The sequence below is a fragment of the Telmatherina bonti genome (assembly GCF_933228915.1).
Source record: "Telmatherina bonti genome assembly, chromosome: 3".
NCBI classification, from domain to species: Eukaryota; Metazoa; Chordata; class Actinopteri; order Atheriniformes; family Telmatherinidae; genus Telmatherina; species Telmatherina bonti.
The window spans coordinates 2626308-2697741 of record NC_136621.1 but is presented as its reverse complement, the minus strand read 5'-3'; the positions used below and the strand labels follow the sequence as shown (position 1 = coordinate 2697741).

Sequence of the window (71434 nt, the reverse complement as noted above, 5' to 3'; positions counted from 1 at the left end):
TGTTGGGCATGTTGGACGTGTTGGACCTGTTGGACTTGTTGGACGTGTTGGACGTGTTGGACCTGTTGGGCATGTTGGACGTGTTGGACCTGTTGGACCTGTTGGACGTGTTGGACCTGTTGGACTTGTTGGACGTGTTGGACCTGTTGGATGTGTTGGACGTGTTGGACCTGTTGGGCATGTTGGACGTGTTGGACCTGTTGGACCTGTTGGGCATGTTGGACGTGTTGGACCTGTTGGACTTGTTTGACGTGTTGGACCTTTTGGACGTGTTGGACGTGTTGGACCTGTTGGGCATGTTGGACGTGTTGGACCTGTTGGACTTGTTGGACGTGTTGGACGTGTTGGACTTGTTGGACATGTTGGACCTGTTGGATGTGTTGGACGTGTTGGACCTGTTGGGCATGTTGGACGTGTTGGACCTGTTGGGCATGTTGGACGTGTTGGACCTGTTGGACTTGTTGGACGTGTTGGACGTGTTGGACGTGTTGGACCTGTTGGGCATGTTGGACGTGTTGGACCTGTTGGACTTGTTGGACGTGTTGGACCTGTTGGACTTGTTGGACGTGTTGGACCTGTTGGATGTGTTGGACGTGTTGGACCTGTTGGGCATGTTGGACGTGTTGGACCTGTTGGACCTGTTGGGCATGTTGGACGTGTTGGACCTGTTGGACTTGTTGGACGTGTTGGACCTTTTGGACGTGTTGGACGTGTTGGACCTGTTGGGCATGTTGGACGTGTTGGACCTGTTGGACTTGTTGGACGTGTTGGACGTGTTGGACTTGTTGGACATGTTGGACCTGTTGGATGTGTTGGACGTGTTGGACCTGTTGGGCATGTTGGACGTGTTGGACCTGTTGGACCTTTTGGGCATGTTGGACGTGTTGGACCTGTTGGACTTGTTGGACGTGTTGGACGTGTTGGACCTTTTGGACGTGTTGGACGTGTTGGACCTGTTGGACCTGTTGGACTTGTTGGACGTGTTGGACCTGTTGGATGTGTTGGACGTGTTGGACCTGTTGGGCATGTTGGACGTGTTGGACGTGTTGGACCTGTTGGACTTGTTGGACGTGTTGGACCTGTTGGATGTGTTGGACGTGTTGGACCTGTTGGGCATGTTGGACGTGTTGGACCTGTTGGACCTGTTGGGCATGTTGGACGTGTTGGACCTGTTGGACTTGTTGGACGTGTAGGACCTGTTGGACTTGTTGGACTTGTTGGACGTGTTGGACGTGTTGGGCATGTTGGATGTGTTGGACCTGTTGGATTTGTTGGACGTGTTGGACCTGTTGGACTTGTTGGACTTGTTGGACGTGTTGGACCTGTTGGATGTGTTGGACGTGTTGGATCTGTTGGACTTGTTGGACGTGTTGGACCTGTTGGACTTGTTGGACGTGTTGGACCTGTTGGGCATGTTGGACGTGTTGGACCTGTTGGACTTGTTGGACGTGTTGGACCTGTTGGATGTGTTGGACGTGTTGGACCTGTTGGATGTGTTGGACGTGTTGGACCTGTTGGACTTGTTGGACGTGTTGGACCTGTTGGGCATGTTGGACGTGTTGGACCTGTTGGACTTGTTGGACGTGTTGGACCTTTTGGACGTGTTGGACCTGTTGGGCATGTTGGACGTGTTGGACCTGTTGGACTTGTTGGACGTGTTGGACCTGTTGGGCATGTTGGACGTGTTGGACCTGTTGGACTTGTTGGACGTGTTGGACCTTTTGGACGTGTTGGACGTGTTGGACGTGTTGGACTACCAGCGTTTCTTCACGGCTACGGTCGACAGCAAAGGAAAGTATAAATTTGTCAGATGCATTTGGATTATGACTTCCTGGCCGTCATTTTAATCTGAGAGCTCGTGTTTCCTTTCCTCTGGTAAAATTAGTCTGGCCTTCTTCCCGTTTCATGCGATTTCCGCCCGCTCCTGCTACGACGGCATCATGTGGGTTTTACCAGTAACACCACACATGTTCCTAACTGGTTCACGCTTTCAGTTATCTACCCTGCTGCTCTCTCATGTGTTTTATGATATTGAAGAAAGGTTAACTGGCTAAACGTGAATTAACATGTGTGTTAGTGCCAGTAGATGTCCGTTTGACCTCTGACCTCCTGCTCAGACTCTCTGTCAGGGATAAGCTTTACCAAATCTGCCTAAAGCTCTCGCCGGACGGATGCTCTCACAGGAACGACACCTATCCCTTCGCTTCCAGAGGACACTGATGGCATGTTGACGTGCATGTAGATTAACAGATTATTGTGGTTGTGTTTGCATGTGTGCACGTGGGTGTTGAGCACACGTTTATCTGACAGAATATTTTAATCCAACTTGCATCTTACACCATTTCAGGTCAGTGAAGATCCCCAGCTGGTCCTGCTGCCCTCCAACAGCAGACTGAGATGCAGCTGTGTGTTCTGTAAACTCAGGCAAGTTACTCTTCATCACTACTTATTTACTGCGCTCTGAAGCAGAGGCATAATCCCTTACCTCACTAAAGAGAGATTACACTGTCATTTCAATATTTATGCTTAACTAGTGTGTTTATCATGAGTACCAAATCAACACTTTCTATTTATGGAATGAAAAGAAGTTTAATCTAGTCTTATTTACTGTAATCGTGTTTGCAAACGCAGGTCTGCATCAGAAAACCAGCCGTCTGATTCCTGCTGGTGTTGAAGGGGGCTTGTCTGAATGATGGGAAGAGCAGGGGGGAAAAGGAGCCCTCGGATCCTTCATTTCAAGCCCCGTAGCTGTGAACTCTTTCTTACTGGGAAATGTGTGTTTTGCAGGCTCATGACGAGTTAATTAAACATTTAACATCGACTGTTGCGGTCACCACAAACAGCTCTGGTACATTTCAGGGCTCCGATGTTGGTGTGCAAAATCATCTTTAACATGTTAAAGAATTCCTGATGTTCAGAGTTGATCATTTGTGTCCGAAACAACATTTAACATCATGGAGAAGAGCTTGTGAACCGAGCAGCTTTTTCACTGAGAGAGGAACCGAACCCCCCGAGCTGCTGCTTGGGAAGACAGGGTCCTTTTATTGGGTCAAACGATGATTTTGTTATGTGTGTGTGTGTGTGTGTGTTTGGCTTATATGAAGAGCTTATTTCGAGTGTCATCAGTGTGGGAGAGGCGTGTTGCATTAATCTGATCTGTGACAGAGATGGATCGAGAGCCCAATGTTGCTCATTAGAAATTGCCGTTTTCAGAGCTGATGTGTTATCAGCACAATATCTGAAGGATAAAAACCAGAAACATTCCTCCTTTATCGGGGAATTTGTCCTTGCACCAGGTGCTGCTTGAACTACAGCGCATGCCTTCCAGCAGTGCAATGAATCCAGACGTAGTTGCATCAGAAGCAGTGCAGCTGAGGCTCCTTCTGCTCGCTCCGCTCCAGTCTGCTTTCTGAAAGCAGCATCAGGATGTTTTATCTCTGCTGCTTCAGTCTCATGTCGACTTCACCTGAACTTCCGTGGTTGAAAAGAGAAAATGCCTCCACCTTGTCGCATTCCACAAACCAAAGTGAATGCGCTGTCTTACAGCACTAAATAACCCCCGTCCTCCATTCTGCATGACACCTGCCATGTGTTGACGTGGTGGGATTTGTTATTTGCTTGTTAGGGTTAGACTTTCTCACACTGATCTCATCTGTAGAGCAGACATGCATTCAGCCCCCCCTCATGTTGTTTCAGAGTGGAGGTACTCCATCGTGCATGCGTACGATGACAGACTTCGTTAATCCAGTTTGTTTCTAGTTAAAATCCTGAGTAAATAAAAACTTACTGAACAGAAACATTCTAATAAAGAGTAGATAGAAATAAATCAGATGACACAGAAAGCAGGGACCAACACCTTCTGTTCTGCAGTGCAGTGAAAGAGTTGCTGCTCCCTTCAGCAGCAAACATGTGATGGAGAGGATGGTCCTTGTTGTCCGACACCGCATGCTAAGTCCGGCGCTGCCCGTCCCGCCTCCTCTGTAACGCTGCCTCCCCACACGGCCAAACAGACAGGACAACTTATCTCCGGACTGATAACATGTGGAGCACTGTGGCTGCAGACTCTGCAAGACCTCGATCTGCAGGGGAGAGACAGCTGGCTCTGTCCCTTCTTGCGTTCCGGTCCAGGTGGGGGTCTGAGTGGACACTGCAGCAAATATTTAGAGCACCTGAATCTGCATTCCAAACATCCTGAGGCTGACTCCTGGACCCCGTCCTGCAGAAATCCACAACCAGCTCTTGCATCTGTCATGGTGTCATGTTTCGTCTTGTCTCTGTAGCTTCTGGTTTCCTGTTTTAATATGTAGTTTTGTTCCCTTGTGTATTGTCTCCCATTTTGTTTCCTGCTAATTATCTCACCTGGTTTTAATTTTCTGATTCAGCTCACCTGTTCCTTGTTGTTCCCTCTGTGTGGTTTTATTCCTTGGTTTATGCTCTCAGTGCTGGTTTATTGTGTTTGAGTTTAGCTGTCTTCCTTGGTTTAATAAACCAAGATTCCCGGAACCTACTCTGCCTCCATCCCTGTGTTTGGGTCCACGCCTGCACCCCGCCCTGACATCGTCTTCGTAACGTTCAGGAGATTCCTCATCACAAAGGCCTCTATCAGCCATCGGTACTCATCCTCCTACCCATCCCTGGTACGTACATCTATCATCCGGATAGAAGAATATACACAATATACTAAAGATGTTATCGGCTGATATCAACATTAATCTTTTTTTTTTTAAATGTCCAAATTTTTTTTCCAAATTTTTTAAACGTCCACATTGTCATGTTTGCCGGAACCAGACCCAAAAATGCCAGACAGAGACACAACCACAGAAGGTTACTGAGGGCAATACTTCCTTTAATTGCTCAAAAAAACAAGAATGAGCAACATCACCAAAACACTAGAGAAAAACCAAGTTTAACACAGGAGCAATGCAGGCAGCAGTCCTGGGCAGCCACACACACCCAAGAGCTGTGCACCACTGACGACCATCTGGCAAAGACTGCGAGAGGCAGCCCTCCTTAAGTACTGGAGGGAGCGATGATGAAATGCAGGTGTGCTGACACGCCCAGGGCTGCTGCACAGCCTAAAACAAAGAGGGGGAAAAAAGGAAAAACAAATTACCTCAGGAGCAAATACACAAACCATAAACAAAACCCTGACACACATATTTCACATCAAACTCTTCAGCTATTTGTCCTCTAAATATGAGAGATGTAACGTATAGTTTTCCAGACACTTTTGTTTGTTTGGCACAACTCGCACCAAACATATCGGTATTGGTTGATGTCGGTATCAGAAATTAGGAGTTTGACAAAATGAGTACAAAAGCCAACATCAAACATCTTACTACACATGTAACTGTAAACCATGGGTATATGTACCAGAAGCACATTATAGATACACCATAAGGACTCAATGAAAGTGCAGAATAATTCAATTCTCACTAGACATGTTCACATCTTTCTGTCGGATTGCTGTGAGTTTTATGTCCATTGACTGGCTGGGTTCTGCAGCAATGTGTTCTGGACAAGGCCGGGTCTGAGAGACGACTTCCCACAATTCCTCCTTCCTGCAGTCGTAACCAACTGACCGAGGACGCTCTCTGTTGTGGAACTGTAAACGTTTGTGTACAGCTGAGACGTGAGTCCAGTAGCTTTATGTCACCAGGTGCTGGTGGACCATGCCCGGGACCATGCACAGGACCACGTACTGGACCACCGCAGCCTGAAAGGATTACATGGGCTCACCATCTGCGGGAGGAGCCGTAGGGGTCGGGTGCAATGTGAGCTGGGCGGCAGCAAGGGGCGGGGACCCTGGCGGTCCGATCCCCGGCTGCAGAAGCTGGACGAAAAGGTAGTTTCCCTCCGCCTCCGGGTGGGGGGACGGGTCCTGACTGTTGTCTGTGCTTATGCGCCGAACAGCAGTTCAGAGTACCCACCCTTTCTGGAGTCCTTGGAGGGAGTGCTGGAGGGGGCTCCTTCTGGGGACTCCATTGTTCTGCTGGGGGACTTCAATGCTCACGTGGGCAATGACAGTGAGACCTGGAGGGGAGTGATTGGGAGGCATGGTCCCCCCCCTCTGAACCCAAATGGTGTTTTGTTATTGGACTTCTGTGCTCGTCATGGATTGTCCATAACGAACACCATGTTCCAACATAAGAGTGTCCATATGTACACCTGGCATCAGGATTCCCTGGGCCGCAGTTCGATGATCGATTTTGTAGTCGTATCGTCGGACCTGCGGCCACATGCCTTGGACACTCGGGTGAAGAGGGGAGCGGAGCTTCAACTGATCACCACCTGGTGGTGAGTTGGCTCAGATGGTGGGGGAGGAAGCCGGTCAGATCTGGCAGGCCCAAACGTGTTGTGAGGGTCTGCTGGGAAGGTCTGGCTGAGTCCCCCGTCAGAGCGAGCTTCAACTCCCACCTTCAGCAGAGCTTCGAACATGTCCCGAGTGAGGCGGGGGACATTGAGTCCGAATGGGCTGTGTTCCGTGTCTCTATTGCTGAGGCGGCCAGCCGGAGCTGTGGCTGTAAGGTCGTTGGTGCCTGTTGTGGCGGTAATCCCAGGACTCGTTGGTGGACACCAGCAGTGAGGGATGCCGTCAAGCTGAAGAAGGAGTCCTATCGGGCCTTCTTGGCCTGTGGGACTCTGGAGGCAGCTGATGGGTACCGGCGGGCTAAGCGGCATGCGGCTTCGGCTGTTGCCGAGGCAAAAACTCGGGCATGGAAGGAGTTCGGCGAGGCCATGGAGAAAGACTTCCGGACGGCTTTGAGGAGATTCTGGTCCACCATCCGGCGGCTCAGGAGGGGGAAGCAGTGCTCTGTCAACACTGTGTACAGTGGAGATGGGGAGCTGCTGACCTCAACTCGGGACGTTGTGGGTCGGTGGAAGGAATACTTCGAAGACCTCCTCAATCCTACCAACACGTCTTCCGATGAGGAAGCAGAGCTGGTGGACTCAGGGGTGGACTCTCCTTTCTCTGGGGCTGAAGTTGCTGAGGTGGTCAAAAAGCTCCTTGGCGGTAAGGCCCCGGGGGTGGATGAGATCCGCCCGGAGTTCCTTAAGGCTCTGGATGCTGTGGGGCTGTCCTGGCTGACACGCCTCTGCAGCATCGCGTGGACATCAGGGGCAGTACCGCTGGATTGGCAGACTGGGGTGGTGGTCCCCCTTTTTAAGAAGGGGGACCGGAGGGTGTGTTCCAGTTACAGGCGAATCACACTCCTCAGCCTCCCTGGTAAATTCTTTTTAGGGGCCTGGCCTGGGAACCATGTTGGCAAATGTGGCTGGGGAGAGGGAAGTCTGGGCTTTCCTGCTTAGGCTGCTGCCCCCGCGACCCGACCCTGGATAAGCGGCAGCAGCAGAAGATGGATGGATGGAACATTTAATGTTCCAGTGGGGTCATCACTAGAAATCACTCTGTCACACATGAGCAGTAAACTAAAGTAATTCTACACAGTAAATGAGTATTTGGAAAGTTTTTTATGGCACCAGAATGAGGCACAAATTCTTATGACCTGGAGCCTCGTTTACGAAGCTGTCGCACAAAACCCGGCGTACACCAATTATAGTCAACTTTTGGGATTTGTAAAAATACGACTTGGCGGTAAAACGTCCCGACCTCCACACCAACTCTGACCCCGGCGTACGACAACATCTGGAGAAACGGGAAACGGCGACACCAAAGGCAGGAAATAAAAAGAAATCTGAGCCATTTGTTCCAAATGAAATGTAAACTTTCCCCCAGAATGTTGGACATTAACAGCATCTGCAGAAGAAGAGAAAAAGTTCCTCCAGCACGTAAAACGTCCAGCAGTAAAATGTTCTGAAACCAAGCAGTTCTACATGTTAGAAAAGCCACATCACACAGTTAATAAGTCGTACAGAAGCTGCCGTACTAATAAAGCTCTACATGAAGACCTGCAGGTAAAAGGAGGCGGTCGCCATGACAACAGCCCATCATCAGGCTGCTCAGGTGTTTCCTCCACCTGCAGATACAGAACATGAAGTGATGGTTGGATATAAAATGCTCCCCAATGTGGCTTATCTGTCCCTGCTGGTGGACATGGAACATGGAGACTCTGGACTCCAGTCCGGCACCTTCCAAAGGGAAGGGACTGACCGGTCGGGTCCGCTCCTTTTCCCAACCCAGAGCAGAGGAACAGAACGATGTTCTCCACAGCCAGACGTGGTGTAGCGGCCATCGGGCAGATGGAGGCAGGTGGAGGTGCCTCCATGCCCAGGAGGAAACCTGTTGTACAGCTGCAGATGTGTGCAGATAGTGGAGACGCTACATAACATGCTACTAAATGGTAACGTGTCCCGTTCAGCTGCGACCAGCGCTGTTGTCCCCGACCTCCAACCATCATGTTGGAACCAAACTGCTGCCAAACGTCTAGCAGTGATGCAACACATCAGAGGTGGATAATCCCCCCCCCCCCCCCCCCCCTTCGACCACATCTGCAGCGCTGCAACCCAGCTGGGACACACAGGAACACCAGTATGTTCCCAGTAAATAAACTGGAGTCAGAGACGTCTCATTTATGTCCGTTCATTTTATAATCTGAAACAAAGGAATGAAGCACTTCCAGCATCATCTGGAGCATTTTGTTCCAGCGTATCTCTGGACTCCCTCATTTTCCCGCCAGCTTCTAATCTGTGGGAGTGGGCAGCGCCCCCCCTTCCTCCTCCTGTGGACCAAGATGCACTTTCTCCCTACATTTTATTGTCTGACCACTTTATTTGTCCTTTCTGGATAAGTCCGGTGGTCTGATGAGACGCTGACAGCATCTGTCCCCTGCTGACCTCCTCTGTCTTTCTGGTGGTGCTGATGTCCGTCCCGTCTCCACCAGATAAAATACTTTTACATTTTACAGCTTTATCTGTTAGAATTTCTTCCTCATTTTCCAGAAAATTCCTCTTTTTTTCCTGCAGAACCGACATGGAAATGAGATGGATTAATATTTATCAGGGCGTCGGCCTGACCTTTTATGGCCAACATGTGGGCGTGGCCAGATGTTCCCTCACCGTGTTAAATTTACTGTTGATCCTGATTTATGGAGGAAACAGGCGTGGGACGTGCTGCTTTGTAAATCGGGAAGTTTTTTTTGCGCCGCATTTCCTGTTTTCCGTTCGTACGCCGCCTGTAGTCAGTGTTGCTACGCACAGTTTGATAAATGAGGCCCCTGATCATGATTTTCAGGAATATTTCAGATGAGCTGGAAACATTTTAAATATCTAATAAAACATAACTGGAAATATGAATCCAGGAGACAAAGCAGTGCGACCACTTAAATCCTGAAGTCACTATATAAACAATGCAGATCCAACACATTATAAGGCTTTTTGGTTTTAAAGTATAGTTACCTCCACAAAGGAGGTTACATTTTCGTCCAAGTTTGTTTGTCTTTCAGCAACATTACTCAAAAAGTTACGGATGGATTTTGATGAAATTTCCAGGATATGTTGGGGGTGTCACGAGGAACAAATTATGACATTTTGGTGAATATCTGGGCGAGATCTTGGATTCTGGATCACTTTGAAGTTATGTTGGGTGTTAGTCACGATATGCTCTCCAAGTACTTTTCTAGTTTCTCATCCTTCCTCGTCCCACGTTTTTTCTGTACAGTAAGTGAAGAATGTACAGGTACACAGGTGTAAATGAGGGAAATTCTGATTAACTTTGGGCCTAGTTAGTAGAAGCACATCATGAAAAAGTCATTAAAACTGAAAGATAACAGATTTCACTGAAATCCCAAAACTCAACGGCACCTTCTAAGCTTTGCTGTACCTCCACTCTGCAGTCAGAGTGCAGGCGGCGTTATCAAAAAGATAAGTCTTCAGCCTAGTCTTAAAGGTGGGGAGGGTGTCTGCTTCCCTAACACTAACTGGGAGCTTATTCCATAAGAGAGGGGCCTGATAACCAAAGGCTCTGCCTCCTGCTCGGCTCTTTGAGACTCTAGGAACCACAAGTAAGCCTGCAGTCTGCGAATGAAGTACTCTACTTGGTATATAAGGAACAATGAGGTCTTTGATATATAGTGGTGCCTGGTTGTGGAGGGCTTTATATGTAAGGAGAAGGATTTTAAATTCTATTCTAGATTCAACAGGCAGCCAATGAAGAGAGGCTAAAACTGGAGAAATATGATCTCTCCTGCTGGTTCTGGTCAGGACTCTGGCTGCAGAATTCTGGATCAGCTGAAGGCTTTTCAGGGCATATTTAGGACAGCCCAGTAATAGAGAGTTACAGTAATCTAGTCTCGAAGTAACAAAAGCGTGAACCAGTTTTTCTGCATCACTCCGAGACAGAATGTCCCTAATTTTGGCTATATTACGTAAATGAAAGAAGGCTGTTTTAGTAACCTGCTTAATATGTGGACCAAAGGACAGGTCAGGGTCAAATATTACTCCAAGGTTTCTCACTGTAGCACTGGAAGCTAAAGTAATGCCATCCAGGTTCATTACAAAACCGGAAAATTTAGCTTTGAGTTTTTCAGATCCAACGAGAATTACTTCAGTCTTATCTGAGTTTAAGAGGAGAAAATTTCTAGACATCCAAGTCTTTATGTCTATGAGACAATTTTGTAGCCTATTGGGCTGATTTGTTTCATCTGGTTTAAAGGATAAGTATAGTTGAGTATCATCTGCATAACAATGAAAGTTTATTCCATGCTGTCTAATAATTTTGCCTAAATGGAGCATATATAGCGTGAAGAGTATTGGTCCAAGTACAGAACCTTGAGGAACTCCATGACTTACTGTAGTTTGTGAGGAGGACTTGTCATTTACATGAACAAACTGAAGTCTATCAGATAAATATGATTTAAACCAGCTTAACGCTGTACCTGTAATTCCAATCACCTGTTCTAGTCTCTGTAACAGAATGTTATGATCGACTGTATCAAATGCAGCACTAAGATCAAGCAAGATAAGTACGGACACAAGTCCTTTGTCTGAGGCCATAAGAAGGTCATTAGTAACTTTCACCAACGCTGTCTCAGTGCTATGATGAGCTCTAAATCCTGACTGAAACTCCTCGCATAAATTATTTCTGCTCAGGTGGGCATGTAGCTGAGCTGAAACTATTTTCTCCAGAATTTTGGACATAAACGGGAGGTTAGATATAGGTCTATAATTTGCTATCACCTCTGGATCCAGAGATTGCTTTTTAAGTAAAGGCTTGATTACAGCAGTTTTAAATGATTGTGGTACATATCCTGTCACTAAAGACATATTGATAAGATTTAGTAGTGATGTATCAATTAAAGGGAAAATGTCCTTAAAGAGGCTCGTTGGGAGAGGGTCTAAGATACAGGTGGATGGTTTAGATGAAGCTATTATTTTAGTTAATTCAGAGGGTTGGACAGGACAGAAACTATTTAGACACAAGTCAGATCCTGGTTCTAAGGATGCTTCGGAGACCACAACAGGCTCAACATTATAAGTAGAAGGAAGAGTATTGTGAATTTGATCTCTAATAGTGTCAATTTTGTTCCTGAAAAAATACATGAAATAATCACAGCTAAGTGAGAAAGGAATACATGGCTCCTCAGCGCTCCGGCTCCTAGTAAGCCCGGCTACAGTGCTGAAAAGAAACCGAGGGTTGTTTTTGTTTTCCTCTATCAATGATGAATAATAAGCTGTTCTTGCCGTACGTAAGGCTTTTTTTGTATACAATTAAACTTTCTTTCCTCACATCCAGTTTGAATGTCCAGGTCTAGTCTGGATGTCCAGGTCCAGGTCCGGTCTGGATGTCCAAGTCCAGATCCAATCTGAATTTCCAGGTCTAGTCTGAATGTCTCAGGTATAGTCTGGATATCCAGATCTAGTCTGGATGTCTCAGGTATAGTCTGGATATCCAGATCTAGTCTGGATGTCTCAGGTCCAGTTTTAATGTCTCAGGTTCAGTCCAGATGTCCAGGTCCAGGTCCAGTGTGAATGTCCAGGTCCAGTCTGAATGTCAAGGTCAAGGTCAAATCTGAACGTCCATGTCCAGTCTGGATGTCCAGGTCCAGGTCCGATTTCTATGTCCAGGTCCTATCTGAATGTCCAGGTCCAGTCGGGATGTCGAGGTCCAGACTGGATGTCCAGGTCCAGACTGGATGTCCAGGTCCAGTCTGGATGTCGAGGTCCAGACTGGATGTCCAGCTCCAGACTGGATGTCTCAGGTCCAGACTGGATGTCCAGGTCCAGACTGGATGTCTCAGAACCAGACAGGATGTCTCTGGTCCAGACTGGATGTCTCAGGTCCAGTCTGAATGTCTCAGGTCCAGTGTGGATGTCCTGGTCCAGTCTGAATGTCTCAGGTCCAGACAGGATGTCCCAGGTCCAGGCTGGATGCCCAGGTCTAGTCTGGATGCGTCAGGTCCTCTATGAATGTCTCAGATCCAGTCTGGATATCCAGGTCCAGGTACAGTCTGAATGTTTCAGTTCCAGTCTGGATATCCAGGTATAGCCTGGATGTCTCAGGTCCAGTTTGAATGTCTCAGGTCCAGATTAGAGGTCCAGGTCCAGGTCCAGTTTGAATGTCTCAGGTCCAGTCTAGATGTTGAGGTCCAGGTCCAGTCTGGATGTCTCAGGTCCAGTCTGAATGTATCAGGTCCAGTTTGAATGTCCAGGTGCAGTCTAGATGTCCAGGTTCAGGTCCAGTCTGGATGTCCAGGTCCAGGTCCAGTCTGAATGTCCAGGTCCCGTCTGGATGTCAAGGTCCAGTCTGGATATCCAGGTCTAGTCTGGATATCCAGGTATATTCTGGATTTCTCAGGTCCAGTTTGAATGTTCAGGTCCAGTCTGGATGTCCACGTCCAGGTCCAGTCTGGATGTCCAGGTCCAGGACCAGTCTGGATGTCCAGGTCCATTCTGGATTTCTCAGGTCCAGTTTGAATGTGTCAGGTCCAATCTGTATGACCAGGTCCATGTCCAGTCTGAAAGTCTCAGGTCCAGTTTGAATGTTCAGGTCCAGTCTGAATTTCCAGGTCCAGTTTGAATGTTCAGGTCCAGTCTGGATGTCCAGGTCCAGGTCTAGTTTGAATGTGCAGGTCCAGTCTGGATGTCCAGGTACAGGTCCAGTCTGGATGTCTCAAGTCCAGTCTGGATGTCCAGGTACAGGTCCAGTCTGAATGTCTCAGGACCAGTTTGAATGTCCAGATCCAGACTGGATGTCCAGGTCAAGGTCCAGTCTGAATGTCCATGTCCAGTCTGGATGTCTCAGGTCTAGTCAGAATGTCCAGGTCCAGTCTGGATGTCCAGGTCCAGGTCCAGTCTGAATGTTGCAGTTCCAGTCTGGATGTCCAGGTTCAGACTGGATGTCCCAGGTCCAGACTGGAAGTCCAGGTCTAGTCTGGATATCCAGGTCTAGTCTGGATGTCTTAAATCCAGTTTGAATGTCTCAGGTCCAGTCTGGATGTCCAGGTCAAGTCTGAATGTCCAGGTCCAGTCTGGATGTCTCAGACCCATTCTGAATGTCCAGGTCCAGTCTGGATTTCAAGGTCCAGATCCAGTCTGGATGTCCAGGTCCAGTCTGGATGTCCAGGTCCAGGTCCAGTCTGGATTTCCGGGTCCAGTCTGGATGTCCAGGTCCAGTCTGGATGTGCATGTCCAGGTCCAGTCTGGATTTCCAGGTCCAGTCTAGATGTCCAGGTCCAGGTCCAGTCTGGATGTCTCGGGTCCAGTCGGAATGTATCAGGTCCAGTCTGGATGTCCAGGTCCAGGTCCAGTCTGGATGTTCAGGTCCAGTCTGAATGTCCAGGTCCAGGTCAAGTATAAATGTCCAGGTCCAGTCTTGATGTCCAGGTCCAGGTCCAGTCTGGATGTCCAGGTCCAGTCTGAAAATTCCAGGTCCAGTCTGGATTTCCAGGTCCAGTCTGGATGTCTCAGGTCCAGACTGGATGTCCAGGTCCAGGTCCAGTCTGGATATCCAGGTATAGTCTGGATGTCTCAGATCCAGTTTGAATGTCCAGGTCCAGTCTGGATGTCCAGGTCCAGGTCCAGTCTGGATATCCAGGTATAGTCTGGATGTCTCAGGTCCAGTCGGAATGTCCAGGTCCAGGACCAGTCTGGATGCCTCAGGTCCAGTCTGGATGTCCAGGTACATTCTGGATTTTTCAGGTCCAGTTTGAATGTCCAGGTCCAGGTCCAGTCTGGATGTCCAGGTCCAGGACCAGTCTGGATGTCTCAGGTCCAGTCTGGATGTCCAGGTCCAAGTCTAGTTTGAATGTGGAGGTCCAGTGTGGATGTCCAGGTCCAGGTCTAGTTTGAATGTGCAGGTCCAGTCTGGATGTCCAGGTACAGGTCTAGTCTGAATGTCTCAGGTGCAGTCTGGATGTCCAGGTTCAGACTGGATGTCTCAGGTCCTGACAGGAAGTCCAGGTCCAGTCTGGATATCCAGGTATAGTCTGGATGTCTCAGGTCCAGTTTGAATGTCTCAGGTCCAGATTAGATGTCCAGGTCCAGGTCCAGTTTGAATGTCTCAGGTCCAGATTAGATGTCCAGGTCCAGTTTGAATGTCTCAGGTCCAGATTAGATGTCCAGGTCCAGGTCCAGTTTGAATGTCTCAGGTCCAGTCTAGGTGTCCAGGTCCAGGTCCAGTCTGGATGTCCAGGTCCAGTCTGAATATCCAGGTCCAGTCTGGATTTCCAGGTCCAGTCTGAGTGTCTTAGGTCCAGTGTGGATGTCCAGGTCCAGTCTGAATATCTTAGGTCCAGACTGGATGTCCCAGGTCCAGACTGGATGTCCAGGTCTATTCTGGATATCCAGGTCTAGTCTGGATGTCTCAGGTCCAGACTGGATGTCCAGGTCCAGGTCCCGTCAGGATGTCTCAGATCCAGTTTGAATGTCCAGGTCCAGTCTGGATGTCCAGGTCCAGGTCCAGTCTGGATATCCAGGTATAGTCTGGATGTCTCAGGTCCAGTTGGAATGTCCAGGTCCAGGACCAGTCTGGATGTCTCAGGTCCAGTCTGGATGTCCAGGTACATTCTGGATTTTTCAGGTCCAGTTTGAATGTCCAGGTCGAGGTCCAGTCTGGATGTCCAGGTCCAGGACCAGTCTGGATGTCTCAGGTCCAGTCTGGATGTCCAGGTCCAAGTCTAGTTTCAATGTGGAGTTCCAGTCTGGATGTCCAGGTTCAGACTGGATGTCTCAGGTCCTGACAGGAAGTCTAGGTCCAGTCTGGATATCCAGGTATGGTCTGGATGTCTCAGGTCCAGACTGGATGTCCAGGTCCAGGTCCAGTCTGGATATCCAGGTATAGTCTGGATGTCTCAGATCCAGTCTGAATGTCCAGGTCCAGTCTGGATGTCCAGGTCCAGGTCCAGTCTGGATATCCAGGTATAGTCTGGATGTCTCAGGTCCAGTCTGGATGTCCAGGTCCAGGACCAGTCTGGATGTCTCAGGTCCAGTCTGGATGTCCAGGTCCAAGTCTAGTTTCAATGTGGAGGTCCAGTGTGGATGTCCAGGTCCAGGTCTAGTTTGAATGTGCAGGTCCAGTCTGGATGTCCAGGTACAGACTGGATGTCTCAGGTCCTGACAGGAAGTCCAGGTCCAGTCTGGATATCCAGGTATAGTCTGGATGTCTCAGGTCCAGTTTGAATGTCTCAGGTCCAGATTAGATGTCCAGGTCCAGGTCCAGTTTGAATGTCTCAGGTCCAGATTAGATGTCCAGGTCCAGGTCCAGTTTGAATGTCTCAGGTCCAGTCTAGGTGTCCAGGTCCAGGTCCAGTCTGGATGTCTCGGGTCCAGTCGGAATGTATCAGGTCCAGTCTGGATGTCCAGGTCCAGGTCCAGTCTGGATGTCCAGGTCCAGTCTGAATATCCAGGTCCAGTCTGGATTTCCAGGTCCAGTCTGAGTGTCTTAGGTCCAGTGTGGATGTCCAGGTCCAGTCTGAATATCTTAGGTCCAGACTGGATGTCCCAGGTCCAGACTGGATGTCCAGGTCTATTCTGGATATCCAGGTCTAGTCTGGATGTCCAGGTCCAGGTCCCGTCAGGATGTCTCAGATCCAGTTTGAATGTCCAGGTCCAGTCTGGATGTCCAGGTCCAGGTCCAGTCTGGATATCCAGGTATAGTCTGGATGTCTCAGGTCCAGTCGGAATGTCCAGGTCCAGGACCAGTCTGGATGTCTCAGGTCCAGTCTGGATGTCCAGGTACATTCTGGATTTTTCAGGTCCAGTTTGAATGTCCAGGTCGAGGTCCAGTCTGGATGTCCAGGTCCAGGACCAGTCTGGATGTCTCAGGTCCAGTCTGGATGTCCAGGTCCAAGTCTAGTTTCAATGTGGAGTTCCAGTCTGGATGTCCAGGTTAAGACTGGATGTCTCAGGTCCAGTTTGAATGTCTCAGGTCCAGATTCGAGGTCCAGGTCCAGGTCCAGTTTGAATGTCTCAGGTCCAGTCTAGATGTCCAGGTCCAGGTCCAGTCTGGATGTCTCGGGTCCAGTCGGAATGTATCAGGTCCAGTCTGGATGTCCAGGTCCAGGTCCAGTCTGGATGTTCAGGTCCAGTCTGAATATCCAGGTCCAGTCTGGATTTCCAGGTCCAGTCTGAGAGTCTTAGGTCCAGACTGGATGTCCCAGGTCTATTCTGGATATCCAGGTCCAGTCAGGATGTCTCAGATCCAGTTTGAATGTCCAGGTACAGTCTGGATGTCCAGGTCCAGGTCCAGTCTGGATATCCAGGTATAGTCTGGATGTCTCAGGTCCAGACTGGATGTCCAGGTCCAGGTCCAGTCAGGATGTCTCAGATCCAGTTTGAATGTCCAGGTCCAGTCTGGATGTCCAGGTCCAGGTCTAGTCTGGATATCCAGGTACAGTCTGGATGTCCAGGTCCAGGTCCAGTCTGGATATCCAGGTATAGTCTGGATGTCTCAGGTCCAGACTGGATGTCCAGGTCCAGGTCCAGTCAGGATGTCTCAGATCCAGTTTGAATGTCCAGGTCCAGTCTGGATGTCCAGGTCCAGGTCCAGTCTGGATATCCAGGTATAGTCTGGATGTCTCAGGTCCAGTCGGAATGTCCAGGTCCAGGTCCAGTCTGGATATCTCAGGTCCAGTCTGAATGTCTCAGGTCCAGACTGGATGTCTCAGGTCCAGACAGGATGTCCTGGTCCAGTCTTTATATCCAGGTATAGTCTGGATGTTAGAGGTCCTCTTTGAATGTCTCAGATCCAGTCTGGATATCCAGGTCCAGGTCCCGTCTGAATGTTTCAGTTCCAGTCTGGATGTCCAGGTCTAGTCTGGATGTCTCATGTCCAGTCTGGATATCCAAGTCCAGGTCCAGTCTGGATGTCTCAGGTCCAGTTTGAATGTATCAGGTCCAGTTTGAATGTCTCATGTCCAGTCTGGATGTCCAGGTCCAGGACCAGTCTGGATGTCTCAGGTCCAATCTGGATGTCCAGGTCCAGGTCCAGACTGGATGTCCAGGTCCAGTCTGGATGTCCAGGTCCAGGACCAGTCTGGATGTCTCAGGTCCAGTCTGGATGTCCAGGACCAGTCTGGATGTCTCAGGTCCAGTCTGGATGTCCAGGTCAAGGTCCAGTCTGAATGTCCAGGTCCAGTCTGAATGTCTCAGGTCCAGTTTGAATGTCTCATGTCCAGTCTGGATGTCCAGGTCCAGGACCAGTCTGGATGTCTCAGGTCCAGTCTGGATGTCCAGGTCCAGGTCTAGTTTGAATGTGCAGTTCCAGTCTGGATGTCCAGGTACAGGTCCAGTCTGAATGTCTCAGGACCAGTTTGAATGTCCAGATCCAGACTGGATGTCCAGGTCAAGGTCCAGTCTGAATGTCCAGGTCCAGTCTGGATGTCCAGGTCGAGTCGGAATTTCCAGGTCCAATCTGGATGTCCAGGTCCAGGTCCAGACTGGATGTCCAGGTCCAGTCTGGATGTCCAGGTCCAGGTCCAGACTGGATGTCCAGGTCCAGTCTGGATGTCCAGGTCCAGGACCAGTCTGGATGTCTCAGGACCAGTTTGAATGTCCAGGACCAGTCTGGATGTCTCAGGTCCAGTTTGGATGTCTCAGGTCCAGTCTGGATGTCCAGGTCCAATCTGGATGTCCAGGTCCAGGTCCAGGCTGGATGTCCGGTTCCAGACTGGATGTCCAGGTCCAATCTGGATGTGCGGGTCCAGACTGGATGTCCGGGTCCAGTTTGGATGTCCAGGTCCAGTTTGGATGTCCAGGTCTAGTCTCTATATCCAGTTCTAGTCTTGACGTCTCAGGTCCAGTCTGAATGTGTCAGCTTCAGTCGAGATGTCCAGGTCCAGGTCCAGGTCCAGTTTGAATGTCCAGGTCGAGGTCCAGTTTGAATGTCCAGGTCCAGTTTGAATGTTCAGGTCCAGTCTGGATGTCCAGGTCCAATCTGGATGTCCAGGTCCAGTTTGAATGTTCAGGTCCAGTCTGGATGTCCAGGTCCAGTCTGAATGTCCAGGTCCAGGTCCAGTCTGGATGTCCAGGTCCAGGACCAGTCTGGATGTCTCAGGTCCAGTCTGGATGTTCAGGTACAGGTCCAGTCTGGATGTCCAGGTCCAGGACCAGTCTGGATGTCTCAGGTCCAGTCTGGATGTTCAGGTCCAGGTCCAGTTTGAATGTCCAGGTCGAGGTCCAGTTTGAATGTCCAGGTCCAGTTTGAATGTTCAGGTCCAGTCTGGATGTCCAGGTCCAATCTGGATGTCCAGGTCCAGTTTGAATGTTCAGGTCCAGTCTGGATGTCCAGGTCCAGTCTGAATGTCCAGGTCCAGGTCCAGTCTGGATGTCCAGGTCCAGGACCAGTCTGGATGTCTCAGGTCCAGTCTGGATGTTCAGGTACAGGTCCAGACTGGATGTCCAGGTCAAGGTCCAGTCTGAATGTCCAGGTCCAGTCTGGATGTCCAGGTCGAGTCGGAATTTCCAGGTCCAATCTGGATGTCCAGGTCCAGGTCCAGACTGGATGTCCAGGTCCAGTCTGGATGTCCAGGTCCAGGTCCAGACTGGATGTCCAGGTCCAGTCTGGATGTCCAGGTCCAGGACCAGTCTGGATGTCTCAGGACCAGTTTGAATGTCCAGGACCAGTCTGGATGTCTCAGGTCCAGTTTGGATGTCTCAGGTCCAGTCTGGATGTCCAGGTCCAATCTGGATGTCCAGGTCCAGGTCCAGGCTGGATGTCCGGTTCCAGACTGGATGTCCAGGTCCAATCTGGATGTGCGGGTCCAGACTGGATGTCCGGGTCCAGTTTGGATGTCCAGGTCCAGTTTGGATGTCCAGGTCTAGTCTCTATATCCAGTTCTAGTCTTGACGTCTCAGGTCCAGTCTGAATGTGTCAGCTTCAGTCGAGATGTCCAGGTCCAGGTCCAGGTCCAGTTTGAATGTCCAGGTCGAGGTCCAGTTTGAATGTCCAGGTCCAGTTTGAATGTTCAGGTCCAGTCTGGATGTCCAGGTCCAATCTGGATGTCCAGGTCCAGTTTGAATGTTCAGGTCCAGTCTGGATGTCCAGGTCCAGTCTGAATGTCCAGGTCCAGGTCCAGTCTGGATGTCCAGGTCCAGGACCAGTCTGGATGTCTCAGGTCCAGTCTGGATGTTCAGGTACAGGTCCAGTCTGGATGTCCAGGTCCAGGACCAGTCTGGATGTCTCAGGTCCAGTCCGGATGTTCAGGTACAGGTCCAGTCTGGATATCCAGGTATAGTCTGGATGTCTCAGGTCTAGTTTGAATGTCTAAGCTCCAGATTAGAGGTCCAGGTCCAGTCTGGATGTCCAGGTCCAGTCTGAATGTCCAGGTCCAGTCCGGATTTCTGGGTCCATTCTGAATGTCCGGGTCCAGTCTAGGGATCCAGGTCCAGTCTGGACTAGTTAAAAAAACCTCAATTCCATCTGCTGAACTACCCTGATATCCTTTATCTGCCCGAGCTTTCATCATCCTGTATTATCTTCATCATCCTCATCCTGCATCATCATCATTATCCTTATCTTCATCATCATCATCACATCCTTATAATCTTCATATCCTCATCATCATCTTCGTTGTCATCATCCTCAGATCCACACCACATATCCGTGTTCTGACGTGACGTCTGCTGCAGGCCGGAACACGGAACGTTCTACACGCAGCTCTGCTCTCTCTGTGTTTTGCTGAGTCAGCAGTAAAATGCTGCGTCAGGAAACGGCGATGTTGATGAGTCATGTGACGGCATCAGCGCACCGTAATGTCTGCAGATGCGGTATCAGGACTTCCTCTCTATTTGTGAAGCAAACATGAAACCATTCAACACATCCAGATCAACCAGTAAAAACAAAAATAGAAACAAATAAAGAACATCAAAGCAAATTATTACAAACTATCTTTATTTTCTAGATTTTCACCTTTAATGTACAGTCAGGGAAATTTCTGGAAAGAAAAAGCAAAACAGTCCAAACATCTTGATATGAAGAAAAACAAACTGCAGTTTGGAAAATAAATGTCACTTCCTGTTTGTTAATGCAGATGCTTTCTGGACATCACAGGATAAAATCTGAAGCACGGAAACCGTCTCACTGAGCATGAGCAGTAAAGAGACCGGTTTGTGTAGAAAAAAGGAAAAAGGTCCACGTGTGTAAACAAAGAGCATAAAACACGCATAGAAAAATAAGAACATGGTGTTGATCACAATGAACATTATTAGTTCTACTACTGAACATGCTATTCACATTTCCCTTCACTTTAAGATGTTTTAATTTCATACAGGTTCTTCTCAGAGCAAACTACACTGAAATATATATATATATGAAACCTTTTAAATGCTGGAAACCAGTAGAAGTCGTCGTGATGCTGGACTAAACGCAGCGTGCAAGCTGGCGAGGCGGTTTACTGTAGCCAGCGATGCAGCTGCCTGCCGCAGCGTTTCCACATCTTCTACGTCTAAGAAAAATAAAACTCAGAAGAAACAAATGTTAAAGGAAAACAGTAAAAGTTTTACTGAATCATCAAATAAATCTGCAGATAAAGACGTTCGCTTCTCTGCATCCACGTCAAGCTAAAACACACGGCCTTTCTGCAGCTGTCTGCAGCTCTGAGCGCAGCTTCAGACAGGTGCAAACAGCTGCAGACAGGTGCAGACAGCTGCAGATAACCGCAGACAGCTGCAGACAGCTGCAGATAACCGCAGACAGCTGCAGACAGGTGCAGACAGCTGCAGACAGGTGCAGATAACCGCAGACAGCTGCAGACAGGTGCAGACAGCTGCAGACAGGTGCAGACAGCTGCAGATAACCGCAGACAGCTGCAGACAGCTGCAGATAACCGCAGACAGCTGCAGACAGGTGCAGACAGCTGCAGACAGGTGCAGACAGCTGCAGACAGCTGCAGATAACCGCAGACAGCTGCAGACAGGTGCAGACAGCTGCAGACAGGTGCAGACAGCTGCAGACAGGTGCAGCACAGCAAAGTGCACGTCCAGGGTGCGCATTTTACTGACACGTGGTGGTAAAACTGCAGAACGCGACAAACCAAAAACTGCGAGCAAGAAGGAGAAAGTACGGAGGCTGCAAAGCTGCTGAAAGTCCTCCAGACGTCGGTGGTCTGTCAGTTTCAGGCTGCGGCGTGCGAGACGGATCACCCCGGCCTGGAGAAGCAAAGCCACCTTTCTGACGCTGCAGATCTTCTCTAAAACCAAACACGACTGAATTTGAACTTTTTGAAGAAGCTGTATCCAGGTAAGCCGTCAGTCCAGCTCACCAAGACGTTTCACACTGAGCAACGTCTTTGATCAGCTTCAGTGCCTTTGGTATGATGCGATGGCAGGCTCACAGTGTTGGGGGGTAACGGGGGCGTAATGTGCACCGTGTTTCCCGTCACGCAGCAGATCAGCAGCAAACTAAAGCTGCTTCTGGAACCAGTTTAACACGAAGCTTCGTGTTTTTACACTTTCATGCTCTGATAGAGCAAAAACAAACACATCTCCAAATCAGTCTGGTCTTACACCCCCACCCCAGAACCACCCCCACCCCAACCTGTCAAACAAAAAAAAAACGATGAATTCCAGGCTGGAGAAGTCCTGCAGACCAGTCTGCTTCTGGCCTCAAACTGGCAACATGCTCAAGGCAGATCGACCTTTAACACACATATCCGCAGTCCGACTGCTGTCCGTTACGGTTGTCACGGCGACAGCTACAGTATTCTGTCTCCGTGTTGCTTGGTAGGAAATGCTGATAAGTTGGACGCCAGCTTGTGCTTCAGCGCTCCTCGCTCGCCGGGCTTCCTCCTCGGTAGAGAAAGCGATGAAGCACTAGAAGTTGTTCCACGCAGGGTGGAAGACGTCTTCGCTCTGACACAGAAGTTACTTTTCATCTGATGGGTTAGCTTGTTAAAGTTAAAATCACAGTTTAATGAGAACCAACATGAAACCGTTTCTTCCTTTAGTGGAGTCGAGTTCTTCGTTCTGAGGACTGAACATGCAAGCAGTCTTCTGACCGTCGTACAATCTCTTCTGCTACTGGTTCGTTCTACCCTTTCTCACAAGCCTCCAGTGTGTGTGTGTGTGTGTGTGTTGTGTGTGCATACAGCGTTTGACATGCACAGTAAATTTACACACAAACACACTGGAGACATTCTAACTTCCTGCTTCCTCCTGCTGTCGGACCATACTGGTAAACAAGGCGATAACAGCAGGAGTCCCACTCATCTCTGTAGGTCCAGCTAATTACTCTTCCTCCTCTTCCTCCTCCTCATCATCATCCTCATCGTGGCAGTGAGTGATCTCCTGGGGAGTCTGGGGGAACAAGTTGGGAGGTTTGATCTCGCTGAAGGAGCGGGTTAGCTGGTTGCGTTTGCACTCCAGGTCCTTACAGTCGCTGCAGTGGGTACGGTTGCGTGTGGCCAGTGGCGACTCTGTGTCCATGTCCACGTGGGTGTGTTCCACCGTCGACTCGTGGGGCATCTGGCCAAGACGAAGAAAATTACATTTCATGAAAAACCAGAAACAAAGGAGCTAACCAGCTAACGGAGGTAAGCGGGCTAAAGCTATGTAACATTGTTAACCGGCTAAAAACCGCGGTTGTTCTACGTTCTTCTGACTTGAAGCGGGAGATTGGGTACCTGTCAATCAAAAGGACACGCCCCTAAATATGCCGAACTTTGAAATTAAATTACTTTTAAACGGGCGAGTTAGAAAAAAATTCACTCCCCCCACAGTTGTCATGAAGGTAAACCTGACCTATTAAACCTAAAATGTTTTGTACCAGGCTGTAAACATGTTTATTCCTGCTGTAAACATGTTTATTCCTGCTGTAAACATGTTTATTTCTGCTGTAAACATATTAATTTCTGCTCTAAATGTGTTTATTCCTGCTGTAAACGTGTTTATTTCCGCTGTAAACATGTTTATTCCTGCTGTAAACATATTTATTTCTGCTCTAAATGTGTTTATTCCTGCTTTAAACATGTTTTTTCCTGCTGTAAACATGTTTATTTCTGCTGAACGTGTTTATTTCTGCTGTAAACATATTTATTTCTGCTGTAAACATGTTTATTTCTGCTGTAAACATGTTTATTTCCGCTGAGCGTATTTATTTCCGCTGTAAACATGTTAATTTCTGCTGTAAACATATTTATTTCTGCTCTAAACGTGTTTATTCCTGCTTTAAACATGTTTATTCCTGCTGTAAACATGTTTATTTCCGCTGTAAACGTATTTATTTCCGCTGTAAACGTATTTATTTCTGCTCTAAACGTGTTTATTCCTGCTTTAAACATGTTTATTCCTGCTGTAAACATGTTTATTTCCGCTGTAAACGTATTTATTTCCGCTGTAAACGTATTTATTTCTGCTCTAAACGTGTTTATTCCTGCTTTAAACATGTTTATTCCTGCTGTAAACATGTTTATTTCCGCTGTAAACGTATTTATTTCCGCTGTAAACGTATTTATTTCTGCTCTAAACATGTTTATTCCTGCTGTAAACGTATTTATTTCCGCTGTAAACGTATTTATTTCCGCTGTAAACCTGTTTATTTCTGCTGTATCGATTTATTCCTGCTGTAAACATGTTTATTTTTGCTGAAAACGTGTTTATTTCCGCTGTAAACATGTTTATTTCTGCTGTAAACATGTTTATTTTTGCTGTAAACGTGTTTATTTTTGCTGTAAACGTGTTTATTTCCGCTGTAAACGTGTTTATTTCCGCTGTAAACGTGTTTATTTCTGCTGTAAACGTGTTTATTTCCGCTGTAAACGTATTTGTTTTCCGCTGTAAACGTGTTTATTTCTGCTGTAAACGTATTTGTTTTCCGCTGTAAACGTATTTGTTTTCCGCTGTAAACGTGTTTATTTCCGCTGTAAACGTATTTGTTTTCCGCTGTAAACGTATTTGTTTTCCGCTGTAAACGTATTTGTTTTCCGCTGTAAACGTATTTGTTTTCCGCTGTAAACGTATTTGTTTTCCGCTGTAAACGTATTTGTTTTCCGCTGTAAACGTGTTTATTTCCGCTGTAAACGTATTTGTTTTCCGCTGTAAACGTATTTGTTTTCCGCTGTAAACGTGTTTATTTCTGCTGTAAACGTGTTTATTTCCGCTGTAAACGTATTTGTTTTCCGCTGTAAACGTGTTTATTTCTGCTGTAAACGTATTTGTTTTCCGCTGTAAACGTATTTGTTTTCTGCTGTAAACGTGTTTATTTCCGCTGTAAACGTATTTGTTTTCCGCTGTAAACGTATTTGTTTTCCGCTGTAAACGTGTTTATTTCTGCTGTAAACATGTTTATTTCTGCTGTGAAGTTGGTCTTTTTAACATGGGAGTCTATGGAGATTTGCTCTGTTTTGCCGCCCCTAGTGTATGAAGGGGGAACTGCAGGTTCTAGCTTCACTTTTAACCACCTGAGGTTGCCGCTTGGTCCCCGGTCTACGAGGTGGAATGAGCGAGTGACGGTGACGTGTGGTTGATAACGAGGAATAGACGTAACAAAGAGGCGAGGCGTGTTTGGCCTACCTCTTGTCAGCCAGCATGTTAACGCAACAATCTCCTGGTTCTTACTGATAAATGTTTCGGTAACGAACAGAAAATTTAGCCTTCATGCTCATTTGTTGCTTTAAGAAGAGGAAAAAGAGCAATGAGGGACGTTCTGAGCTTTAACAGCTCTGAAGCAAAGCCTGGACTGTAAAAACACAGACGCACACCTGAAAGTCCGCTATGAGAACATTCACATGCACATTCAGACCGGATTCTGCTGAGGCCGGACCCTTTCAGTAGCGGAGTGCCGTCATTGGAGCGTTTTCATGTTCTCTTCACATCCGGCTCTTCAGGAAGCCAAAGTGGAGAATAAAGGTGTGTTCTGCATCTTTAATGAGGTGTTTCTAACTGACTTCAGGCAGTAATTACAAACTGATGCAGAAACAAGAAAAGGTGTAAATGAAGACTGAAGAGACGAGGCTGTTGGGAAACCTTGGAGTTCTTTGTCTCAAAGACCACCCTTACCAGCACGTGTGCGGCTCTGAAGAGGTAGCTGAAGGGGTAGTACAGCAGGTTGATGAAGGAGGCGGCGTACAGGTCGGCGTATCGCATCACTTGCGAGGCAAACAGAGTCTGTCGGGATCCGCTGCGGAAAAGGCTTCCCATCATGCCGTAGCACATGTCCATGTCGTGAGTCACTTTCTGAAGGCAGGGATGGAGATGAAACACTGTTTATAATCCTTCCCGGCATGTCGGCCTCGTTTATTGATCAGTAAGAGAACGTCTGAAAGCTGAACGGTAATCTGACTGTAAGGGACGGAAAACTGTCAAACATGCTGACGGCAGAAGGGCAGCCGGCTGTCGTCATGGTTACGTACCTTCACTCTTCTCTGAATCGTGCTGATGTCTGGCCGCTCATTGCTGCTGCTGTCCAGATGTCTGAAGGGAAGGAGCGAAGATGAGAACGGTGGGGGGGGTTATCAGGTAGTGTGTCAACAGCCAGTCCATCCATCCATCCATCTTCTGCCGCTTATCCGGAGTCGGGTCGCGGGGGCAGCAGCCTAAGCAGGGAAGCGCAGACTTCCCTCTCCCCAGACATATTTGCCAACTCTGCGGGGGGATCCCGAGGCGTTCCCAGGCCAGCTGAGAGATATAATCCCTCCAGCGTGTCCTGGGTCTTCCCCGGGGTCTCCTCCCCGAGGGACGTGCCTGGAACACCTCACCAGGGAGGTCCAGGAGGCATCCTGACCAGATGCCCGAGCCACCTCAACTGGTTCCTCTCGATGCGGAGGAGCAGCGGCTCTACTCTGATCTCCTCCCGGATGACCGAGCTCCTCACCCTATCTCTAAGGGAGAGCCCGGCCACCCTGCGGAGGAAACACATTTCAGCCGCCTGTATACGAGATCTCCTTCTTTCGGTCACGACCCACAGCTCATGACCATAGGTGAGGGTAGGAATGTAGATCGACTGGTAAATCGAGAGCTTCGCCTTCTGGCTCAGCTCCTTCTTCACCACGACAGACCGGCGCAGAGTCCACATTACTGCAGACGCCGCACCGATCCGTCTGTCGATCTCGCGCTCCATCCTTCCCTCACTCGTGAACAAGACCCCGAGATATTTAAACTCCTCCACTTGAGGCAGGACCTCACTCCCGACCCGGAGAGGACAATCCACCCTATTCCGGCTGAGGACCATGGTCTCAGATTTGGAGGTGCTGATTCTCATCCCAGCCGCTTCACACTCGGCCGCGAATCGCTCAAGTGAGAGCTGGAGATCACGACCAGATGAAGCCAACAGGACCACGTCATCCGCAAAAAGCAGGGACCCAATCCTGAGGCCACCAAGTCGGATCCCCTCAACACCTCGGCTGCGCCTAGAAATTCTGTCCATATAAGTTATGAACAGAATCGGTGATAAAGGGCAGCCTTGGCGGAGTCCAACCCTCACCGGAAACAAATCCGACTTACTACCGGCAATGTGGACCAAGCTCTGACACCTGTCGTACAGGGACCGGACAGCCCTTACAAGGGGGTCAGGTACCCCATACTCCCGGAGTACCCCCCACAGGAGCCCCCGGGGGACACGGTCGAACGCCTTCTCCAGGTCCACAAAGCACATGTAGACTGGTTGGGCAAACTCCCATGCCCCCTCCAGGACCCCAAAGAGGGTATAGAGCTGGTCCACTGTTCCGCAACCAGGACGAAAACCACACTGCTCCTCCTCAATCCGGGATTCGACTATCCGGCGGACCCTCCTCTCCAGGACCCCTGAATAGACCTTACCAGGGAGGCTGAGGAGTGTGATTCCCCTGTAATTGGAACACACCCTCCGGTCCCCCTTCTTAAAAAGGGAGACCACCACCCCAGTCTGCCTATCCAGCGGTACTGCCCCCGATGTCCACGCGATGCTGCAGAGGCGTGTCAGCCAGGACAGCCCCACAGCATCCAGAGCCTTAAGGAACTCCGGGCGGATCTCATCCAACCCCGGCCAGTCATGCTATAAATAGCGCCGGAGAAGCCAGTTATCAGCTGACCCTGCAGACTTTAACATATTGACCCCGTTGTTCCCTCAGATACATTCTCACATGGCTGCAGCTGCAGAGCAATGTTTCACACAGCGAGGAGGACAAGACAAAACACACAAGTTCTTACTTGTAAAGTTCTGCCAGGAAAACATCGAGGCTTTGCAGTTCCTCGAATAACGCTGGAAAACACACACACACACACACACACACACACACACACACACACACACACACAAAGAGAGAGAGAGAGAGAGAGACAGAGAGAGAGAGAGAGAGAGAGAGAGAGAGTCAAACTTTCAATCTTGTCTTTTATTCGGCGATGCTTCTGCAGTTATGATGCGACAAAGACCGGGTCCGGGTGGGGAAGAACAACAGAGCTAGCAAGCGCTAGCGGGAAGCTAAAACAACAGACCTAGCAGGAAGCTAGCAGGAAGCTAGCAGGAAGCTAACACGAAGCTAGCAGGAAGCTAGCAGGAAGCTAGCAGGAAACTAAAACAACAGACCTAGCAGGAAGCTAGCAGGAAGCTAGCAGGAAGCTAACACGAAGCTAGCAGGAAGCTAACAGGAAGCTAGCAGGAAGCTAGAACAACAGAGCTAAGAGGAAGCTAACAGCTAGCCTTGCAGCTACTGGGACTGAGATTTCCTCATCAGGAAATCGTGTGTTTGGAGACATTCTGGTTTTTATGGACATGAAAACAGACGAGACGTCCTGCATGTGGAAGCTGTTTAACACCAAAATAAAACCCGACGGTAAAACTACAACCATGTCCCAGCAGCTCTGTTCCAGCCCAGTTAGAAGAACTGGTGGCTGCTAACACGTTGTCTCTGAACGTCACGTGGAAAAATTTAAAGACAAAATGAAAAATAAGTTTGATAAGTGTTTCTGGTTTGACGTAAACAAGAGACAGTGGAGATAAATGTGTTTGGTTACTTAGACTAGTGGACACAGAATGGAGCTTAACGTCTAAAGCTGGTTCCATGAGAAGCAAGAACTGAGTTCTTGCTGTTGAGGCTGCCAGAACAAGAAAAAACATCTTTTTAGTCGTCCTCCATGAGAGTGGGAGGGATCACTGCGGGGGGCGAAGTCTGCTTTATGTGCAATGAACCCGGTTGTTACCTCCACCAGGAGGTTATGGAGGAGGATGGAACAAGCTGGAGAAATTGTGTCACAAAGCGAGAAAAAAACCCTCAACGTCCAAAAAAGACGAATAAAAATCCAGATGAGATCGAATCAAACGGTAGCTGAGCACAGACGTTATTTACTGATGACCTCTGGCAGAAGTTCAGCTGTGAGAGGAACTTCCACACGCTGACGGGAATGGAAAAAGCCTTGCAATCATCAGGCCACGCGGTGCAATGCCACACCGCCACGCTGCGGCGTTGAGGTTTGGGTGAACCCGGCAGCGGTTTCTAAAGTCGGTCTGGCGGTGAAAGGAAGAAACGGAAGCGACGAGAGCAGCGGCGTTGGAGCGATGACAGAAAAGGAAGACGGTCGTAAAAGCAGGTTTGGTGCTTACAGCTCTTGTCGGTCCAGACATGCAGCTCCTGGGCCAGCTCAGGTATAACCAGGAATGTTCTCCAGCCTTGGCGCTTCTTGGACTTGAGGATGTCTCCAAAGATATGGTCCCCAATGTAAACAATGTCCTTCCCTTTGGCTGCCAGCAAGTCACACACGATGTCTGAGGATCCTTAGTGGGGAGAGGAGCATATTAACAACACTTTACCGTGTTTTTCTGTTTAAAGCACGAAGGCAAACTGCACGGCGACTTACAGACCTCCAGAGTAGACGATTCCATGCTGCAGAGGTCCTGTGTAGGTTCCGATCTTTAGACGTCCCGTTGTCTGAAAAGAGAGAGCAACTGGTTAGCCAAACCCTGAAACTAACCCGTGGTTAGGTTATGGTTATGGTTATTGTTAGGTTTAACGAAGACTCAGACGCTTCAGGTGCGTTCTGAGAGAACATGCAGGTGGGAAGTCATCATGAGCCCCCGCCACGCCGCTTCGCCTCCCGCTCGGACGCACGGCAACATGAAGTGCCAGAATTTATTCTCCTGCTTTATTTCAAGCTTTCCGCAGAGGGCCAGACCCCCCCAGCGGAGGATCCATCGGAGGTGTAACCATGGTGACCCCCCCCCCCCCCCCCCCCCCCCCGGTGCGTTGTGTGTGCGCTCACCGTGTCTACTTGTCTGAGGACCGTTCCCTCGCCGAAGAACAGCGGTTTCCGGGCATCCACCAGGATCAGATCAAAATAGGACTGCCAGGGCCGGTGGGCCGTACCGGGCTGCGGACAGCAACACCCTTACACACACACTCACACACACACACACACTTCCTCAGCAGATGCATCTGAAGTCTGAGCTTACCTTTGGCCCGTGTGTGAAGTCAAACAGGTACGTCATGATTTTCTGTGGAAAAGCAGATTTATGGTGAAATCAGAAGCGTGTTTTCATCTAAATCAGCTTCACCGGTGGACCACAGCTCTTCCCCTGAACTACGAAGGTGTACTCACATCCGTGTATTTGTAGTCGCTGTTAGTCGCCAGGAAGACTTTGGCCACCTCGTTCATTCTGCTGAGGAGAAGAGGCAGCTTGCCCTGATGGAAAAGACGAAGAAGAAGCTCTGGACGTGTTTTCAGACCAGCCTGTCAGACGTTGCTGTGTTAGTACTCACATCTTTCACGACGTACTTCTCCAGGTTCTCCACCGTCTTCTCCTTCAGGGTTCCCTGGAAGGTGGAGTAATCAGATTACACTGTCTGCTTATACTGACAGCAAGGATTTGTGTCTGATGAACGACCCCCCCCCCCCCTACTTCAGCCTGGTCACCTGACCAGTCACACGTGCACACAGGTGTACACGTCTTCTCTACACGCCTGTTTTCTGTATTTGCAGCAGAGATCATCGATCCTTCATTGAACCACGCTTCAGACTAGCTGACTCGTGTTCTACATGAACATGGCGTCAGTTTGCTCCTCGCTGTTTAATCCTAGTTCTTCCATCAACACTCATCTGTTTTATATTTCTGGTTTCATCACGTGTGTTTTGTTTTCACATGGATTTATGTACGTCTCGTCTCGTCTTCGTGCCACCTATCCGGGGTCGGGTCGCGGGGGCAGCAGCCTAAGCAGGGAAGCCCAGACTTCCCTCTCCCCAGCCACATTTGCCAACTCTGCGGGGGGATCCCGAAGCGTTCCCAGGCCAGCCGAGAGATATAATCCCTCCAGCGTGTCCTGGGTCTTCCCCGGGGTCTCCTCCCAGAGGGACGTGCCTGGAACACCTCACCAGGGAGGTCCAGGAGGCATTCTGACCAGATGCCCGAGCCACCTCAACTGGTTCCTCTCGATGCGGAGGAGCAGCGGCTCTACTCTGATCTCCTCCCGGATGACCGAGCTCCTCATCTCCACTGTACAGAGTATTGATGGAGCACTGCCTCCCCCTCCTGAGCCGCCGGATGGTGGACCAGAATCGCTTCGAAGCCGTCCGGAAGTCGTTCTCCATGGCCTCGCCGAACTCCTCCCATGCCCGAGTTTTTGCCTTGGCGACAGCCAAAGCCGCATGCTGCTTAGCCTGTCGGTACCCATCAGCTGCCTCCAGAGTCCCACAGGCCAAGAAGGCCCGATAGGACTCCTTCTTCAGCTTGACGGCATCCCTCACTGTTGGTGTCCACCAACGAGTCCTGGGATTACCGCCACGACAGGCACCAACGACCTTACAGCCACAGCTCCGGCCGGCCACCTCAGCAATAGAGGCACGGAACACAGCCCATTCGGACTCAATGTCCCCCGCCTCACCCGGGACATGTTCGAAGCTCTGCTGAAGGTGGGAGTTGAAGCTCGCTCTGACGGGGGATTCAGCCAGACGTTCCCAGCAGACCCTCACAACACGTTTGGGCCTGCCAGATCTGACCGGCTTCCTCCCCCACCATCTGAGCCAACTCACCACCAGGTGGTGATCAGTTGAAGCTCCGCCCCCCTCTTCACCCGAGTGTCCAAGGCATGTGGCCGCAGGTCCGACGATATGACTACAAAATCCATCATGGAACTGCGGCCCAGGGAATCCTGATGCCAGGTGTACATATGGACACTCTTATGTTGGAACATGGTGTTCGTTATAGACAATCCATGACGAGCACAGAAGTCCAATAACAAAACACCATTTGGGTTCGGGGGGGGAGACCATACCTCCCAATCACTCCCCTCCAGGTCTCACTGTCATTGCCCACGTGAGCATTGAAGTCCCCCAGCAGAACAATGGAGTCCCCAGAAGGAGCACCCTCCAGCACTCCCTCCAAGGACTCCAGAAAGGGTGGGTACTCTGAACTGCTGTTCGGTGCATAAGCACAGACAACAGTCAGGACCCGTCCCCCCACCCGGAGGCGGAGGGAAACTACCCTTTCATCCACCAGGGTAAACCCCAACGTGCAGGCACCAAGCTGGGGGCTGATGAGAATGCCCACACCTCACCATGAGCAACTCCAGAGTGGAAGAAAGTCCAGCCCCTTTCGAGGGTACTGGTTCCAGAGCCCAAGCCATGCGTCGAGGTGAGTCCAACTATATCTAGTCGGAACCGCTCAACCTCACGCACAAGCTGAGGCTCTTTCCCCACCAGAGAGGTGACGTTCCACGTCCCTAGAGCCAGCTTCTGCAGCCGGGGATCGGACCACCAGGGTCCCCGCCTCTTGCTGCCGCCCAGCTCACACTGCACCCGACCCCTACGGCTCCTCCCGCAGATGGTGAGCCCACGGGAGGTGGGGCCCATGTAACCCTTTCGGGCTGAGCCCGACGGTCCCACGGGTAAAGGTCCGGCCACCAGACGCTCGCTCTTGTACCCCACCTCAAGGCCTGGCTCCAAAGGGGGGTCCCGGTAACCCGCGTCCGGGCAAGGGAACATTTATGCCTAGGTTTGTCGTCGTCATAGAGGTCTATGAGCCGTGCTTGGTCTGGTTCCTCCCCTAGACACCTGTTTGCCATGGGTGACCCTACCAGGGGCATAAAGGCCCCGACAACATAGCTGCGAGGATCTTCGGGACGCACAAACCCGTCCACCACAATAGGGTGACGGCTCCGGGAGGGATTTATGTACATTTATAGTAAATGTTTGTTGGTGTATGAAGCACACTGCTGCTAGGACTAATATTTATTCCTATACTTTGTGTCCCTGCGATGGCCTGGGGGGCTGTCCAGGGTCTACCCCTCCTCTGGCCCACAGACTGCTGGGATAGGCTCCAGCTTCCAGTGACCCTTCATCAGACTCAGCGGTTAGGATGATGAATGAATGAACACTGTTGGGCTTCACATTTTCCTGAATCATCTTGCTTTTTGAGGGCAGACGGATGATAAATATCAGAGATTCCTGAGAGACTTCCTGAGATTCTTTATTAAAACATCTGCCCCCCCCCTTGTTGTGCTGATGTTTAGAGGTGTGTTTTTTTGTTGCATCTTTATCCTTCCCCCTTTAGGTGAAGTGTACACCCACCCATCCTTCCTCATGTCATCTTTTCCTTTTTTAATAAGGCGCCGGTAAAACTGGCTGCTGGGCCGAAGTATCAGTTCGTTCTGTAAACCTGTCAAATGTAAATGTCTGTATGTCTAACCTTAGACGAGCTGACTTGAACCATGAAGTATCTTTGATTTGATTTGATCTGTAAAATCTCATTTGATCATTTAAAATCTCAATCTCATCAAGCTTTTGCTTTTGGAGTTTTCCTCATTCCTGGACAAATCGGGCTGCAAACTTTAGGTCTCCCTGAAGGCAGTGTGGGTTTCTGTTGGTAGGAATTCACCAGTGTTTCCAGTAAACTGACCCTTTCCCAGTCATCCCAACACTTCTGCGGTCAGTAAATTATTTTCAGGAGGCAGAATCTATCAAATATTCTGTTTGTAATGTCAGTTTAATGAACGAAACAGGAAAATATTTGTGAAAAAATTCACATGTGTATTTAGTTTAATACAAAATGTCATTATGACGCACTCATGCAGAAGGAAGAAAGACACTAATGGTACAGCACGAGGCGTAAAGCGGGGTACATGCTTCCGTTCACCTTGAAGTGGACCCAGTCGACGGCATCCCGGACATCCTGGAACATGCTCTTATAGGACATGAAGAGGTCGCCGTCTTTGAAGCCCGTTTCACAGCTGGGGGAGGGGAGCAAAGAGACACAGGAACACAGCCGTCGGACAGGCCGTATCTTTACAGAAGGTTTCAGAAACACCACATTTGTTTTTTGTTTGCTTTTAAATGGGATAGCCTTCCCTTGTTGGAGGGTCCCCAGCCAAACAGGAAAGCATTCTCCCCCTAAAAGACCAACAACCAGGTTTCAGAGGACAAAGGACATGCAGCCAGATTACATTCTCAAAAAGAAAAGAAAAGAATTACAGGCCATTAAAGCTCTTTTAGAAGATTAAATCAGGATTTCAATCTCCATGTGAGTACAGATACTTTCTATCTCCGTCTCATCAGACTTCATGCTTCTCAACTTCTTATGAACAGATTTTTAAATAATTATCATAGAAAAGAAGGATTTGTTGACTCAAGTCCCATTTGGTGACTGTTCCATAAGAATTAGTCATGTGGACCCTCCCATGCTGCAGGGCTCGCTGAGGCCCGCTGCCTGGCTTGCAACTGTCTTTGTGTCATCATGCAGCGCTCAGAAACTTGTTGTTGTGCGACTTCCGTGGTTACAAAAACTTCCTTACCTCGTGTATCTGTCGCAGTTGGAAAAGAAATCCACCAGGCAGGCAAAGAGGTAGGTTTCTGCAGAGAATGTCAGTCGCTGATTAATATTCAGGGATTTCCTGCTGGGAATCCTCTGGGACAGTCGCCAGCTTGTCCAGCTTCACAGACCTTACCTGGCAGGTTAAAGAGCGTGTTTAGGATATAAAAACGCTCCGTGTCATCCCTCTGGATGAACTTGTTTGGGTACCGTTCACGGATGTCAGGGCTGGAGCGTGGGAAGGAACACATGGCAGATGTGTTTTTACTGGCTTTCAGAGAGGTTTGAGCATCTCAGAAGGTGAACGATTAGAGCAGCTTACCCTCGAAGGAAGTTGAAGCCGTGCACACAGACCAGGATATTCCCGTAGGCGTCGACCTTCAGAAGGTTTCCGTACATGGTATCAAACACCAGGCCCCTGAAAACATGAGCAGGTTTTACGAGCCTGCCACCGAGCTAGCTATATGAACATCTGCAGCGTTTCCCATCCAACATCCACCGGTCGAACGGGAGGGGGTGGCTACTGTAACACAGATCAATCAGAGCGCGTATCGTAACCGGCAAGCCTTCATTTAGCCAGCAGTAGTGACGTACGCTTACCGCCGAGTTCGCTGTAATTTCACCAAATGTCAACCTGTAAAATCTAAACTGTCAGCATCCTTGTCTCCGGACACCGTGCGTAATGTCGGATGCTCCTCAGGTGTACCTCGCCTGGAATGGAGTGTAATTAGGCCCCGCCTACCTCGCAGAAGCCTGACTGGAGGCGACTGGTAACGATGACCTGACGCAGATTACAGTCATCTTTCTATTTACAACAACGGGCTTCGTTTTACCGCTTCCTCTGCTGCCTTTAGCGTTACACAAGTAGGAAAGGATGCAAAATGCCATGAGAGCGATGGTTAGCGTGTGATGTGATGGTCTGACCTGGTGGGAAACGATGGGTCGTAGACGAAGCTGAGCAGCTCCTGTGGGTAACCGATGGAAACCAGCCGCTCCACCGTCAGCTCAAACCCCAGAGACTCGTATTCCGGTGATTTATACACTAAAAATCAGAAACAAAACACATGCAGACTCAGTTAGAGGGATTTTACCAGCTTCACCAGCAGATCCAGTTAAAAACTCCATCAGCAGGGAGACTGAAATGATGAGAGATACCAGTAGGCCACCAGTAGGCCTCCAGTAGGCCACCAGTAGGCCTCCAGTAGGCCACCAGTTGGCCACCAGTAGGCCACCAGTGGGCCTCCAGTAGGCCACCAGTGGGCCTCCAGTAGGCCTCCAGTAGGCCACCAGTCGGCCACTAGTAGGCCTCCAGTCGGCCACTAGTAGGCCTCCAGTAGACCTCCAGTAGGCCTACAGTAGGCTTCCAGTAGGCCTCCAGTAGGCCTACAGTAGGCCTACAGTCGGCCACTAGTAGGCCTCCAGTAGGCCACCAGTGGGTCTCCAGTAGGCCAACAGTGGGTCTCCAGTAGGCCTACAGTAGGCTTCCAGTAGGCCTCCAGTAGGCCTACAGTAGACCTCCAGTAGGCCACCAGTGGGTCTCCAGTAGGCCTACAGTAGGCTTCCAGTAGGCCTCCAGTAGGCCTACAGTAGACCTCCAGTAGGCCACCAGTCGGCCACTAGTAGGCCTCCAGTCGGCCACTAGTAGGCCTCCAGTAGGCCACCAGTGGGTCTCCAGTAGGCCTACAGTAGACCTCCAGTCGGCCACTAGTAGGCCTCCAGTAGGCCACCAGTGGGTCTCCAGTAGGCCTACAGTAGACCTCCAGTAGGCCAACAGTGGGCCTCCAGTAGGCCTACAGTAGGCTTCCAGTAGGCCTCCAGTAGGCCTACAGTAGACCTCCAGTAGGCCACCAGTGGGTCTCCAGTAGGCCTACAGTAGGCTTCCAGTAGGCCTCCAGTAGGCCTACAGTAGACCTCCAGTAGGCCACCAGTCGGCCACTAGTAGGCCTCCAGTAGGCCACCAGTCGGCCACTAGTAGGCCTCCAGTCGGCCACTAGTAGGCCTCCAGTAGGCCTACAGTAGACCTCCAGTAGGCCAACAGTGGGCCTCCAGTAGGCCTACAGTAGGCTTCCAGTAGGCCTCCAGTAGGCCTACAGTAGACCTCCAGTAGGCCACCAGTGGGTCTCCAGTAGGCCTACAGTAGGCTTCCAGTAGGCCACCAGTAGGCCTCCAGTAGGCCACCAGTAGGCCAAACCACAGGTGTGGTGGAAACCAGTTCCTCTGAACATGAAGGAAATTGTGCCATGTTGCCTCCCTCTGCAGCGGCGGCTGTCCTTACTGCAGACGAGGAGTTCATGGCGTTAACAACAAGGTCATGTCAGCGTTTCCTCTCACTGCTCCTCTCACAGGCTTGGTTGGGCTGCATGGAAACCTGCCGGGCCTGAAGAAGACGCATGCCTGCAAAGCTTCCACTGACTGGACCGCGTTGTGCAAACAGGTTAACATTTATTATTATACATAACTAGTCCCGTTGTTAAACAACGGGACTAATAACGCGTAGTTATCACAATACTAGTCCCGTTGTTTATCAAACACTAGTCCCGTTGTTTATCACAATACTAGTCCCGTTGTTTATCACAATACTAGTCCCGTTGTTTATCAAACACTAGTCCCGTTGTTTATCACAATACTAGTCCCGTTGTTTATCACAATACTAGTCCCGTTGTTTATCAAACACTAGTCCCGTTGTTTATCACAATACTAGTCCCGTTGTTTATCACAATACTAGTCCCGTTGTTTATCACAATACCAGTCCCGTTGTTAACTACGCGTTATTAGTCCCGTTGTTTATCAAACACTAGTCCCGTTGTTTATCACAATACTAGTCCCGTTGTTTATCAAATACTAGTCCCATTGCTTATCACACACGACTAGTCCCGTTGTTTATCACAATACTAGTCCCGTTGTTTATCAAATACTAGTCCCGTTGCTTATCACACACGACTAGTCCCGTTGCTTATCACACACGACTAGTCCCGTTGTTTATCACATGTTACTAGTCCTGTTGTTTATTACACAACTAGTCCCGTTGTTTATTACGCATAACTAGTCCCGTTGTTTATCACAATACTAGTCCCGTTGTTTATCAAACACTAGTCCCGTTGTTTATCACAATACTAGTCCCGTTGTTTATCAAATACTAGTCCCATTGCTTATCACACACGACTAGTCCCGTTGTTTATCACAATACTAGTCCCGTTGTTTATCAAACACTAGTCCCGTTGTTTATCACAATACTAGTCCCGTTGTTTATCAAATACTAGTCCCATTGCTTATCACACACGACTAGTCCCGTTGTTTATCACAATACTAGTCCCGTTGCTTATCACACACGACTAGTCCCATTGTTTATCACATGTTACTAGTCCTGTTGTTTATTACACGACTAGTCCCGTTGTTTATTACGCATAACTAGTCCCGTTGTTTATCACAATACTAGTCCCGTTGCTTATCACACACGACTAGTCCCGTTGTTTATCAAACACTAGTCCCGTTGTTTATCACAATACTAGTCCCGTTGCTTATCACACACGACTAGTCCCGTTGTTTATCACATGTTACTAGTCCTGTTGTTTATTACACGACTAGTCCTGTTATTTATTACACGACTAGTCCCGTTGTTTATCACATGTTACTAGTCCTGTTGTTTATTACACGACTAGTCCTGTTATTTATTACACGACTAGTCCTGTTGTTTATTACGCAAAACTAGTCCCGTTGTTTATTACAGATTACTAGTCCCGTTGTTTATTACACGTTACTAGTCCTGTTGTTTATTACACGACTAGTCCTATTGTTTATTATGCATAACTAGTCCCGTTGTTTATTACAGATTACTGGTTCTGTTGTTTATTACACGACTAGTCCTGTTGTTTATTACGCATAACTAGTCCCGTTGTTTATTATACATAACTAGTCCCGTTGTTTATTATGCGTTACTAGTCCTGTTGTTTATTACACGACTAGTCCTGTTGTTTATTACACTACTAGTCCCGTTGTTTTTTACGCATAACTAGTCCCTGTATGAGTTAATCTGGTCCAAACAAAGAGGGGAAGTTTTTATTTATCCTGCTGCTTATTTATTAATCTCTTATTAATATATCTTGTGTTTTTGTCTTGTCCTGTTTCCCATTCCTGTGATGGACTGGTCACCTGTCCAGGTGCACCTGCCTCTGATTGCTGGGACAACTCCAGCTTCCTGCGAGCCTTAATGGTCCAGGAGACGGATAGATGGAATGTCTCGGCGGTGGAGGTGTTTTAGTCGTATGTTCCAGCAATGTTTGGCGTCACTCTGCAGCTCCGGCTGAGGTGAAGGTTCAAGACGAACGCCTCCGATGGGACAATAAAGTTAATTTTGAACTGAAAATCATCCCCACGCTTCACTAGACAGTGGTCTCGGGATGTTTTATGGACAGACTGGAAGTGTTTTATAACAATACGCAGTAATCGGGAGGAGCATGGAGGGGTTCCTGGTGATTAGAGGTAGAGACGGACATTACTGAGGAGCAGATGGAAAGTTCTCCACCAGTAAACGGTTCACTGGTTCCCAGAAACCAGCTGCAATCATGAAAGCCAAAGCTTTGTGTGGCTTCATGGCGATTACACTGCGAACACGGCAGGTGACAGGGTTTGTCAAGGTCGCTCACATCGTGCAACATGTGACTTTTCCAAGGATACACGCCCCTCCCCAGACAACAAACACACCCGCCACCGTCAAGCGTCCTCGGTGCCACCGTGGATATCGACGGATGGCGAACAAATCCACACAGAAAGAAGATCAGGTGCACCTCGCCGCACCTCGCTAAGAAAAGGCCGCCGAGGATTAAAGCGCCATCCGAGACCCCCAGAGGACATGTCACCAGATATAAATACTAAACAAAGAATGCACTGGTGTTGTTGCTGCTTTCTGCACTCCCAGTGGGGGGCGGGGGGCAGTTAGCTGTGGGAAGAGCTAACAGGAGCCTGGAGGGAGGGTGGGGGGCTCCTCTGTGTGTGTTTGGAGGAGCATGAGAAGAGTCACAGGAAGATGGGGGGTTCAGGAAAAGCCAGTTATAGTCATGCAGCCTGACGCAGCCCCCCCCACCCCCACCCCCCATGCTGAGTTCTCCCAGCAAGCTGAAGCTTTGGGCTTCCTGCCCAGAGCAGCACCAACATCCCTGTTGCTCGCCGTCTTGTTATACCCTCCATGAACACAGAGAGCAGTTTGGAGGCCGGTTCCCCATCATCCCCGTCGCCGTCTTCAGCTCGCCGCGGCTGTCCTGCAGGCGGCCTGCTGGACGTTAACACACTCCTCTCCTTCACATGGCAGGATAATCACATCTCATTAACTGGTTTACGGTTCTTCGCGTCCTGATCCCAACTATCGACGTGTTTCTGAGCCGGTTACGAGTCTGAGGTCTTTAATAATTCCTTATGTTGGAACTAAAATACAAAAGTCCCACTTCTCTCTCTGTTTGTGGAAAAACCTCCTGTAAGACCCGAGAACAGCAGCAAATGTTAATGTTTTAAAGTCAAACTAACAACCCAGCTTTTCAACCTGAATTTTACATGGAGTTATGTTCTCTTAGCTTTTTTAATCATTTTAATTACTGTTTTATTCTGGCTTGTGTTTTATTCTGTTTTATTTTATTTCCTACTTTATATCTCCTCACCGGTAATACTTCCCACGCTGGACTCAAACGCGATATTTTCTGGGCGTGGGGCAGAGACAGAGACGACTCGGCTCCTTTGTTTTTATTTCTGTAAAGCACTGTAAGTACAGAACAACTGTTTTATTAGGAGAAACTGTGACAGACGGGCTGAATTCATATGAAGTGAAATTTAACCAGTCATCAGGTAACACAAGCTGAGCCTGTACCAGCAGCACGCCACCAACATCATGAGATGAAATGTTTTCTTTCATTTTCACTATGAAAAACAGAAAATAACTAAACCAAGAGGAACATCTAAACTGGAAACTTACTTTAAATCTATGAAACTTCACTTAGTCGAATGAATATCAAAGTTTATCTCCATCGGGGTTGTGATGCAATAAGGTTACAACACAAAGCTCTACGTTTTCCTTTTTTCCTGACTTTATTTTTTACTTTACTGCAACCTGAGAAAACCAGCCTGGCTCTTCCCCAGCCCCCCTCCTCAGTCACATGGCCTGCTGTGGATCCTTTCCACAGGTAACTCAAGATGTCCCTCACAATTTCAGATATTTGAGGGCTGGAGCCATGGATTGTGGAGTGATTTACGAGGCTGTTTGTTCATTCAATCCACCTGAGACGTAGTTCACAGGAAGACGCTGGTTCAGGGAGGCGGAACCAAAGCTTTCGTTTGCAGCGTTTAATGCCGTTTTCTGTCACACTAAATGCTGCTAACTGTCCCTCGTTCCTGCTGTATCGGGACACCCCCCCATGCCGTTTATATGCACACATATCGACTGAGAGTAGCGGGACACATGACTTTATCTTGAGAAATATGTTACATTTTGTCCCTGATGGGATTGTTGTTGCCAGATTATTTTACTTTCTCTGCTCCAGGCGCAGAGCGGGATGTTTGTCCTGACTTTCTAGGCCAGGTCACGTCACGTAGCGCGCACACATCACATGCAAGCTACACAATCTGCAGCCTTTTCCTCATAGACCACTAAATCTATGGGCCTAATTCAGGGAGGGGTTATAATCACAAAGCAAACTGTGTTAGAGGACATGTGCAATCGGAAGCCAACCTCTGCCGTCTGATTCATCTGTTGACAGTGCTGTGCGAATGTAGGCCTTTGTCACAGATTTATGAACTATTATCAACTTTATCTGTGAAAAATGAAAAAGTTGAGCAGCGCCTCAGGAGGCGACATTCCAGCCCCGAGTCTGCTGGAAAACTAGGACAGAAATGTCTCTCAGTGAAATCCAGGCTTTTCTGCAGGGTACGATGTGCTCCCCTTCTGCAGCAGCAGCGGATGAAGCAATGCTGTCCTACATGAGATCCATTTAGTTTCCAAAGTCCCACAAAACCTTACAAAATGCAAATATTTAACCGCTTATCACCATTTAGCCCTCGCCTTGCAGTGAGTAGGTAAACCGGAACAGCGAGAGTCCGATGCCTTTGCAGAGCAGGCGGCTCGGGAAATACCTCGTGTAGAAACTCCGAAGGCGTGTTTCTGTCTGATGGAACTGATTAGTTTGATCTGTAGCATATATGCTGAATTTTCTACATTTTTCGTCTTGTAGGGGGGGTCTCCAGTACGAAGCTGGACGCTCCAGGACTCATCTTGCAGTTGGGAGTGCAACGTTTGCTTCAGCAGTTTGTAGTTTTATTCAACATTTAGCTACTGAACAGCTGCACACGTCTCTTTTTAATCATCCAGTCATTCGCTTTAGTCCGATTAAAGCTTGTGGGGAGGTCTGTCTATCCCAGCAGGGACACCTGGACAGGTAACCAGAATGAAGAGCTTGTCTGTGTTATAAGATCTCCAGACCCGGCTTATAACGTCACCGCCAGCAACCAGCTGATAGACGACAGTGAAAAATGTGTCTGATCGGTGTGGGGGGGGGGTTGTCCCTCTGATGCCGTCGAGGCCATCAGGAGAAGGAAGCTAAACGTTGGACCAACACATCTGGCCACTTCCAGCTGGTTTCAGGCTGTTGCAGCCGAACATAACTGAGGCACCAACATGTCAAGTATACCAGGACCTGTTGTACGACTTTCTCCGGCGTTTTCTGTGTTTTATTCTGGAAATGTTGAGGAGACATATCTTTAACTGCTTGGGTTTATCAGTTAGCTCATCTGCTAACAGTTTGGTGCTAGTTAGAGCATGCTCTGTGTATCATTAGCTGTTTTCTGTCCAGTTTGGGTTCTGCTGCCATCATTTGGCTATAAAGTCCATCCCTGTGTTAACTCGAACATTACAACTGAGGGGCGCCCCGCCCTCCCCAGAAGGCCACCGCCACCAATCAGCCGCTACCAATCGGCCGCCACCAATCGGCCGCCGCCAATCGGCCGCCGCCAATCGGCCGCCACCAGTCGGCCGCCACCAGTCGGCCGCCGCCAGTCGGCCGCCGCCAGTCGGTCGCCGCCAATCGGCCGCCGCCAATCGGCCGCCGCCAATCGGCCGCCGCCAATCGGCCGCCACCAATCGGCGCAACCAATCGGCCGCCACTAATCGGCAGCCACCAATCGGCCGCCACCAATCGGCCGCCACCAATCGGCCGCCACTAAACGGCCGCCACCAATCGGCGCAACCAATCGGCCGCCACTAATCGGCAGCCACCAATCGGCCGCCGCCAATCGGCCGCCGCCAATCGGCAGCCACCAATCGGCCGCCACCAATCGGCCGCCACCAATCGGCCGCCACTAAACGGCCGCCACCAATCGGCCGCCACCAATCGGCCGCCACCAATCGGCCGCCACTAAACGGCCGCCACCAATCGGCCGCCACCAATCGGCCGCCACCAATCGGCGCAACCAATCGGCCGCCACTAATCGGCAGCCACCAATCGGCCGCCACCAATCGGCCGCCACCAATCGGCCGCCACTAAACGGCCGCCACCAATCAGTCGCCACCAATCGCCGCAACCACAACCTCATTTCCAGAATCCTCAGGAAACAGAAATCCTGAGCATTTAAAATGTCTGTGAGCAGACACGTGGCCCATGTGGACTGCTCCAAAACCAACTCCGCAGGATGCCGTCTTCGCCTACGAGCCCTTCTGTCAAACTGATGAAGCACCTCTACGAATAAGACTGTTCCAGGACACACGATAGCCACACTTCTAGCAAACATTAACACTCGGTTACGAGCTCCCATAAAGCGAGTCATGTCAGCAGCTGAGCGTCTGTAGAATGCCTTTCCCTCTGGATGCGAACGGGAAACAGAGCCACTCAGGAACCAGCCCCGCTCTCCTGGGACTTACCACGGCGAACTCAACAAACAAATGTGACCTGATTTTCAAAGTCGGGGAAGTTTTATTTTTAGACGAGTCCAAAAACTGGAGCTGAGTCACAGAATAAAAGTTTGGCCCAGTTACTGGCCAGTAAGAGAAGAACCGAGTCCGAGGAGCCACATTCAGTACGTTTCCATGGGAGTTTTAATTCTTTAATTCCAAATAAAAGATAATTCTGCTTTAAACTGATGAAAAACGACCATGTAAACACTTCATTCCTAATGCCAATCTCTATTCAGAATTAAACTTAATTCCAATGTAAGTGTCTGGTTTATTCCCATTCTAATCTGGAACTATTTAATTCCTCTGTCATGTAAACCTTCGTTCCGCTCTAAGTTAATTCCGGTCGTTCTGAGCATGCTCGTTACCTTGTCCTGTCCCGATGACGCGCGTTGTTTTGCCTCCCGTGTTCGGTGGTCTATCTTTCTTCTCCTTCTCAGTTGCTGCAGAAAGTGAAGTAGTATGCTCGTGTTGAGCTGCTACTTCACATTTAGAATAAAAATAGCAGCAAAACTGGTTTTTATTATGTAGTTTTTACAAGTTACGACTGAAAAGACGAGAAGCAGGGAGCTAACTTTGTTTATTACGGTATACGTCATCCATCATGTGCTCCCTCTGTCCAATCAGAACCCTTCCCAACCCGCCGCTCTAAAGAGGAGTTAAGTCAGGACGTGTTTCATGTAAACGTTCATTCGGAATTATTAACTTCATGTAAACTCGTAGGAGAATTAAGTTAATTCTGAATTATTAATTCCGAATGAAAAACACCATGCAACCGTAGCCCTTGTGTTGTCTGCACCGATGGCATCGTTCAGCGTGTCGCAGCGGCAGAAAACATGCATCAGGTCAGAGGCTGATTGACGTGCTCTAACATCCACACCAGCATGGATTCAACCTGCCGTTCACACAATCGCTTTGAAATCTTTTCTTTAAGTGGCCCATTATCAGAAACATAATTATACGATTTCCAGCCTCAACAGGTGAAACCGACTAAATTAGTTCGAGTCCAGAACTCTGGAGGAATAATGAAGGTGTGTGAGATAGTTATCTTCCTCACAACAAATGCACGTCTTGTATTTCCAGTGGGAGACCCACCCAATCACCTATTAATAATCTATTGGCAGCTGCCATGTGACTCGCATTCCAGCCCCAATAAACAAAATAAAACACCAGACACCTTGCAGGGCAACGGTTTACCTGGTAAAAAGAAAAGAAACTGTGACTTACGAGGCTTTAACTACCACATATCTGTAATTCTCTCAGGAATTTTACCCATTTTCCCAACTAGTATTGATAGGTGAAGATGGCTCCAACTTACCTGCTAAGGTGTAATCCATATCAAAGCCAAAGCACTTAATTTTCTCCATAGCCAGGCTTCTGTTGACAAACACCCTGAGAAGACAAGATGAGGGAGAAATGTTTCCTCAGCAGAACGCCACACATTCACCGAAAGTCACATCTAGATGTGTAAAGACATAGATCATATAGATATAAACTGCTAGATCTGTTTTAACTGAGCTCTAAAATCCCTCTGGTCTAAACCGTGACTCGTGTGTTCCAACACACGTCGTGTAATTCCCAACAACAGATGAATCACACACACAACGTATGTCAATAACTTCAGGGAAGGACATGTGATTATCAGCAGACCTGCTTGGACCCCAGCAACACCCAGTAACTCAGGCCAGTATGAGAGCATTTAGAAGAGCTGAAAGTTAGATTTCCTGTTTGATTATCAACAGTATTGTTATTGTTATTATTGTGTCATTATTCTGTTACGGATGTCCCGTAAACTTTCTCATGCCCACTAGCTTCTGCATGTGGTACTGAGTATGCCAGGTCTGCAGCGTCGGAGCCGGAAGAACTATGGATGAAGAAGGCTGGCTCCGTGCTGCCGACTCCTCTGGAGACCCTGAAGCCGGTAGTGAAGCAGAACGTTGCATAAGAGACACAACTCTGAAGTCACTACTTGTGTTTCACGTAGGCAACAAAAAAAACTGTTAAATGGACTTGTATTTATACACTACTGGGAACATTCAACCATTTACACACACACACTCATACCGATAGGGGTATGGGTGTGTGTGTGTGTGTGCTCTTCCTCCTGAGCTCCAGCCGCCCCGTTAGGATGGAGAAAGTAAGCCAACGTTAAGCCAACGGCTGGCTGAGGCAGAGCACCCCCTGGCATCCAGCTACACAGCTCATCTTCAGCAGCTCAGCCGAGTTCCTCTGAACCCACCCATGTCGGCCAATATTTATTTATTTATGCTGTAAATAAAGACATGAATGGCAGGAAAACCTGAAATTGTACAGTAAAGACAGAGTTTCCTGACACACACACACAGAAAGTAAAGGGAAAATGATCTCTTCATCTCATCTGGACAATCTCCAAACAAGCTGAGGACTACCTGGCAGCGGATCCATAGTGGACGAGTTCCCATTTGGAGCAGAGTCCAGGACAGGACCGGCAGTTCATTCTGAGTGAAACCAGAGTGTGACTCTGCGTTGGTCTGATCTGCTCCAGCAGCACCGGCACAAACAATGCCCCCTCCCTCACCCTTTGCTGTCTTGCCATTCAGAAATTTTCTGACTTGTTGCAAAAATGATTGTGGTCGTTCCGCGTCATTCCCTGTTGTTGTGTGTTGTCAGCCAGGGTTGTTGTTGTGATGCTTGTGGGCCCTCAAAGACATCTAGAACAATCACAAGGCAGGTAGAATCGAGTCCGCCAGCGCCTGCAGCGACAGCTGCTCACGCTACCCAGATCAGGTTCTGTCATCGCGCTGCCACTAGTTTCTCCTCTCCTGATTAATTATTCAGATTCCACATATACAGAAAGCTTTGATAAATCTATTCTGCAGATGCCTTCAGAGAAAGCGATGATCGTCGCTACATTCCCAGGTTTTAAGCATCCCGACACGTTGAAGCCTGCTGTGGGAAGCTATCCAGATGTGTTAGACAGTAAAGTGAGGCTGGAGCCGCTGCACAGGGCGAGCGGGGAAACGTCCAACAAGCTCAAACAACCGCATCAAACTATTAAATCATCAGATTATAGAACCAAACTGTCATTACATGTCTTACTAAATTCATGTCTACGAAACTTTGATGCTGTATTTATTGTTATTTTCTATCTTATAACAGAATAAAGTCTCTAGATGGTTGTTTAGGTTTTTATTTTTCTCACTTTCTAATGATGTTATAAAGCAGAGGCATGTTTCAGTTCATGAGTCAGACCAGTGAAATTATAGGAAAACAGCCTATAAAGAAAAAGAAAATCCTATCCTAATCACACAGGATCTGCAAAGACATAAACTGTTGCAGACCACAGGTATCTGGAGCTGAAAAATACACAACTTCACAGGATGACTAGAGTAACTTGTCAGAAACTAAAAGTTATCCTAAATGTACATTCTCGTAGTTTGTACTCACCTCATAATACAAACCCAAGTCTGATCTATAAAGCAAGAAAGAAAAGGGCTAAAACTGTTCTTCCCTGTAAAAACAACTTCTGGTGGATAAATTAGGAATTGCATTAACTTGCAGTAAAAGCTCACTTTCTAAATGTTTTTAAAAGTCACGTGATAAACTGTGTCTGAGGCCTAAATATGAGAAAGGGTCATTGCATGCTCCACTTTTTAGCCCAAACCGGTGACTGTGAGATATTAATATTAATATGTCAGGTTTGCCTTTAATGACAACTGTGGGGGGAGTGAATTTTTTTCTAACTTGCCCGTTTAATCTCGAAGTTCGGCATATGTAGGGGCGTGTCCTTTTGATTGACAGGTACCCAATCTCTTGCTCCAAGTCAGAAGAACGTAGAACAACCGCGGTTTTTAGCCCGTTAACAACGTGACTTAGCTTTAGCCCGCTTACCTCCGTTAGCTTTAGGTTAGCTCTGGGTTAGCTCGGTTAGCTCTTAGCTACAGGCAGGTCGGGGGTTCATTAGATGTCAAACATCCAAAACACATGACCAGCCCCCCTCTCAGCTCTACCTCTTTGCCCATTTTTGTATTTTTGCATAACGCTACTAAGATGGTGATGGTAGGAACCAACCAATGAACTTCAATTCAGCTCTTAAGAAACGTAAAGGTAACATCACAGAGACTCCGCCTATCTTTTAAAGCCAGTCTATGGTTCAAGCACAGAAGCTGGCCAGACTGGGACCTCATGTGGGCCGGCTTTGGCCCGCTGGCCAGACTGGGACCTCGCGCGGGCCAGACTGGGACCTCGCGCGGGCCAGACTGGGACCTCGCGCGGGCCAGACTGGGACCTCGCGCGGGCCAGACTGGGACCTCGCGCGGGCCAGACTGGGACCTCGCGCGGGCCGGCTTTGGCCCGCTAGCCAGACTGGCACCTCGCGTGGGCCGGCTTTGGCCCGCTGGCCAGACTGGCACCTCGCGTTTGGCCAACTAGAGGGCCATAACTCTTTAACAAATGAATAAAAACACCAAACAGATCGTCAGTATATCCCATAATCATTTATTTTATTATGTAAACCAATCATAAAAGGATGTTCTGTTAATTTTTTAAGTATTTACATTAGTTATGCATTCAGTCGACCGTGAAATCTCAACATGTTATCATTTTATTTCCAGGAAGGAGTGTTTTCTCAGAAACAGGCAGTCCTGATCAGCCAAACACATATGCAACTTGATCGGCAACACGTCTCAGTGCTGAGTGGACATAAGCCCGTTTGAGGACAGGACTTATATCCAAATCTTTCCTATTTTTGTTGAGCTGCTGACATTTCAGAGGCAACCTTTAGCTGGAAGCCTGTAGGAGGTTATGAACAGCTCTGAACAATAAGCTGTGCCTCTACTAAGCCGGTCCACATTAACAATGGGAGGGGGCGGCTTGATTACTGGAGTCAGCCTCAACTTTGGTCTTGCTGACATCAGTATTACTTCAAATAACTCACATGGGCCCACCACACCTATGAGAGTGTCCTTTAATAACCGCGTCCATCTGAATGCAGCATAGAAGCAATCTGGCAGATTTTCTGCATTACCCTCTAATCTCATGCAGACAGTGATTGGACTCTGCGAGATAGAGGGTTTATCTGTGCTGGGCAGAGTCATCAGCCCCCTGAAATGTGACACAAGGGTGCAGTGTTTAAGCTCTCGCTTTAAACGGACTGATCTTTGTTCAGCTGTGTGATAAACTTCACAAGTGATGCAACTAATCAGGAACTTTTATTTTGCATTGCATGTGTGCAAGAGGAAAGGAGGGGGAAGGGCTGCACACATGACTTTTGTCCTGACAGCACATCACAAACAGACCTAACAGATTAGCCATGGTTTCATAAAACATACGATAAAACAGCACGGACACAACAGCCGCCTCCACTGTGGCCGTACTTCTGAGTTAAACATTGAACAGCAACATGAATTATATTACTGTGACCATGAATGAACTTTTACTGCAGGGTGTTTCCCATCAGCAGATACAGAAACAAGGGTGTCTATCAGTAGCAGCCATTAAGAGTCCAAATGTCAGAAACATGCGCTGCGAATTGAAAGTAACCACAAGCAACTACAGGCTTTACGTGCTGAATCTTCACAAGTCTGCTGACATTTTGCCATCAGGCTGCCAGAAAATTCCACCGTACATATAAGTGACTGAATGTGCAATGTGGGCTAGAAAATGCTAGTTTACTGTAAATACTGACTTCAGCTTGAAAGAAAAAGATCTAAAGTAGCTAAGTAACAGGTATGAACCGCTAATCTGACATATAACACAGCAATTCAAAATATATGAACATAAATGCAAAGTATCTTTACATTTTTTAGGTTTCATTTTGTCTTAAGCCAGAAGACTCTTTTATGGTTTTAATGATATAGAAGGACAAAGAACTGTTTGTTTCTCTGCCTTTACAAACTGTGTAAGCCATGTTGGTTTCCGAACAAAGCTTGTTAGATTTCATCAGAGGTGGAAGTAAGTGAGGCTGGAACAAAGGATTTTCTCTTGGACAAGTGTTTCCTAGTTTATAGTATCTATGTAAATTTATCTAAAAGTTTTTTCTAAAAGTAGCTAAGAAGACAGCAAACAAACGTAGAAGGGGTTGTAACTTCAGTGGGACAAAGTAAAAAATGTAGTTTTACTACATTTGCAGTGATGGGATTGTTACTCAAAACAGTAATTGTTACTCATTACATCTGCTACAACTTCTGAGTAAATGAGATTACTTTACTCATTACTGCATTTGAAATCTAACATTGCTGCTAATTAATTTACTTTCCCGTTTCTTAATTTACACTGTAGATCAGCGGCCAGCAACTTCAGCCTGGGGGAGAAGCTAGCTTCCAGGTAAACTCCCTTCACTTTACCCAGCAGGAGCTAGCAGCAGCTAGCTTCCAGGTAAACTCCCTTCACTTTACCCAGCAGGCGCTAGCAGCAGCTAGCTTCTAGGTAAACTCCCTTCACTTTACCCAGCAGGAGCTACAGCAGCTAGCTTCCAGGTAAAGTCTCTTCACTTTACCCAGCAGGAGCTACAGCAGCTTGCTTCCAGGTAAACTCCCTTCACTTTACCCAGCAGGAGCTACAGCAGCTAGCTTCCAGGTAAAGTCTCTTCACTTTACCCAGCAGGCGCTAGCAGCAGCTAGCTTCTAGGTAAACTCCCTTCGCTTTACCCAGCAGGCGCTAGCAGCAGCTAGCTTCCAGGTAAAGTCTCCTCACTTTACCCAGCAGGAGCTAGCAGCAGCTAGCTTCCAGGTAAACTCCCTTCACTTTACCCAGCAGGCGCTAGCAGCAGCTAGCTTCCAGGTAAACTCCCTTCGCTTTACCCAGCAGGCGCTAGCAGCAGCTAGCTTCCAGGTAAACTCCCTTCACTTTACCCAGCAGGAGCTAGCAGCAGCTAGATTCCAGGTAAACTCCCTTCACTTTACCCAGCAGGCGCTAGCAGCAGCTAGCTTCTAGGTAAACTCCCTTCGCTTTACCCAGCAGGCGCTAGCAGCAGCTAGCTTCCAGGTAAAGTCTCCTCACTTTACCCAGCAGGAGCTAGCAGCAGCTAGCTTCCAGGTAAACTCCCTTCACTTTACCCAGCAGGCGCTAGCAGCAGCTAGCTTCCAGGTAAACTCCCTTCGCTTTACCCAGCAGGCGCTAGCAGCAGCTAGCTTCCAGGTAAACTCCCTTCACTTTACCCAGCAGGAGCTAGCAGCAGCTAGATTCCAGGTAAACTCCCTTCACTTTACCCAGCAGGCGCTAGCAGCAGCTAGCTTCCAGGTAAACTCCCTTCGCTTTACCCAGCAGGCGCTAGCAGCAGCTAGCTTCCAGGTAAACTCCCTTCACTTTACCCAGCAGGAGCTAGCAGCAGCTAGCTTCCAGGTAAACTCCCTTCACTTTACCCAGCAGGAGCTACAGCAGCTTGCTTCCAGGTAAACTCCCTTCACTTTACCCAGCAGGCGCTAGCAGCAGCTAGCTTCCAGGTGAAGTCTCTTCACTTTACCCAGCAGGAGTTAGCAGCAGCTAGCTTGCAGGTAAACTCCCTTCACTTTACCCAGCAGGCACTAGCAGCAGCTTGCTTCCAGGTAAACTCCCTTCACTTTACCCAGCAGGCGCTAGCAGCAGCTAGCTTCCAGGCAAAGTCTCTTCACTTTACCCAGCAGGAGCTAGCAGCAGCTAGCTTGCAGGTAAACTCCCTTCACTTTACCCAGCAGGAGCTACAGCAGCTAGCTTCCAGGTAAACTCCCTTCACTTTACCCAGCAGGAGCTACAGCAGCTTGCTTCCAGGTAAACTCCCTTCACTTTACCCAGCAGGAGCTACAGCAGCTAGCTTCCAGGTAAACTCCCTTCACTTTACCCAGCAGGAGCTACAGCAGCTTGCTTCCAGGTAAACTCCCTTCACTTTACCCAGCAGGAGCTACAGCAGCTAGCTTCCAGGTAAACTCCCTTCACTTTACCCAGCAGGAGCTACAGCAGCTAGCTTCCAGGTAAACTCCCTTCACTTTACCCAGCAGGAGCTACAGCAGCTTGCTTCCAGGTAAACTCCCTTCACTTTACCCAGCAGGAGCTACAGCAGCTAGCTTCCAGGTAAAGTCTCTTCACTTTACCCAGCAGGCGCTAGCAGCAGCTAGCTTCCAGGTAAAACAGTGGTAATGCAGACACAGGACTTGGCTGCGTGTATTTTAATTGCTAAAGCTTGTAGTAAAACGTTCACCGCTAAACAGGTAGTGGCTCACAGCTAACTTTCTCTGATCCCAACATTGTGCGTCTCTCTCTCTCTCTCCCTTTTCTAGCTCGACTATTTTTAAAGGGGCCACGCTGTTCTTTTAACACAGCGCTGTAAACAGCAACGTGTCTGCAAGAGAGATGTGTCAATGCACGATCAGTTTTTAATCAACAGAATCTGCCAGATATTATTGTGGGCGACGCGGCAGTTGCCGACCACTGTGGAGGATACACAGAGTATCGACGCATGCTGTCTGCAGTAAGAAATATGCCGTGCTCTAAAATCCACAAATTGGATAAAAGCAGCTTTCATGAGGTCATGCTGCGCTGACACCTCTACTAGAACGACCAGATACTAAACTGTTCGTAAGGCCGAAGTCCACCCTGGCTCATCAGTTAGGCTTCTGTCGAGGTATTATGTTAAGGATATCTGTTAACGCTTGCCTGGAAGATCTGCACCCTCTTCAGATCTAACTTCCAGCTCAGGTGTCTGTTGTAGGTTTTACTGAGCGCCCTAAAAGGAATTTATATTCGGTAAGAAATATCATCTTTTAGCCATCAGCGTTTTCAGATCTCAAAATACCGGAATGATTTTCAAACAGCAGCGGATCAATCAGACTGATCAGCAGATATAAGAAACCGAGGAGTTTCCTTCCACTGATCTGTAAATTCAAATAAGAGCATTTCAGTCGAATAAAAACTGCAATGAGTTCTAAACCGTCTTGTTTTGTTCTACAAAGTCTAGAAGTGGACCACAAGCAGGTATGTCACTCACATCCGTCCTTATGGCACTGTTTCCAGGCAAGAACACACACACACACACACACACACACACACACACACACACACACACACACACACACACACACACACACACACACACACACACACACACACAGATCAGAACTTCACACACAGGACCAACAGCATGGTGGGTAACTCAGGAATGTGTTACTGGAGTGAAGTAACTTACTGATATTTTAGGTCGAGTGCATAACTTTACTTTGTCACCCCAAAAAAGTAACTTTATAACTGTAACACCACCCCCTCCCCCCCCACACACACACCCCCCACCCGAGACTGTACATTTCCATCATGTATTTGACAAGGACATCTATTTCTACAAGTAAAAGAGGGAAAACATAAAGAGATGAAACTGACTCACAAAGCAGAAATAACAGTTTTGTTCATGTTTTCCGGAATTTGGCAAGTTTGCAAAAAAACATTAATTTATTCCTGAACTGATGTGAGTTTTCATATTTTCTGGAATTTTCTCAAATAAAAGAAATTTTAAGGAAGGGCATACGTGTATTTACCATTATATGACACTGCAGAAAAAGTAAGAACAGCAGATTTCTAGTTATTAATGATCAAACATGGCTGCATCGCCCAGACCTGAAGTGCTTTGTGCATGCAACACATCGATTATCCAGAACAACGGCAGTCAGCGTCTGATGAGCTGCAGAACATTGCAGGATACGTCTCAGTCTTTATTTAGCTGTTCAGTAGAAGCTAAATTTGGCTAGTTGATGCTAATTCCCTACAGACCAATGCTAACGTGACCCCCTAAACATTTTGTGCAAGTTGGGCTGGTTTGCAGCAATAAAAGTATTTCATATAACTCCTGTAAATATGAAAGAAGCAACAGACCAATCAGCAACTGGCCTGGTTTAGTTTTATGGTTTTCGTTTGCTGTCTAACAGGAAGCAGGACTGCTGTCAAGTCGCTAACGGCTAATGCTGTACAGTAATTTATTGACATGATTGTGCTAAAGTTACTGTTACATTTCAAGCAGAAAACTATCATTTATTTTAATGTTTATGGGGCAGTTTTAGCTGTTTTTTGTGAGTGTGACAGGTTGGGGTCCAACAGTGTCGTTTGGTCCGTGGGAAGTTACAGGTTTAGCGCCCCTAGTGGCCAAAAGTTACACAGCATCCCTTCCAGCAAAGTGAATGAGAATTTCTGATGGATCTAAATGAACAGCAGCGTGGCCCAGCTATGAAGCTACTCTCATGTACCTGCAGCTAACAGTGTCAGGAATTGTTGTCATCACATTTCTTTAAACAGCTGCACAATTTCAGCCACAGAGTCCTCTTGTATCTCTTCAAGATGTTGTTACAATCATCACTAGTGTGTTGTGTACCTGTGGTAGGGTTCCCTCCTGTACTTTTTCATCATCAGGCCATCCATGTTAGCAGGCATGTCTGCATAGTTCTGCAGTCTGTCACTCCATGAAGTAGTCATCTTTAAAACCGTTTTGTGTCTGTAGAAACAAAATGCAAATCAAATTTAATCAAAGTCCCTGTGTTTCAGCATGAAAAAATAAAATAATCTCATCAAGTATATCAAAGCTGCTTTAGTAGTGAGACTAGAGAAACTAAACTGGATCATCAAAGCTCCAGTGTGGAGAAAAGGTGGGTGATAAATGCTCCTGATCTAATCACCATCTGATGATAAATAATCTTCGCAGTAAGTGCAGCAGATCACATGTTGAACACATCAGGTGAGTCATTTACACGGGTCTGATTGGAGTTAAGATCTGATCAGATCAGGAAGACAAAAAGAAAGGCAGCAATCTGTGGGGAGTTGTGTCGTTTGGTTCCTCCCGCTGGAGAAACTGCAGGAAGGGGACTCAGGCAGATAGGGGGCTTATACATGAAGGGGGCTCAGGCAGGAAGGGGGCTCAGACAGGAAGGAGGCTCAGACAGGAAGAGGACTCAGACAGGAAGGGGGCTCCTGCAGGAAGGAGGCTCAGACAGGAAGGGGGCTCAGAAAGGAAGGAAGCTCGGGGTTGAAGGAGGCTCCGACAGGAAGGGGGCTCCGACAGGAAGGGGGTTCAGACAGGAAGAGGGCTCAGACAGGAAGGGGACTCAGACAGGAAGGAGGCTCAGACAGGAAGGGGCTCATGAAGGAAGGGGGCTCAGACAGGAAGGGGCTCATGCAGGAAGGGGGCTCAGACAGGAAGGAGGCTCAGACAGGAAGGGGGCTCAGAAAGGAAGGAAGCTCGAGATTGAAGGAGGCTCTGACAGGAAGGGGGCTCAGACAGGAAGAGGGCTCAGACAGGAAGGGGACTCAGACAGGAAGGAGGCTCGAGATTGATGGAGGCTCTGACAGGAGGGGGGTTTAGACAGGAAGGGGGCTCAGGCAGGAAGGAGATTCAGACAGTAAGGGGGCTCAAAGGAAGGAGGCTCAGACAGGAAGGAGGTTCAGAAAGGAAGGAGGCTCAGGCAGGAAGGAGGTTCAGAAAGGAAGGAGGCTCAGACAGGAAGGAGGTTCAGAAAGGAAGGAGGCTCAGGCAGGAAGGAGGTTCAGAAAGGAAGGGGGCTCAGGCAGGAAGGAGGTTCAGAAAGGAAGGAGGCTCAGGCAGGAAGGAGGTTCAGAAAGGAAGGAAGCTCGGGGTTGAAGGAGGCTCAGACAGGAAGAGGACTCAGGCAGGAAGGGGGCTCAGACAGGAAGGAGGCTCAGACAGGAAGAGGACTCAGACAGGAAGGGGGCTCCTGCAGGAAGGAGGCTCAGACAGGAAGGAAGCTCGGGGTTGAAGGAGGCTCCGACAGGAAGGGGGTTTAGACAGGAAGGGGGCTCCGACAGGAAGGGGGTTCAGACAGGAAGAGGGCTCAGACAGGAAGGGGACTCAGACAGGAAGGAGGCTCAGACAGGAAGGGGCTCATGAAGGAAGGGGGCTCAGACAGGAAGGAAGCTCGAGATTGATGGAGGCTCTGACAGGAGGGGGGTTTAGACAGGAAGGGGGCTCAGGCAGGAAGGAGATTCAGACAGTAAGGGGGCTCAAAGGAAGGAGGCTCAGACAGGAAGGAGGTTCAGAAAGGAAGGAGGCTCAGGCAGGAAGGAGGTTCAGAAAGGAAGGGGGCTCAGGCAGGAAGGAGGTTTAGACAGATGCAAATGAGAGCTGTCAGCTGCGCTGCCAACAGTCTGACAGGGAAAACGAGAACATCACGGAGTTTCCTCTCCATAAAACCAGGAGAAAGACTGAACTAAACCATGGCCGCTGGGGCCAGGGAGGTCTGACGGAGCTCCTGGAACCACAATCCGACCTGATCCGGATCTTTCTGCTCCTGCTCGGGTCTACAGTCTTACTGTACCTCCCTCCCAACATCCCATCTGGGTTTAACTGGTCCCAGTCAGGACGGTGCGGCAGGGTTAGCGCGAGCTAGCAGCTGAGAACACCTTGTTCACGCGCTTTCCCACCTGTCCAGCGAGCTAACAGTCCGCTTCAGCGCGTGCTCTGCTGTCCCAGACAAACACAGCCGCACTTTAGCGGCGAAAACCCTGAAGTTCCGCTCTGTGGAGGCAGAAACTCTGCCGAACCCGAACCCTGTGGACCTGACTCACCTCCGAGCTGGACGGTAGATCTGAGCATGCGCAGTAAGCAGCGGCAGGAGCTCTGCTGGTTCTGGAGGTTCTGCTGGACCCTCTGCAAAGCCCGGTCTGCTGGACCCTCTGCAAAGCCCGGTCTGCTGGTTCTGCTGGACCCTCTGCAAAGCCAAGCAGCAGATTCGCGTGCGCGCGACTGTCTCCGCGAGCTGCCAGCTGTTGTTATGAGACGGGGAGGGGGGGTCGATCTGAGTGGAAAACAAAGAGGCGGGGCTACGTGTTGTCGTGGCAGTCGCACGTGACTTGTTTGATAAGCACGATCCATCCAATAATCCATAACATTTAGGACCCGCGCAAGGCGCGTACATGCTGACTGTCATCACATAGACAGTCATCAGGGATCATATCCCTGCAGGTAGACTGCACAATAAAACCACTTTTCTGCCACTGATCCCGTCTTCAAACATTTATTTCTGGTTTATATTAAATCTCTTCATGATAATTAAACTCCTGCCATATGCAGAGTTTTTGCTTCTATCATACAGACTGAATAATGTTGTTATTACTGATTTTATTTCAACTGTTAAGACTATTTTACTGCATCATGGCTGATGTTAGTCTTGTTCTCAGTTCATACAGTACTTTGTCATCCTGCATACTCCATCTTTACTTAGAAAATACTTCATAAACAACAAAGTGTTGGAAACGCCGTCCAACAAAACAGACAGACAGGTGTAACCAGAGACAACAAAAACAGATGAAATAGTAATACAGACAGCTGAAGGTCACTAACAGGCAACAAAAGTGTATTTAATATCTAAAACCAGCTGTGCAGTATGCTGCTGGGATGAAGAAGCTCATTCCACAGTTTAGGACCAGTGGAACCAGTAGCAGTGTTGGATCAGCTAACCTGAGGGAGCGAGAAGGCCTTTGCAGTCTGTAGGAGGAGCATTGACATCAGAAGTTTTTCAAACTAATTTAAAAGTGATTCACAAATAATGATGAAAGCGGTGAAGTGAGGCAAGTTCTGGACTCTCAGCCAATAGAAACACGGTTAGAAACCAGACCGCTGCATTATGAACCATCTGAAGACGGGAAGGAATCCCATGCTTGGATCGAACACGTTTCACTTCAGGTGTCTGACACTTAAAAAAGCTCGATCTGACCTCTGAAGCCATCATCATAGCGAAGAAAGATCACTGCGAGTCGCATCGAAAAAATAAAACTTTTTTATTAAAACTGAAAAAGCTCAAACCACCGGCCTCCTTGTGTCTGAGACGAGAAGCAAAATGGTGGAAATAAACCTGACAACTGAAAGTGGTCAAACAGCAGAGCCTTGTGGCAACCTCTGTGCAGTGGAGCAGCTAGAATCCCAGACCACTGGGGGGCTGGACCCTCCAGTGGTTTCTGGGGCCATGGACCCTCCAGTGGTTTCTGGGGGGCTGGACCCTCCAGTAGTTTCTGGGGCCATGGACCCTCCAGTAGTTTCTGGGGGGTTGGCCCTCCTGTGGTTTTCCACCATGAGGATCTGGTGGTTGACCTGCTGCTCCTGGACATGCCGAGGTTCATACGGAAGCTCAGAGGGGACAGAGCTTTTCGGTTGCCGGTCCTAAACTGTGGTCCAAAGGGGTCCAAAGGGAGTACTCCATACTCCCGGAGTACCCCCCACAGGAGCCCCCGGGGGGACACAGTGGAACGCCTTCTCCAGCTCCACAAAGCATATGTGGACTGGTTGGGCAAACTCCCATGCCCCCTCCAGGACCCCAAAGAGGGTATAGAGCTGGTCCACTGTTCCACGACCAGGACGAAAACCACACTGCTCCTCCTCAATCCGGGATTCGACTATCCAGCGGACCCTCCTCTCCAGGACCCCTGAATAGACCTTACCAGGGAGGCTGAGGAGTGTGATTCCCCTGTAATTGGAACACACCTTCCGGTCCCCCTTCTTAAAAAGGGGGACCACCACCCCAGTCTGCCAGTCCAGCGGCACTGTCACCGATGTCCTCGCGATGCTGCAGAGACGTGTCAGCCAGGACAGCCCCACAGCATCCAGAGCCTTGCCGCCGAGGAGCTTTTTGACCACCTCAGCGACTTCAGCCCCAGAGATAGGAGAGTCCACCCCTGAGTCCACCAGCTCTGCTTCCTCATCGGAAGACGTGTTGGTAGGATTGAGGAGGTCTTCGAAGTATTCCTTCCACCGACCCACTACGTCCCGAGTTGAGGTCAGCAGCTCCCCATCTCCACTGTATACAGTGTTGATGGAGCACTGCTTCCCCCTCCTGAGCCGCTGGATGGTGGACCAGAATCTCCTCGAAGCCGTCCGGAAGTCTTTCTCCATGGCCTCGCCGAACTCCTCCCATGCCCGAGTTTTTGCCTCGGCAACAGCCGAAGCCGCATGCTGCTTAGCCTGTCGGTACCCATCAGCTGCCTCCAGAGTCCCACAGGCCAAGAAGGCCCGATAGGACTCCTTCTTCAGCTTGACGGCATCCCTCACTGCTGGTGTCCACCAACGAGTCCTGGGATTACCACCACAACAGGCACCAACGACCTTACAGCCACGGCTCCGGCCGGCCGCCTCAGCAATAGAGACACGGAACACAGCCCATTCAGACTCAATGTCCCCCGCCTCACTCGGGACATGTTCGAAGCTCTGCTGAAGGTGGGAGTTGAAGCTCGCTCTGACGGGGGACTCAGCCAGACGTTCCCAGCAGACCCTCACAACACGTTTGGGCCTGCCAGATCTGACCGGCTTCCTCCCCCACCATCTGAGCCAACTCACCACCAGGTGGTGATCAGTTGAAGCTCCGCCCCCCTCTTCACCCGAGTGTCCAAGGCATGTGGCCGCAGGTCCGACGATACGACTACAAAATCCATCATGGAACTACGGCCCAGGGAATCCTGATGCCAGGTGTACATATGGACACTCTTATGTTGGAACATGGTGTTCGTTATGGACAATCCATGATGAGCACAGAAGTCCAATAACAAAACACCATTTGGGTTCAGAGGGGGGGGGCCATGCCTCCCAATCACTCCCCTCCAGGTCTCACTGTCATTGCCCACGTGAGCATTGAAGTCCCCCAGCAGAACAATGGAGTCCCCAGAAGGAGCACCCTCCAGCACTCCCTCCAAGGACCCCAGAAAGGGTGGGTACTCTGAACTGCTGTTCGGTGCATAAGCACAGACAACAGTCAGGACCCGTCCCCCCACCCGGAGGCGGAGGGAAACTACCCTTTCATCCACCGGGGTAAACCCCAACGTGCAGGCACCAAGCTGGGGGCTGATGAGAATGCCCACACCTGCTCGGCGCCTCTCACCATGAGCAACTCCAGAGTGGAAGAAGGTCCAGCCCCTCTCGAGGGTACTGGTTCCAGAGCCCAAGCCATGCGTCGAGGTGAGTCCAACTATATCTAGCCGGAACCGCTCAACCTCGCGCACAAGCTCAGGCTCCTTCCCCACCAGAGAGGTGACGTTCCACATCCCTAGAGCCAGCTTCTGCAGTCGGGGATCGGACCGCCAGGGTCCCCGCCCCTTGCTGCCGCCCAGCTCACATTGCATCCGACCCCTACGGCTCCTCCCGCAGATGGTGAGCCCACGGGAGGTGGGGCCCATGTAACCCTTTCGGGCTGAGCCCGACCGGGCCCCATGGGCGAAGGCCCGGCCACCAGACGCTCGCTCTCGTACCCCACCTCCAGGCCTGGCTCCAGAGGGGGGTCCCGGTAACCCGCCTCCGGGCAAGGGAACATTTCCGCCCAGGTTTGTCATCATCAAAGAGGTTGATGAGCCGTGCTTGGTCTGGTCCCTCCCCTAGACACCTGTTTGCCATGGGTGACCCTACCAGGGGCATAAAGCCCCCGACAACATAGCTGCTAGGATCTTCGGGACGCACAAACCCCTCCACCACAATAGGGTGACGGCTCAGGGGGTAATAAGGTAAAATAAAAATAAAATGTCATGAAACTAAAACACAGAAATAAATAGGCTACTTTTTCATTGAAGAAAATATCAAAGAATACAGAAATGAATATGGGCATAAAAAATAACGCAAGAAAGAAACTTTTAAAAGCACAGAATAAATAAATCTAACAGAACATTACACAGACAAGTAAAAAAAATGAAAAAAATGAAAAAAACAACAAAGTTCCATTAAAAATGTTGAAACTGACAAAAAAATATGAATTTATGTTCAACACTTTAATGGAAAAACTTTATGAATTTGTTTTGTAAAAATTATTGTCTTATCAATTCGTTTATGGAGCCATTTTTATATTTTTGTATTTTTTTGTGATTTTGGCCATTTCAGTCTTCCATATATAATCATGACTAACCTGCTGTCTGCACACTTCTGGCCTGACTGTAAAGAACTTCTAAAGTGTCGTCATCAGACGGCGTTTCAAGCTGCAAAGTTTCATTATGAAACAGCTATTAATCTGGTACCAAGTAACAAAGACATTTATTTCCTATTTATAAGAATAAGATTTTACACTTTGAATGCAGACATGAGAACTTCCAGAAAGTTCCACTCCTGAAGTTATTTTAAGTTGTTGCTCCTTGACAGTCTGGATGCCGACTCACGTTTACTGGAGTTTCCCTGACATGAACACGCTGAGCGTGACGTTAAGATCTGGACTCAGTTCTGATGTCACCGTTCACACCTGTGTTTGGATATTACATGCATAAAAACTTCCATTTGTCACATCATTGCCTAAAAACTCAGTTTATACATCTAGAGTTCTGGTTTTTATTATAACTGATTTACAAGCAGTAAGACAGTCCTTTTCTGTACACATAAATACACCCAACCTGTTCCTTGCTAGACTGTTTGTCTACACCCTGGAAGGCTTGTCCTGCAGGAGGAGGTTTTTCACAATCATGGCGCGTCTCATCCTCCTATTGGCAGGTGGGGGGTGGTGGTTAGCCACTACTCATTGCTGCCAGCTCAGCTTCTCCTTCTGACCTCAACACAAGGCTTTTTATCTTTTTCCTACTTTTTATGCCACCATCTCGGACGTCTCTGGAAGTTCGGCCTCTCTCCTACCTGGACGTCCTCTGCCGGGACAAACGTGGCAGATTGTTGTTGTCTGGAAGGAGGAACTGTGGCCCCAGTTCTCAGTCTGTCTGCATTTTCTCTAAAAGCGTTATGGTTACTTCACTGCTCCGGATCCGAGCCCATAGGATGCTACTGCTCTCTCCATGCCTCCTGCCATCAGAGTTCTCTTCACAAGGTTTGGTCTCATCAAGCATCTTCTGGATCAGGTGTCTCGTCTCCTGAGATTCCTGTCCAGCTAACCTGTCTCCATGTGGCTCATTCAGTAATGTCTCTATGTGTCAACACAACTGTCATACATGATTCATTTTTATTGACTTTCTCCAAATTCAAAGAGCAGAAACTTTGTGTCCTTTCACCTGTTTTAAGCATGAATGGGATCAGATATAAACACTGAGAGACAAACCTGTGCTTTATCTCAGAAGCAGAAAAGTGAAGTCATCACGCTGCGTTCTGGCACAAAGTTCATTCTGATCTGTGATTCTAAACAGCAGAATGTACACATGACTCTCTGTCCTCACAGTTCACCTCGGCTTCCTGCAGACCTGTGACTCCTCATTGTTCAAAAATAAAAACACAAAAGAGAACAAAGCTCCAAACAACCAATCTGCCATTTTTCTGGGAACTTGGAAGATTTGACACATTATGAGGTGAAATTTCCACCTAAATGCCACTTCAGATTCTACAATCAGGCAAACATCCAGCGGAGTTCCGCGTGCACGTGCGTTGCGTCATGGCGCCACCAGAGGGCAGCAAACACCCGCATGTCGCCGCTGCGCGGCGCAAAGTGCGGCAGTTCCTCATGATCTGTGTGCTTTATCTCTGTCTTCCTTGTTGTTTTTGGGCAGATTAACACGCAGATAGTCTCGTTATTTAATATAATTACACATAAAGTCCTGCAAACATTTTACTGGCAGTGCAGTGAGGTCCAGTTCTCACGTTATCAGCAGATGTGCTCCTTTTCTGATGAGTTCATGCTGTCAGAAAATCTGCAGAATTATATTCAGACTATATTTTTACAGGCTGAAAAGTCCGTGCAGAGATTAGATCTGCATACACATTACTCAGATTACTTTCATTAAGAGTCAGAAAAAATGCACTTTCATTTCATTCATTCATTCATTTTCCGAACCGCTTAATCCAATTCAGGGTCGCGGGGAAGCTGGAGCCTATCCCAGCCGGCTTTGGGCGACAGGCAGGGTACACCCTGGACAGCTCGCCAGTCCATCGCAGCACTTTCATTTCTAATAGTAAAAATGAAAAGATTTTATTTCCATTTTATTTTATTTTTTCTGTTTCTATGGACTAGGATTCTATGTCCTCCATAAAGCTCGAATTGAACTGAATTGAAAAGAAAAGAGAAAAAGAAAAGACTGGAGGCAGAATGCTGAGTCATGCTTTTTCTTCTTCTTCTTCTTCTTATTGTTATTATTATTATTATTATTATTATTATTATTATTATTATTATTATTATTATTATTATTATTATTATCTGGTTGCCATGTGTGGACCACCTGACATCAACCCGCGCGCATTAATTAGTGATGGGGTCGACCCCCCCTATAAAAGGAGGCGCGCCCACCGCTCCGCGCGCTCTCCATGCAGGCGAAGATGAGCTACGGGTCTGAAGCCTCCTCCTCCTCCTCCTACCGGAGGATCTTCGGGGACTCTCCCCGCTATTCGTCCTCTCCATCGCGCGCGGCGATGAGCGTGTCCTCGCGCGGGGGCTACCGCTCCTCCTCTCTGTCCCGGAGCACCGCGTCGTTCGGCCGGAGGTCCGGCCGCTCCTTCTCCACACCGCTGGAGACCTTCGACCTGAGCCAGAGCAGCGTCCTGAACAACGAGTTTAAAATTATCCGCACCAATGAGAAGGAGCAGATGCAGGGTCTCAACGACCGCTTCGCCATGTTCATAGAGAAGGTGCGCAACCTGGAGCAGCACAACAAGGTGCTGGAGACGGAGCTGCTCGCGCTGCGGCAGCGCCAGGCGGAGCCCTCGCGCCTCGCGGACCTCTACCAGCAGGAGATCCGCGAGCTGCGCGTGCAGCTCGAGGAGCTGAACGGAGACAAGTCCCAGCTGGTGATCGAGAGGGACCACCTTGATGACGACCTGCAGAAGCTGAGGGCCAAGTACGAGGAGGAGTTCCGCGCCAGGGAGGAGGCGGAAGCCACCCTCAAGGCTTTCAAGAAGGACGTGGACGATGCCACCATGGTGCGTCTGGACCTGGAGAAGAAGGTGGAGTCCCTCCTGGACGAGATCAACTTCCTCAGGAAGGTGCACGAGGAAGAGGTGGCCGAGCTGACGGACATGATCCAGGCTGCGCAGGTGTCCGTGGAGATGGAGGTGTCCAAACCAGACCTCACCTCCGCCCTGAAAGAGATTCGCGGCCAGTACGAGTCCATGGCCTCCAAGAACCTGCAGTCCGCCGAGGAGTGGTACAAGAGCAAGTTTGCAGACCTGTCGGAGCAGGCAAACCGGAGCAACGAGGCCATCCGCGCCAGCAGGGAGGAGATGAACGAGTTCAGGAGGCAGCTGCAGTCCAAGACCATCGAGATCGAGAGTCTGAGGGGAACCAACGAGTCTCTGGAGAAGCAGCTGCACGAGATGGAGGACAGGCACAACGTGGAGATCGGGTCCTACCAGGTAGGGCTGCTGATGAAGACCTGTCAGCTGATTTCACCATCATCATCATCATCATCAGCATCTTCATCATCACCATCTTCATCATCATCACCATCTCCATCATCATCACCACACCATCTTCATCATCACCATCATCATCACCATCTTCATCATCATCACCATCTCCATCATCATCACCATCTTCATCATCACCATCATCATCATCATCATCACATCACCATAATCACCATCATCATCACCACACCATCTTCATCATCACCATCATCATCACCATCTTCATCATCATCACCATCTCCATCATCATCACCATCTTCATCATCACCATCATCATCACATCACCATCATCACCATCACCATCATCATCACCACCATCATCACCATCTTCATCACCATCATCATCATCATCACCATCATCATCTTCACCATCTTCATCATCATCATCACCATCATCATCACCATCATCATCACCACCATCATCACCATCATCACCATCTTCATCACCATCTTCATCATCATCATCACCATCTTCACCATCATCATCACCATCATCATCATCATCATCACCACCATCATCACCATCATCACCATCTTCATCACCATCATCATCATCATCACCATCACCATCATCATCTTCACCATCTTCATCATCATCATCATCATCACCATCTCCATCATCATCACCATCTTCATCATCACCATCATCACCATCATCATCACATCACCATCATCACCATCACCATCATCATCACCACCATCATCACCATCTTCATCACCATCATCATCATCATCACCATCATCATCTTCACCATCATCATCACCATCATCATCATCATCACCACCATCATCACCATCATCACCATCATCATCACCACCATCATCACCATCATCACCATCTTCATCACCATCTTCATCATCATCATCACCATCTTCACCATCATCATCACCATCATCATCATCATCATCACCACCATCATCACCATCATCATCACCATCATCACCATCTTCATCACCATCTTCATCATCATCACCATCACCATCATCATCTTCACCATCTTCATCATCATCATCATCATCACCATCATCATCATCATCATCACCACCATCATCACCATCATCATCACCATCATCACCATCTTCATCACCATCTTCATCATCATCACCATCACCATCATCATCTTCACCATCTTCATCATCATCATCATCATCACCATCATCATCATCATCACCATCATCATCACCATCATTTCACCCAAACGGCTCCTCTCTCCGTGCAGTGCCATCATGTTTTAACTTTCACCTCCCTGGTCTCCTGTTCCTGCTTCAGGACAGCATGGCGGAGCTGGAAAATGAGCTGAGGACCACCAAGAGCGAGATGGCGCGTCATCTGCGGGAATATCAGGACCTGCTGAACGTCAAGATGGCGCTGGATATTGAAATTGCCGCTTACAGGTGAGTTCCTTCCTCCAGAAGACAGAAAATGGAGAGTCTGGGTTCCCTTTCTTCATCCCTTCACCTCTGCTTTCTCTCAATCCCTTCCTGCACCGCGGTCTCTGCAGGAAGCTTCTGGAAGGTGAGGAGACCCGCATCGGAACAGGTCTCACCTACCCTGGCCCTTCTGTGGGCACCGGGGGAGGGCAGGGCTACAGCTACCAAACCCGCATCTACACCAGCTCTGGCAAGGCCTCCAAGAAGGAGGGCAAAGAAGAGGAGCAGCAGAGCAGGTCTGGAGGCAAGGTGTCCCAGCGAGAAGTCTACGAGGAGACGGTGGTCTCCACCAAGAAGATGGAGAAGCAGCAGGAGGAAATCCCCACGCACCAGAAAAACTGAATGCCTGCAGTAAGCCTGCTCTCCATCCCTTCAGTCTCCCTTTATTTGGCAAAGTGAACCTCCGTCCACCTCCAGTCCTACAACGCATAGCTCATTAGTGGTGAATGTCTGCAGTGTTAGAGCGAGGACCAAGCAGCTGCTTCATGTTGGTCCCTCACAGGTGTTCTCCAAAAGGAATCTAGTTCTTCTCTAACATCACATGATCAGAAAACACAGGAAGCTCTTCTCGCTTCCGCCTCACACACACTCAGCTTTGAGTAGAAACAAGCACACAGGTAGCATCTGGTTCCGAGGTCTGTCAGTAACTCCAAACTCAGCTGCTCTTTCTCACCAACGTCACGTCACAACTCTGCTCAGGCTTTAAACCACAAGCTGTGAGCTGAACACATTACAACAGAAGTGTGTGTGTGTGCGTGTGTGTGTGTGTGATAGCTGCAGTTCTCATTTACACAACAGAAAGAGGTACGGTCTGCAGTCACTTACAGGATAAGAAGGATTGCTGACGCCTCGGAGCTGCAGCACAAACAGTCCAAATAAACCAGATTAATGATAAAGTCCTGCTGAGACTTTGCACGGCGTCTTTCGTTGCATTTAGTCCCCTTTGTGTGGATTCTCTCCTCTGACGATGTGCAGGTTTGACCGTGGTCAACCAGCTGGAGAAAGAGCTCCAACCCCATGTGACTCCCTGTAGATGTTGCATTTGCAAAAATGTTTTTTTTAACTAATTAAATGACCAAGACTCTGAAACAGCACCGCCGTATCTAAAACCAGCATCATTTGCATGTGATTGTCATGCTTGCATGGAATGCGTCATCATGCACGCCTGTTAGCCACCTAGCCTGACAGGTGGGCTCACCTGTCAGGCTGTGAGCTCAGCTCTCCGCTGCTGATGCTATGATGATGAGGAAGGAAACCCTTCTTTCACACATGTAACTATAAGCCAGCTGACAAGCAGTTTGCACAATCTACTCTAAAGGTAAAACTACTTTTCAAAAAGACAAATTATGCTAACCTGTAATGCTAACATGGCAGGAAACGAGGCATTGGAGACGAATGCGTGACATGCCGTATGAGCCCTCCCTGCAGGTGTGGACGGCATGGCACCATGAAGCACATCTTTAACCCCAGAATCATGTCACTCAGCCTGAAGAAACCGCGCCAATAACCGTGTTCAGTGAAAGCCTGGCAGACCACGATGTGTCTGAAACAACTTGACCTCTCTCTCCTTCCAGCTGTAGCCATGACTGGATAAAATGTCTGTTGTAGTTCAACATCACCTCTAGGAATCCTTGTGTTGTTCTGCTTGTGCACTGCCAGCTCTAACACAGCTATCTTCTCCTCCTGACAGCAGCACACACACTGAACGAAAAGAAAAACCAAACAAACTACAGCAAGCTGCTGACAAGTATCTTAGTACTGTACTAAGTGTGTTTGTACTGCGACACCGTGGCCTATCATCATACCAGACAGAAAGACAGCCCAGTCTGAAAGTCGAGCCGTTCGCTTCAACGAATGTTTACTTCAGGTGCGAAGGGGAAGAAAAGCTCTAATGGCACTGCTACAAGCCTCAAGCCTTTATCCTCACACTGTAAACCACTCTTACAGCACTGCCACAGTTTTCTATGTGCACATTCATGGAAAATCATTTTCCAAAAACCCAATATGTCACAAATCCATAACCAACAATCAATAATCAGTCAAACGTAGAACAACTAGCGTAGGAAGTAAAATGCCTTAAAACACCAGCAGCTTCTGGCCACGTGTTTGACGTGTTTCGTCGTTATTTTCTCCTCATTAGTATTTCTCATAGAAGCATAGGGACTGAATGTAGCTGACATGCTGTTCTCTTTACTGTGACTGCTGCTTATGTATTGCTGTATGACACCATATCAATAAAGACTTGACAATACTGGAACTGCACACGTCTTCTGTGTTTATCGTTCACATACAAATAAATGCACAGCATATAAAAGAAAGTGTGTCATATCGAGGCACATACATCCTCCATGTTTATGCATCTTATTAACAGAAAAACAACCAGATCAACACACTGCTGGTGAGGTGACGAGAAGCTTCGCCGGTCGTCTGCCTTCAGTCAGCTGCTCTTTTTATTTTCATGCCTTTTTTTTTTTTTTTTTCCCCTCCCTGAGCCGTCACCCTATTGTGGTGGAGGGGTTTGTGCGTCCCGAAGATCCTAGCAGCTATGTTGTCGGGGGCTTTATGCCCCTGGTAGGGTCACCCATGGCAAACAGGTGTCTAGGGGAGGGACCAGACCAAGCACGGCTCATCGACCTCTTTGATGATGACAAACCTGGGCGGAAATGTTCCCTTGCCCAGAGGCGGGTTACCGGGACCCCCCTCTGGAGCCAGGCCTGGAGGTGGGGTACGAGAGCGAGCGTCTGGTGGCCGGGCCTTCGCCCATGGGGCCCGGTCGGGCTCAGCCCGAAAGGGTTACATGGGCCCCACCTCCCGTGGACTCACCATCTGCGGGAGGAGCCGTGAGGGTCGGGTGCAGTGTGAGCTGGGCGGCAGCAAGGGGCGGGGACCCTGGCGGTCCGATCCCCGGCTGCAGAAGCTGGCTCTAGGGACGTGGAACGTCACCTCTCTGGTGGGGAAGGAGCCTGAGCTTGTGCGCGAGGTTGAGCGGTTCCGACTAGATATAGTTGGACTCACCTCGACGCATGGCTTGGGCTCTGGAACCAGTACCCTCGAAAGGGGCTGGACCTTCTTCCACTCTGGAGTTGCTCATGGTGGGAGGCGCCGAGCAGGTGTGGGCATTCTCATCAGCCCCCAGCTTGGTGCCTGCACGTTGGGGTTTACCCCGGTGGATGAAAGGGTAGTTTCCCTCCGCCTCCGGGTGGGGGGACGGGTCCTGACTGTTGTCTGTGCTTATGCACCGAACAGCAGTTCAGAGTACCCACCCTTTCTGGGGTCATTGGAGGGAGTGCTGGAGGGTGCTCCTTCTGGGGACTCCATTGTTCTGCTGGGGGGCTTCAATGCTCACGTGGGCAATGACAGTGAGACCTGGAGGGGAGTGATTGGGAGGCATGGTCCCCCCCCCTGAACCCAAATGGTGTTTTGTTATTGGACTTCTGTGCTCGTCATGGATTGTCCATAACGAACACCATGTTCCAACATAAGAGTGTCCATATGTACACCTGGCATCAGGATTCCCTGGGCCGCAGTTCGATGATCGATTTTGTAGTCGTATCGTCGGACCTGCGGCCACATGCCTTGGACACTCGGGTGAAGAGAGGGGCGGAGCTTCAACTGATCACCACCTGGTGGTGAGTTGGCTCAGATGGTGGGGGGGGGGAGCCGGTCAGATCTGGCAGGCCCAAACGTGTTGTGAGGGTCTGCTGGGAAGGTCTGGCTGAGTCCCCCGTCAGAGCGAGCTTCAACTCCCACCTTCAGCAGAGCTTCAACCATGTCCCGAGTGAGGCGGGGGACGTTGAGTCCGAATGGGCTGTGTTCCATGTCTCTATTGCTGAGGCGGCCGGCCGGAGCTGTGGCTGTAAGGTCGTTGGTGCCTGTCGTGGTGGTAATCCCAGGACTCGTTGGTGGACACCAGCAGTGAGGGATGCCGTCAAGCTGAAGAAGGAGTCCTATCGGGCCTTCTTGGCCTGTGGGACTCTGGAGGCAGCTGATGGGTACCGACAGGCTAAGCGGCATGCGGCTTCGGCTGTTGCCGAGGAAAAAACTCGGGCATGGGAGGAGTTCGGCGAGGCCATGGAGAAAGACTTCCAGATGGCTTCGAGGAGATTCTGGTCCACCATCCAGCGGCTCAGGAGGGGGAAGCAGTGCTCCATCAATACTGTGTACAGTGGAGATGGGGAGCTGCTGACCTCAACTCGGGACGTAGTGGGTCGGTGGAAGGAATACTTCGAAGACCTCCTCAATCCTACCAACACGCCTTCCGATGAGGAAGCAGAGCTGGTGGACTCAGGGGTGGACTCTTCTATCTCTGGGGCTGAAGTCGCTGAGGTGGTCAAAAAGCTCCTTGGCGGCAAGGCCCCGGGGGTGGATGAGATCCGCCCGGAGTTCCTTAAGGCTCTGGATGCTGTGGGGCTGTCCTGGCTGTCATGCCTCTGCAGCATTGCGTGGACATCGGGGACAGTACCGCTGGATTGGCAGATTGGGGTGGTGGTCCCCCTTTTTAAGAAGGGGGACCGGAGGGTGTGTTCCAATTACAGGGGAATCACACTCCTCAGCCTCCCTGGTAAGGTCTATTCAGGGGTCCTGGAGAGGAGGGTCCGCCGGATAGTTGAATCCCGGATTGAGGAGGAGCAGTGTGGTTTTCGTCCTGGTCGCAGAACAGTGGACCAGCTCTATACCCTCTTTGGGGTCCTGGAAGGGGCATGGGAGTTTGCCCAACCAGTCTACATGTGCTTTGTGGACCTGGAGAAGGCATTCGACCGTGTCCCCCGGGGGCTCCTGTGGGGGGTACTCCGGGAGTATGTGGTACCTGACCCCCTTGTAAGGGCTGTCCGGTCCCTGTACGACAGGTGTCAGAGCTTGGTCCGCATTGCTGGTAGTAAGTCGGATTCGTTTCCGGTGAGGGTTGGACTCCACCAAGGCTGCCCTTTATCACCGATTCTGTTCATAACTTATATGGACAGAATTTCTAGGCGCAGCCGAGGTGTTGAGGGGATCCGACTTGGTGGCCTCAGGATTGGGCCCCTGCTTTTTGCAGATGACGTGGTCCTGTTGGCTTCATCTGGTCGTGATCTCCAGCTCTCACTTGAGCGATTTGTGGCCGAGTGTGAAGCGGCTGGGATGAGAATCAGCACCTCCAAATCTGAGACCATGGTCCTCAGCCGGAATAGGGTGGATTGCCCTCTCCGGGTCGGGAGTCAGGTCCTGCCTCAAGTGGAGGAGTTTAAATATCTCGGGGTCTTGTTCACGAGTGAGGGAAAGATGGAGCGCGAGATCGACAGACGGATCGGTGCGGCGTCTGCAGTAATGTGGACTCTGCGCCGTTCTGTTGTGGTGAAGAAGGAGCTGAGCCAGAAGGAGAAGCTCTCCATTTACCAGTCGATCTACGTTCCTACCCTCACCTATGGTCATGAGCTGTGGGTCGTGACCGAAAGAACCAGATCTCGTATACAGGCGGCTGAAATGTGTTTCCTCCGCAGGGTGGCCGGGCTCTCCCTTAGAGATAGGGTGAGGAGCTCGGTCATCCGGGAGGAGATCAGAGTAGAGCCGCTGCTCCTCCGCATCAAGAGGAACCAGTTGAGGTGGATCGGGCATCTGGTCAGGATGCCTCCTGGACCTCCCTGGTGGGGTGTTCCAGGCACGTCCCTCTGGGAGGAGACCCCGGGGAAGACCCAGGACACGCTGGAGGGATTACATCTCTCGGCTGGCCTGGGAACGCCTCGGGATCCCCCCGCAGTGTTGGTAAATGTGGCTGGGGAGAGGGAAGTCTGCGCTTCCCTGCTTAGGCTGCTGCCCCCGCGACCTGACCCCGGATAAGCGGCAGAAGAAGAAGAAGAAGAAGAAGAAACGCATGATGAAAATGAAGTGCACTGCAGCTGTCATAGCACATGTGGATGAATTGTATGAACAGCATCCATTCCCAGAAACCTGCTCTCATTGGTCAGCGGGGTGGCCTGGAAAGGCCACACACTCACGTTAGCTTGATGTGTTGAACTCGGACACCTTTCAGGACAAAGTGTCCAACTATGTGGGATAAAAAAGCTCTCGTTCTGTTAAGTCATGGGCTGGTTTGGTGTTTGTCAGCTTTCATACCCACTTTGCATGTTGCTCTTTCATTTAAAAAGCTGCCATTTCTCAAGTAAAACAGCAGTTGTGGTGAATTTCCCCATTCAGACGCTGACAAGGCTTCTCTCTGCGTGTCATGCTGCAGGCTGGAGCTTGGCGGCATGCTCCGTGAACGCTGTAGCCTTGCACCGATACCTTCTGTGATGGTGGAACAGAGGGAGGGGGTCTGAGGTGAAACTGAAAATAGAAAGTTGTTGTTGTTTCGTAACAGGGCTCTCACAGTGACATTCCTGCCACACCTTCCACTCAGCAGCATTGCAGGGGTATAAATCTTTGACGAACTGCAACCTGCGTCACAAGGGCACATGCGGCGGTCCCACCCATCTGGTGGGGAGGAGGAGAGATAATCACTGATGACCCATGAGACCTGAGCTTCTTAAGGTGCTCAGAGAGGAGCAGGGGTGGCTGGATGTAGGAAGCAACGGCGTGCAGGAGTTACTCATCCATCATGTCTTTAAGTGCACGTCTGCTCAGAGACGCTGAAGAACACATTACTGGTCACATAAAGGGGTCAAGGAGACTCAGCTTGGTGGTCTGAACTGATCTGATCCAGCTTTATGTTCCCAGATTAAATTATTTTCTCTTTTTAGTGAAGAAATATGAAACTGACAGATCACCTGAT

At 49.2% G+C, this 71434-nt stretch overlaps 2 protein-coding genes across 2 annotated transcripts; one reads left to right on the top strand and one right to left on the bottom strand.

Annotated features, from left to right (window-relative positions):
- Positions 1–21968: 21968 nt before the first annotated feature.
- On the bottom strand, positions 21969–55666 carry nt5c2b (5'-nucleotidase, cytosolic IIb). Its single transcript, XM_079261468.1, has 18 exons — positions 55533–55666; positions 53329–53448; positions 44341–44414; positions 35024–35141; positions 34422–34517; positions 34236–34327; positions 34083–34140; positions 33428–33521; positions 30060–30113; positions 29899–29982; positions 29753–29794; positions 29563–29670; positions 29165–29231; positions 28907–29077; positions 27517–27568; positions 25743–25803; positions 25390–25566; positions 21969–22857 (listed from the first exon to the last, which is right to left on the bottom strand). The coding sequence occupies exons 2-18, from the start codon at positions 53427–53429 to the stop codon at positions 22621–22623; spliced, it is 1686 nt and encodes a 561-aa protein (XP_079117594.1). The 5' UTR covers positions 53430–53448; positions 55533–55666; the 3' UTR covers positions 21969–22620.
- A 6506-nt stretch (positions 55667–62172) lies between these two features.
- Positions 62173–65031, top strand: inab (internexin neuronal intermediate filament protein, alpha b; the record flags this gene model as incomplete). Its single annotated transcript, XM_079264628.1, has 3 exons — positions 62173–63204; positions 64529–64653; positions 64761–65031. The coding sequence occupies 3 exons, from the start codon at positions 62173–62175 to the stop codon at positions 65029–65031; spliced, it is 1428 nt and encodes a 475-aa protein (XP_079120754.1).
- Between the last annotated feature and the right edge of the window lie 6403 nt (positions 65032–71434).

What these genes read in the sequence shown, in the direction of transcription:
- nt5c2b (XM_079261468.1), bottom strand. Translation starts at nt 53,429, where the DNA reads ATGACTACTTCATGGAGTGACAGACTGCAGAACTATGCAGACATGCCT. An exon ending in AGAAGTACGTCGTGAAAGAT is followed by an intron (nt 29,983 to 30,059) that starts GTGAGTACTAAC and finishes CTTTTCCATCAG; the next exon opens with GGCAAGCTGCCTCTTCTCCT. An exon ending in TGTCTGGACCGACAAGAGCT is followed by an intron (nt 27,569 to 28,906) that starts GTAAGCACCAAA and finishes TGTGTTTTCCAG; the next exon opens with CGTTATTCGAGGAACTGCAA.